Source organism: Phaenicophaeus curvirostris, chromosome 2 (genome assembly GCF_032191515.1).
Source record: "Phaenicophaeus curvirostris isolate KB17595 chromosome 2, BPBGC_Pcur_1.0, whole genome shotgun sequence".
Lineage (NCBI taxonomy): Eukaryota > Metazoa > Chordata > Aves > Cuculiformes > Cuculidae > Phaenicophaeus > Phaenicophaeus curvirostris.
The window spans coordinates 83,446,812-83,517,980 of record NC_091393.1 but is presented as its reverse complement, the minus strand read 5'-3'; the positions used below and the strand labels follow the sequence as shown (position 1 = coordinate 83,517,980).

At 45.0% G+C, this 71,169-nt stretch overlaps 1 protein-coding gene across 1 annotated transcript; it reads left to right on the top strand.

Annotated features, from left to right (window-relative positions):
• The first annotated feature begins 28,752 nt into the window (after positions 1 to 28,752).
• Positions 28,753 to 54,910, top strand: DUSP10 (dual specificity phosphatase 10). The gene is made up of 4 exons (XM_069852671.1): positions 28,753 to 28,821; positions 30,186 to 31,031; positions 49,394 to 49,771; positions 52,628 to 54,910. Exons 2-4 carry the CDS (start codon positions 30,230 to 30,232, stop codon positions 52,891 to 52,893), a joined length of 1,446 nt encoding a protein of 481 aa, XP_069708772.1. The 5' UTR covers positions 28,753 to 28,821; positions 30,186 to 30,229; the 3' UTR covers positions 52,894 to 54,910.
• Positions 54,911 to 71,169: the final 16,259 nt, after the last annotated feature.

Sequence of the window (71,169 nt, the reverse complement as noted above, 5' to 3'; positions counted from 1 at the left end):
GGTGTTTATGTTGCTGCTCTGCCATGAGCTACTGTCTTTCTAATGACACAGACAGGCACACAGGGAAGAATGAATTACCACAACTTGTTACTAAAAACATTTATAGCACTTGGGATTGTTTCAAACATGTTTTGTTCAGATGGATTTTTTGACTAAGGAAAGTGTTTCTTCCTTACCCCAAAACCTTTTAAAGTAAAAGAAAGGACTGTGTAGCTACTCTTTGGCTTTTAGCAGTTCCCAAATATGGAAGGAAATTATATTCAGGCAGACCTTTTAAATCGATTGGGAAATCTGATCTGGACTTGTCTTGCGTGAGAACCCTCTGCTTCACTAGTCCTCCGTGGTGTGCAAGCTGACTGTTCCCTTCAGCAAGATGAGTAATAATCTCAAACATAGATTAAACTGACAATCAGCTTCTTATAAAAAGTCCCTTTTTAATGGCTGTATGAGAACAAATGTTTCTAGGAAGACCACAGAAAGTTACAGGAAAATTGGATCTGAAACTAGCTCCTGCTGATTAACTTTCATGCAGCAGTCCATCATGATGCCATGCAGATTCTTCCTGTTAAAAAGGCTTATTTAAGGGGAAGAATAATGATAGTCTTGCAAAATGCCTGCTTTTGCAAGATTGTCAGTATAATTTTGATGATTCAAAATGATCAGATGTGATTCTTCTGAATTAAACATGGTCAGTTACTGCTGTCATATCTCTGTAGAGTGCTAAAAATTTTAAGCATTTTCATGGTATTATTTTTGTTAGGAAATGGGATGTAAGGCTTTGCAGGCTGTCCCTTTATGCAGAAGTTTGGTGCAGGTTTTGGTTTCCTTTTTTTTCTGGTGTTAATTTCTACAAAACAAAATGCTACTTAAACAAATGTTTTAGTTCATTTAACATTAAAAAAGGCTTCCCTTTGGAAAGAGTAATTTCTCCTAGATTGTGCTGTGTCTAATCAACTCAAAGAACTGATTTTGTTCAGGAGTCAGGTTCTTTGGGACTAATTTTCATGAGATGGAGAAACTGGGCACTGAGCTGTTATTCTTGGTGCAGCCCAGCTCCCTGAGCCCCAGGGAAACAAAAAAAATCAGTCTTTCACTTTTTTCATTCACTTTTGTGTACAGCTTTTTGACTTCTGTCTGCTAGCACTTTTCCAAGCAAGGTCTTAGGACTTGCCACTACCTTGATTTGGGTGTAGGTCTTTTGCCTCTTTCTTTTTTTTTTTTCCTTTTTTTTTTTTTCCTGATGTGAAGAGTTTGGAGGACATCTCTGGGACAGTGGGGAATGAGATACGATTTTCCCCAGATCACTTTCCTTTCCTGTTACTATTGAGCCTTAATTAGCTCTGAAGGATCAAAGAGATGGTGGTTTGTGTCTCCCAGTCAGGCAGGATGCAGCCTGTAAGGGGAGGAAGGTGGCTGCTCGTGTAAACGATAATTCTCATGTAGACAAGGGAGACAAGATGGAAATGACTTTGAGCTGAAAATGGATGTATGAGATGTTAGAAAGTTTGAGGAAAATAATTCAGGCCCTTCGCCCACTGTGAGATGTTTTAGATATAAACAAGCCCATCAGCCACAAGACACCACAGCTCCTGACCCTGGAGGCAGAGAATAGGGGTGCCTCTGCTGGTGCCTGGTGTCTGGTGGGATGCCCTGGAACATCCTCCCTGACGCTGCTACGAGGTAGGCACAACTGAAGCGGGACCTCAGCTCTGTGCTGGACCTTGCCCCATGGATACTGCAGATTGTGTACATTTTCTGCCTGTAGTATTTAAGGGGAAGTGTGGCATGGAATGGGAACTGCCTGAATAGGAGGTAGCTAAATCTGCTTGGACCTGCAGTATATTTAAACTCTGACCTCTGATAGCTCTTGCTGTTGCTATCTCATGTCTTCCTTTATCAGAGACTTGCGGTCTCATATCAATTTTAAGACGTGGGCTGTGAGCCTCGAGCAAATATTCACTGCAGATTAGGAGGAGATGTTAATGAATGCAGTGCAGCAGAAGCATTCACACAACAGTGGCTTTTGAAAAACCCTTCCCAAGGCAGTTGCAGCAAATCTGTTGCATGCCATGATTTTGTTCACTTGAGATGCCAGCTACAAGGCATATTGTTCCACGTGGATTTTCTTTGGCATTTCACCTGCACAAAATGTCCACTCTGTGGCTGCTGGGGGCTTGAAATGAATTTGGGAACGCATCCAAAAATGCTAGGTGGGTGTGTTTTGTCGGTGAAGGGTAGTGGATAAAAGTCCCTGTCAAATGAAGGGATAGGGAGAACAGACAATTCCAGTGCATGTGCCAGCCAGAGCCAAAGCAGAAAGAGGATTCATTTCCATAGGATGCGTCAAAACGCTGACCCGGATTTGTGATGTCCTGGTGGTGGGTTTTATGCAGTGCTAATTGCACATGCAGGAAGCAGCTTGTACAGCAGTAACATTACATCACCTCTCTTCCAGGGCAGGGAACAGACTACCTGGAAATCCCTGCAGCTTGATGGATGGATTAGGAACTGCCCTCCCCACCCCCCAGCCCCCCTTTCCCTCTATAATTATTAAAACTCTGTAGAAAGGCTGAATTTTAGGATCTGGCTTCAAGTTCGGGTGCACCTTTGAGGTAAGCCCTGCTGTGAGAGGGTGGTTGCACCCAGTAACCCCCAGAGATCCCACCTGACTCACCAAAATCAGTGGGATTGTAGCAGTGTGACAGTGGTATCAGGGTTGGGCCCCCAGGGATGTACATGCTATTGCAGAACTGGCTGCAGGAGTGTCTAAGTGGCTGTGAACTGCTTAGTTCAGAGTTTATCCCTTTTACCTGAATCTTAATTAGTTGCTAAAAGGCTAATAAGTGATTGCTGCTTAATCTTAGTGTTTCCCCACCATGTAAAACTGTCTGTATTATTTCATGCTTTTAACAGTTCTGATGAAAGAAATGGTGCTGTTCAAGGACCCATATCATGTGGAATTTGGTTTGCCCTAGAGCTTATTTAATAAAAGCTTTGTCTGTTCAGTGTTAGCTTCCTCTTTCTGCTTGAGTTACAGGACCATAACCTCCTTCTATTTTTGCTTACCTTCAGAGATCCAGGATCAGACTTGTAGGAAGCACCAAAGCAAAGAGGAAGGCTGGACTTGCTGCTAAGGCAAGTCTAAAATCTAACTTAGGCCTGCTGAGACCCATTCCCACTGTCATGGGCTTAGCCTTCCCATTTCTGTCCCCTTTTCTTCCTCTAGTATGTGAGAATGATTGTACTACCCTATCTTATCAAACTACTAAATAGCTCAAACAGGCTTAGGAAGAGCTTGGAGAGTGGCAGCATCCTGTAGTCCTTGATGAGACTGCATTCATTCCATCACACAGCAAAGCCACCAGAAAAGTCCTTGCAATTTGGGTTCTCGCTCAGACCCTCCTCCTCAGGATTTGGAGGGAGTCTCTTAGTCTGACCCTAGCAGTTTGAGATCCTTTGGGTCTGTGGATGTGACTGCAAGTGGCTGTGAGGCAGCAATTATTGGGATATTTCAGGTTTTTTCAGTTTCCATTTCTGATGAGGTAGCAAGAGAAAAGCCAGTGGTGTGGCTTCCTGTGGTGGACCACAGAATTGTCATTGCTTCTCCAGTTTTGGCAAACAAGTCATGACCAATGTTGTCCTAAGCGAAAATTTCTTCTCTTTATGTCCCATTAGGAGCTGTGATGGAAAGCTTCCCATGGATGCGCTTCTGTAGCTTCTAGAATTTGGTACCTCGCATGGGACAACTTCAGGCTGGCAGCAGGGACCTGGTTTTTGGCACCATGCTGGGCCTTCCCTTCGTGCATGTGATCACATCAACAATTTATGAGGGGAGGAGACAGCTCTCCTCACTGCTGAAGGCCAATATATTAGTGCTGTGTGGTGCCAGCCACATGTCTGCCCTCAAACATGCTAGTTGTGGCTGTCAGCATTGATTTTGTCAAAGGGAAGCCCTCAGTTTATCAGGCCAAGTTCTTGTTTGTGCCAAGATCTGCTTGGCACAGAGGAGAGGGGCATTTGTCAGGGGCTGAAGCTATCCCTGAAGTTTGCTGGTTGTGTTTAAAGCTACCACGGTCTGTGAATGGCATTCACTTTGTGGCCACACCTATCAGCTCACCCAGGGTGGACTTTGGTCACCAGAGGCCTTGGAGGGCTGCTGGTCTGCTCCTTCCAGCCAGCCCAGTGGGATAAGGAATAATTTAGCCAGCACTGTGCTGGTCAAGGCCACTTCTCCATAGCAGAACACATAGTGTAGTTCCCCATGGTCAGGATATATCCCCTTAGCCTGACTTGGGCTGCAGAAGGGCTGTGGGCATGGGGAAGAGCTGGATCTGATACATGTGATTCTCTGCCCCACTGCCTTTTCAATCTGATCTTTCCCCTGTCCCCTGGTAGGACAATAAATGCCAACTGAAGCATGCCTAATTCCTCCTTATCTTCCTCAGCCTGTACGTCTTTCCTTATCTGAGTGGCCTAAAATAACCTCTACTTCCTCTCCTTTCCAAATGTTACTCATGCAAGATTGGCCTTACAGTACCCTGCATAGGACTGTAAAGCACACAGCTTGGGTTTTGTCCATGGACGAAAGGGATTGAACTGCAACAAGTAGGGGATTTCCAGAGGTGGGGTTCATGTCCATCTCCTGGGGATTTTCCAAGAAGGATGATCCAAAGTGGAAGCCTTGTGTAGACCTCAAGGCATCTATTTGGTTAGGTTGCATTGCATGACCTGTGTATCACAAGACATTGCAGGAAAATGTGAGGATTTTGGATTCAGAGGTGCATTGGCTACATAAAAACACAACTAAGGTATGTGGGAAATGTTTTTTCTTTTTCTCTATTGCTATAGATTTCTTCCTTTATTGCCCTCTAATTTGGGTGTTCTTGCTCATGGTTCTGGAAGCTGGCATGAATTAAGTGACTGAAGCGTTGGTGTAGAAATGCCTTGTGTGAAAAGAAATCTTGATATGGACAAATAGGAAGGGGTGAAATCCTCACTAAAAGATAAAAGGGTACAGATCTTCTGCCTACAAATGTAGCCATCCCTGTTTATGCTGCTGTGAGAAAGTCAGCTGAACTAGGAAGCTAATACACCTGCTAGAAAAGGTAGAGATGTGTCTACATGTCCCTGCTGCCCCCACCTTACTTTCTTTACTAACAGGACTCCTTCTCTGGGATGGGGTATGAGTGATGGACTGGGAGGCTGTTCCCCTGCAAAGAGGGGAACCGAAGTGACAATTCAGACCAGGGTGACTCAGGCACGTGGCATCCCGTGACCATGAGTTCATAGGGCAGATATTGCAGGAGTGGCAGGGGTTTTATCCCTGGTGGAGATCTGAATAGAACATGGATGATGGGGCAAGAGCCTGTGTGATGCAAGTGCTGCACATCTCTTGCACATCTGATGCATGAGGTATTAGGAAGCATGTTGAAAATTCTTGAGCTTTGTAGACAGCTTTATTAATATCTCCCATATAGGGGTGTATTGTGGCAGTGGTTGCAGATAAAGTACTCTCCTCTGGGTGACTGGGTGCCCTTGTCACACTTCCTGATTCATGTTAACTGTAGTGGGAAGCTTAGATGGGACAGTGTGCTGAGCCTCTGCGCAGCAGGGAGCTCTGTGAGTCTGAAAAGTCCACATTGGCCAGCTGTACATGGAAGGTGGAGGGAGAGTTGGATGAATATGTGAAATGAGTATTTGTCCATATTGAGCTTTAAGCACTCCAGGAAATTTTGCAATTGAAAAAAAAGAACAAAAAACTCAGCCTGCCGCACTGTTAGTTTCTGTGCATCCATGCAAGTGTATCTATATATAGTTATTTTAGAAGGTTTTTCAGTCGTCTCCCATCCTCTATCTCTCATTCATTCAGTAGTGCACTGCTTCTCCTGGCTTTCCAGTAAGCGGGAGAATAGTAATGCAAGCCACACCTTAGGGCTAACAAAACTGTCACTTGAAAGTCAACATTGTAGTCAGGCTTTTGATATAGCCATTTCCCAGCATGACGCTAAGCAAAACTTTTTTTTTTCCCCTTCTTCTGCATGATGTTCAGTTCTTTCATTCAGCTGGAGACTGGTGGTAAATCCGTGGTATCTTCATGTTTATTTCACTGCCAGATCTCGAATACAGATTCTTGAATACTGTACACCACTAATGCACCATTGAATAATTCTTGTAATTATTTCCCAGACCTTTTCTTCTCAGGATACACATACACTGAGCGTGTATTAATGACACATGTAAGCTGGAGGCAATGGCTCTGTTGTTAGCTTCAGCAGGCAAGCCTGGATCAGCAGCTGGATAGACCTGCGCTGTTGCGCCTATGGCTGCTGACTGCAGATCTGGCCCATCCATGGCAGTGGACATAGCTGGTGAGGGGGAAAATCTTTGCTGGGGTCAGGGTCACCCAGCAAGTATCAGTGCCCTCAGAGTGATAGGCGATCTGAGTGATGTCAGAAATGGTCACTTGCTTCTCTAAGGCAACAAAATGTTAAATGTTTGGTCCATCAGAAATGCTCAAGGCTGTCCTTATGTGGAGTGAAGCCTTCAATCAGTAGGTTGTTACTAATGGGTCTGGAGTAATGGCAGAATATCTGCCCATCTTTGGGATTAGTAAAGGGATTTCCTGATAGCTTCCACAATCGTGTTGTAATTAAGGGCATGAGCCTCAAGTTGCATGAAAGGCAAAACTCCCTTAGTGTCATTAGAGCTATTTTGATGAGTGACACAAGGGATGTTTGCCTCATTTTTACTGCTGGCCTTGGTTACTCATTTTTTCATGTTTCCACTCAGAATTACTCATACCAGTTTTTCAAATGGGATATGTGTGGTGACTAAGCTGGGTTGGATGAGTTGAACATAGTTCATTATATCTTATGCTAGCATGAGTTGTTATTTTTAATATACTGATTTATGAAAAGTATATATATTGTGGGAGGATGGGTATTTTACTATATATGGAGTTCTCTCATAATATCACACCAGCTTTCAGGGAGCCAATGATGCTTACTATTTTGCATGCAGCTATATAGAATTAAATTTAATGCTCTATGGGGCTATGTGAAATGATGTGCCAAGGGAACTGGGAAGCAAAAGGTTTTTAAATGTGCTGTAATATTTAGCTCTTGATATCTGTGCGGAAAGGAGCAGTCTGAGACATTTGGCAGCACTTGCCCACAGCTGTCCCAGGAAATACTGTCCCTGGTCTTCCTGCTGTACAGTGGGTGTGCAGTGCTGTGTTACTGATGGGTTATCGTGCTCTGCAGGACTCTGCAGGACCTGGAATAACAGTGCCTGGCTTTAAACCCTCAGTGGTAACAGCTCTTTGATATCTGTTTGGTGCTGAGATTCTGCAAGACTAGAAACAAGTCCATTGGCATAGAAAAAAAAAGCATGAACTCTTTGTATTTCTGCCAGCAAATAGGTATCTTTAGAGAGGAACAAAAATAAACCAGCTGAATTGATCAAGCAGATCTGAGCTGAAAAGTTGAGAGACGCGTATTCTGCCTGTGAATTTATATTTACGTGTATTCAGTCAGTGGGCTCAAGGGGTTAGGGAGCTGTGGCACTGCACCATCAAGAAGGTGTTTTGCAGCCTGAGGAGTCTTGTTCTTGAAATCTCTGGAGTCCCCAGGAGGACTGCATCATCCGTAGGGTATAGACATGTTTTATAGCATGTTCACCTGACGGTGTAACACGTTTCAGCAAAACTTTCCCTCCCCTGTCCCGCAAGGGCTACATATAATTCTCTTGGAAAAGAAAATCCTTTCTCTGTGACCTGGCAGGGCATGAGCTGCATGCATGTTAGAGGATAGTCACTGGAAGTATTCACTACTTTTTTTATATCCAACACCACTTTTCCAGTGTAATTGCCACCTCTGTGTCAGTTTTGATTTATAAATGGTTAAAGTTCATGAATCACCTTTTGTTTCCCTTTTCTATAGCTTGATAATGAATGTTTTTCCCTTAAAGTGTTTCCTGTATTTCAAAGTCTGACTGATTGAGTCCAATCATCACCATAGTGAATGACTCAAGAGTTGTGCAATGTTGTCCCTTGATGAAGATGAGTGAGCTCATGGTTCTGACCCAAAGGTGACTCTTCTCCCAGGCATTTTTTTCACTATCAGGGAAATAAAGTCACAGAGGGAAGGGGAAAGATCAAACCAAAAGATTACAGAATGGCTCACTGAAACCACCTGAGATTATCACAGTTATTTTCACTCAGCTCACTAGCACGTGAATTGGGGAAGTTAGGTCACCAAATTTTTACAGCACTTCTCACAGTTTCGGAGCATCCCAGAAAAAGGAGGAGGCAGCAAATGTGTGAGGAGTAATAACAATCTGTTTTACACAAGGCAAAATTAATATGTGGAAATTTCTTTCAGAGAGAATCTCAGAATCAAAAGGAAAGCAGGATTAAGAGATTGAATGAAACAGGGCTAAAGAGACTGCTCCTAACAACCCTGTTAGCAGGAATCAAGATTCTTGCCTTTGGGTGCATTTGCCAAGGCTTGGAAATTGTGGCTGATCCTTCGTTGTCCACTGAGATGTTCGTTCAGTTTTTAGCTCTTTGCTCTCAGGGGCTCATTGTCAGAGTAGGTGGGTCTCTGGGATTGCCCAGAATGCCAATTTGTTTGTATAGCATGGAGGGAATTGCCAAAAGTATTTTGTGTGTGTGTTTTTGTGTGTGTGTGTAAATATATCTATGCACACTATGTAAACTGAAATTGTTTTCTATATATAGCTGTTCAGAGCTCACTAAGTTTGTGGCTGAAAAGTCTGAAAGCATGACATTGTCAAGGATAACAGTTGTGTTTATCACCTTCTTGCTTGCAGATTCCATTTTATATACTGACCTCAGCAAATGTCATAATGAGGACAGCAATATCAAGGAAAAAGATCAAAACAAAGCCTCACAGCTGCTTCTCTATGCATGTTCCCAAAGCCTACACTGCAAAACCTTTTTGCAAAACCTTTTCTTATAACAGGCTGAACAAGCAAGTAGGTTAAACCAACCTCCTTTTCCCTTCGTCTCCCTGCTCTCTCCCTAAAACTACACTCTGCAAGGTCCTTAAACTGAAGATTGCAGTTTGAACTAAAATTTCTGAACTCTTCATAATCATAGAATCATAGAATCACCAGGTTGGAAGAGACCCACCGGATCATCGAGTCCAACCATTCCTATCAAACACTAAACCATGACCCTCAGCACCTCATCCACCCGTGCCTTAAACACCTCCAGGGAAGGTGACTCAACCACCTCCCTGGGCAGCCTGTTCCAGTGCCCAATGACCCTTTCTGTGAAGAATTTTTTCCTAATGTCCAGCCTAAATCTCCCCTGGCAGAGCTTGAGGCCATTCCCTTTTGTCCTGTCCCCTGTCACTTGGGAGAAGAGGCCATCACCCTCCTTTCTACAACCTCCTTTCAGGTAGTTATAGAGAGCAATGAGCTCTCCCCTCAGCCTCCTCTTCTCCAGGCCAAACAAGCCCAGCTCTCTCAGCCATTCCTTATAAGGCCTGTTCTCCAGCCCCTTCACCAGTTTTGTTGCTCTTCTCTGGACACACTCCAGAGCCTCAACACCCTTCTTGTGGTGAGGGACCCAGAAATGAACACAGTATTTGAGAAGCGGTCTCACCAGTGCCGAGTACAGACGGAGAATAACCTCCCTGGACCTGCTGGTCACGCCGTTTCTGATACAAGCCAAGATGCCATTGGCCTTCTTGGCCACCCGGGCACACTGCTGGCTCATGTTCAGTTGGCTGTCAACCAACACCCCCGGGTCCCTCTCCTCCAGGAAGCTTTCTAGACAGACTTCTCCTAGTCTGTAGCACTGCATAGGGTTGTTGTGCCCCAAGTGCAGGACCCGGCATTTGGCCTTCTTAAACCTCATGCCATTGGACTCTGCCCAGTGGTCCAACCTGTTCAGATCCCTTTGCAGAGCCTCCCTAACCTCCAGCAGATCCACACTTCCACCCAGCTTAGTGTCATCTGCAAACTTGCTAAGGGTGCACTCAATGCCTTCATCCAGGTCATTGATAAAGACATTGAACAGGGCTGGAGCCAGCACTGAGCCCTGGGGAACCCCACTTGTCACTGGCCTCCAGCTGGATTTCACACCATTTACCACCAATTTCTGGGCCTGGCCATCCAACCAGTTTTCCACCCAGGAGAGTGTGCGCCTGTCCAGGCCAGAGGCTGACAATTTCCAAAGCAGAATGCTGTGAGAAACTGTGTCAAAGGCTTTACTGAAGTCCAGGAAGGCCACATCCACAGCCTTTCCCTCATCCATCAGCCGAGTCACTTTGTCATAGAAGGCGATCAGGTTAGTTCTTGCTTTTCATCCCCCTTGAGTGATGTCCTCTTGCCCACATATTGTAGTGGACTGGAGAAACTGTGATTTTTCAGTTTATGCTCTGGCACAGCTAATTAGAGAGTCTGTGGCTAAACTGTAGGGCAGAAAGTAATCCAGCTGTGGCATACTGGACCTTCCGGCCTACTCACATGAGCTTTTTTCATATGCAAACCAGGCTGTTGAGAGAAGGAAGGAGAGAAAATCCTACATACCTGGACCCCTTCTAGCATGGAGATGGGTCATACATGGTCCTGCAAGTTCCAAGATCCCACAGTTTAGACGAAGCCATAGGGCGGCTAATATTTAAGTCATTCATTTAGTTTTATTTTCCTACTGAAAACCTATTAGATCTGATTTTAATTGCAGTAAGGCTTCAATGCAATAATCTGAAGGTGTAAAGGTTTAAATTAGTTTCAATTTCAAAGCACTGCTTTAATTCATTCTTCAATGTGGAAGAATAAAGAATAATTGCATTCTTATTTTTACTGCCTGATAGCATCTACGTATGCACATCTATTTGTGTACTGGCCTGTCTTGGCAATGGCAGGAAAGCATTGGTGCACGTGGCAGAGCTATGGAACTGATGTGAGATTTCCAGTGGGTACCAGAATTAGCGTTTTGTCCATGAACTTTAACGAAGTTTTCTCTTAATCAATGTTCTGGAGAACAGGCCTTATGAGGAACGACTGAGGGAGCTGGGGTTGTTTAGCCTTGAGAAGAGGAGGCTGAGGGGAGACCTCATTTCTCTCTACAACTACCTGAAAGGAGGTTGTAGAGAGGAGGGTGATGGCCTCTTCTTCCAAGTGACAGGGGACAGGACAAGAGGAAATGGCCTCAAGCTCCGCCAGGGGAGATTTAGGCTGGACATTAGGAAAAAATTCTTCACAGAAAGGGTCATTGGGCACTGGAACAGGCTGCCCAGGGAGGTGGTTGAGTCACCTTCCCTGGAGGTGTTTAAGGCACGGGTGGACGAGGTGCTGAGGGTCATGGTTTAGTGTTTGATAGGAATGGTTGGACTCGATGATCCGGTGGGTCTCTTCCAACCTGGTTATTCTGTGATTCTATGAGTCTATGAAAGATGCAAATAGAACCTTTCTGAAAGCAAAAATCCCCACGGTTTCTCAGGATGCCTGGACAGTTTCTTGCTTTTACACCAGCCTGCTGAAACAAAATATTTTAAGAGCTCTCTCCCAGTTTCCCTTGACTACACCAGCTCTCACAGGGGTCTGGTAATATTTGGTATTTTGAAGTCCTTTAAGATCCCTGGTGAAAACTGCATATAAGTGCACCTTTTTTGCACAGATAGAATACAGTCTACTAGGATTCTGTGTGTAGATATATACAGAGACTTATCTTATTCCCATTCCCTGGCTGCCCATCTAGGATGTAACAAGTAATTATTTTCCCTCTGTGCCACCGAGCGGGGCTGTGAGAGCAGGTAGAGTCATACTGCCACAGCTGCTGATATGAAGCAATGAAATCTTTAAAAAGAGCACTTTTCCAGGGTTGTGTGCGTATAGGTAACTTCCCATGCTAGAGCAAAGTGGCAATGAAGGACTGCTGGTGGCTGTATTGCAGCAGCCTGGTACCCAATTTGTTCCCTTTACAATGTGTTGCTTTCTTCTTCATCTTTGTCTCAATGCCGGGGTGACTCCCCCACCTCCTTATGTGGGCTTGTCTCTGTGTATCGCTAGCTGGTGGTGCCATATAATCAACAGGTTCTTCCAGCTTTATGAAAAAATCAGGTTAGTTAGGCGATCAGGTTAGTTTGGCAAGGCCTGCCTTTTGTGAACCCATGTTGACTGGGCCTGATCACCCGGTTCTCTTGCATGTGCTTCATGATAGCACTCAAGATCACCTGCTCCATGACTTTCCCTGGCACTGAGGTCAGACTGACAGGCCTGTAGTTCCCTGGATCCTCCCTGCGACCCTTGTAGATGGGCACAACATCCGCCAGCCTCCAGTCCAGTGGGACTTCCCCAGTCTTCCGGGACTGTTGGAAGATGATGGAAAGGGGTTTGGCCAGCACATCTGCCAGCTCCTTCAAAACCCTTGGATGAATCCCATCCGGCCCCATGGACTTGTGGGTGTCTAGTTGGGCTAGCAAGGCTCTGACCACCTCCTCTTGGATCATGGGAGCCTCATTCTGCTCCTCTAGCTCCTGGGTTTGTACACAGAGGGAACAACTTTCTTTACAATTAAAGACTGAGGCAAAGAAGGCATTAAGTACCTCAGCCTTTTCCTCATCCCCTGTCACTGTTGTTCCTTCTGCATCCAATAGGGACTGTATGGTCTCCCTCGTCCTCCTTTTATTATTTATATATTTATAGAAGAATTTTTTGTTATCTTTCACAGACTTTGCCAATCTGATTTCTAGTAGAGCCTTAGCTCTTCTGATTTTTTCTCTACACAATCTCACTTCCCTCCTGTAGTCCACCCAAGAGGCCTGTCCCCTCTTCCAGAGCCCATAAACGTTTCTCTTCTTCTTGATATCAGTCAAGATCTCTCTGTTCAACCAAGCTGTTTTTTTTCCCCTGCCGGCTTTTTTTCTGGAACATGGGGATGGCTTTCACCTGAGCTGCTAGGATTTCCTTTTTGAAGAGCTCCCAGCCCTCATGGGCTCCCTTGCCCTTGAGTACAAAGTCTCCCATGAGACTTTGCCAACCAGGCTTCTGAAGAGTTCAAAGTTTGCCCTCTGGAAATTTAATGCTACTGTCCTGCTAACCACCCTCTTCACTTCACCTAGAACAGAAAACCCTATCATCTCATGATGACTTTGTCCTAGGCGTCCACCTACTGCCACATCCCCCACAAGGCCTTCTCTGTTCACAAACAGCAGGTCCAGGAGGGCACCCTCCCTTGTTGGTTCATTCACCAGCTGTGCAAGGAAGTTGTCTTCCACGCACTCCAGGAACCTCCTAGACTGCTTCCTTTCTGCTCTATTGTACTTCCAGCAGATGTCAGGAAGATTGAAGTCTCCCACAAGAATGAGAGGCATTGATCTAGAGATTAACCCCAGCTGTTTATAGAAGAGCTCATCAGCTGCTTCTCCTTGGCTGAGTGGTCTGTAACAGACTCCCATCACAAAATCTACCTTCTGGTGGGCTCCTCTGATTTTAACCCACAGGCACTCAATCTCCTCATCGCCACAATCCATCTCAACGGTGTCCAAGTCCTCCCTTACAAAGAGGGCTACCCCGCCTCCTTTCCTACCCTTCCTATCCCTCCTGAAGAGTTTGTACCCCACCACAGCTGTACTCCAGTTATATGAGTCATCCCACCATGTTTCCCTGATGGCAACGACATCATAGGCTCCTTGCCCTATGACAGCTTCCAGCTCTTCCTTCTTATTCCCCATGCTGCGTGCATTGGTGTAAATGCACTTCAGCTGAGCTGCCGAGCCTTCAGCCCTCTTAGAGGGAACAGAGTTCGTTCCCAGTTGCCTGGTAACTGGAGTTGCTAGCTCCAGAGTGCCCGTATCTCCCTTAGGTCCCCCAGGTGTGTTCTCCCCCACTTAATGTCTGTATTGGGAATACCTTAGTGGAATGTGCATGTCCCAGTCATCTGAGTGGCGGCCTGAGGTCCCTGCTGTTTGCTGGCAGGCCAGGCTGCAGGATGTCTATCCAGCTGGGATGACAGAATGCTTGGAAGCCCCCACCACTCTCCTGAGCCCAGGCTGAAGGTTTATTTATGCAAAGCTTGCCAGAAAAATGTTAGTCATGATTGAAATATCCATAAGATCACATAACTGTCCTTCTAAGCTTTTATATCATCTATTTTGAAAAGATGTACAATGTTATAATACAATGCAGTCTTTTAAGAAATGCTGTGGATGAGGGATGAATTATACTTGCAGTGACAAACAAAACAGCTGAAGAGACCTGTTGTTTATTGTCCATCATAGTAGTTTCATACATCCTTTGCCTGATGAAGCAATTCCTTATTTGTGTATTGAGCACTGTTTATGTTTTCTCTGTATTTAACACAGAGGACATTGCTCACTGCCATGGCATTTACAATTAGTGCTAATCACAGGCAGCATAGCCAGATGTAGGTGGTATCCAAATCAAAAGTCAAAGGGATGCTGTTTTTGTTAAACCTGTAGGTGGGAACATCACTATTTACTTTACCAGGAGCACAGTTTATCCCTGCCACAGGTGTGATCCAACAGTCAGGAGGGGGCCTGTCAGTGGACAGGACAGAAAATGGGATGCCTAAGAAATGCAGGACCCCTCATCTCTTGTAGTCTTGATGCTCTGACAGGAGAACAGCAGGAGGACAAGGGCAGAGGAGAAGCAGTGCTCAGGCTGTGCTTGGGATTAAAGATGTGTTCTCCAGCAGGGAAAGCTTTGGTGATTCATTATCGGAGCCTCCATGGGTCTGAAACAATTTTGCTGCACATCTGTCAGTCCCTGCTCTGCTCATCGTGTGGATAACTAGGCAACAGGCAAAGACTCTTAAGAGAAAAAAAAATGTTAGAAGTGAGAAACAGCATCAGCTAAAACCTGACATTGAGTTGCCCATCTCTAACACTGAACATGTACAAGGTATGGTTTCTGTAGTGTAGGTTCCTCACTTTTGGCAAAATTCATCGTAAATACATTTGCCCTCATCTGTTCCCTGCAGGCACAGACATAGGTGTGCAGTTTGCAGGTGTGGGTCACAGAGCTAGAAGAGAAAATTATCTGGATGTGGACCCAGAGCTTGTTCACTGGCCTCAAAAAGGGCAGGCTACTGCATGGCTGGGTGGTATAGCACACCCCAGAGTTTCTACATGTATGCCAGTGAGAACAGTACGCAAGCACACCGGTGTACTCAGCTGTGCCTATTGGTGCTTCTGGACACATGGCTAGGCTACTCAGTGACATTTGCTGGACACTGCTTGGCCATGATGCTAGAAAGATTTTAATTTTTTTTTAAAGATGATGGAAACCATAAACTTCAACCCTTTTTGGGTTTGGAACCTCTTCAGCTGACAATCTTGAACAGCACTTAAAAGGGTAATGAAACTCCAGTTGCCATCCAACAGCCCCTGACCAGTGCTGCTGAATTGCTGAATTATGATGTGAGGCTGCCCATGTTGGCAGGGAAGTACAACGTCAGTGGTATAATGGGAAAAATCCCTGAAGAGATCATTCTTGACTGTAGGAAGTAAAGAAATGGAGAAGATAAATCTTCCTGAAAACATGTTGCACCTATACAGATATGTGGGGCTCTGGCAGCGACTGTTGTCAATGTGTATGTCTACTGCAATGCCTCTGGAAACACCTCTTGGTAAGAACTGTGATTTTCTGTGGTGTTTCTGAAACATCACATGCACCTGACCACTGCTTCTTGTGTGGATTTGCCCTGGCCAACCAATGAAGCAGAATGGAGTTGGGATGTGGAGGGGAACAAGGACATCTTGCACAAGATAAAGGGTGTAATCCCCAATTTGGGAAAGAGAAGAGCCAAAAGGGATCTGGAAGATGGTGAGAGAGAGTTTTCTCTCGCAGAATGAGTGCAGGGATAGTAACTGCCTTTTGCTGCACGTTAATTCCATAATGGCCATAGGCCCCATGTGAAGACCATAATCTACTCGCAGCTCTCACAGGAGCTGTGTGACTGTGACTTAATTAACACTCATCAAGAAAGAATCTTTCATTTCATTATATCACCACATTTTATTTTTATACTCCTTCGATTAAAACTGTGAGTAATTACTCGCACTTTTGACTTTGGCATCTTCTCATAGATGTCCTGCGATAAGCAGTGAACAGGGGAGTGACTCAGAGCACTGGAGTGATCCAAGGGTGGTGTTTAATTTAGGCAGCGACTGTTGAGTGCCTCAATTGCGTGGTTTGGGTGCCTCATCTGAATGGCAGAGTTGCCTAGAAAGGAAGAGGACTAAATCCTGAATGAAAGTCTCTTGATGGGACTCAGAGCAGACACCCATGATACCTGGAGTGAGAACCCTTGCCATCATGCTGCTACATGTGATGGGGAAATATAAAGCTGTTATTTACTTTCTTGCTAGCCAGACAGGATTAGTCATATTTGAAAACTACTTTAAACAGACTAATAGGAAATGCACTCTGTCAGCTAGGAAAAAATTCTTTTCATTTTTGAGGAAATCTGTTTGATTTGCCTGAAGCAGCACAAATGATTGGCCCAGTTCAGACATATTTGCACAATGCTCTGTCCTGGTGCACAAGTGTTTGTTTTACTTGACTTTGCTATTGAAACCTTTCTCTTCTGCCAGTTTACAGCCACTGACACTGGCTTCCACAGCATTTTAAGGTTGAGTCAGCACCTTATAAATGACATAAAAAGTCCTGTGAGTTTACTGTATATTTAATATTAGATCACTGTAATTAATGGCTTTATTTTGGAAAAGGAGGGGAAGCAGCATTCTTCGAGCGTATTTATTAAAGCAAAATTGTACAGGGCTTTAGGAAAATGAGCAGAATTTGGAAACAACAGTAAAAAACACCCAGGCATTTTTTATGGCATCAGTCCATCTCACTGTGTTGTTGCTGATGCAGGATTCACATAGAACTCAAATTCTGATGGGTGTCCTGGCACAGTCTTATTGGTTTGATCTTAGGGCTGAGAGACATGTGCCCTGGATTCTTCCTTCCGTGTCTTCTCCTCACACTTTTATGTCCTAAAATGTCTGGTTTTAAGTCATCTGTGGCAGCTAAGCTGTCATGCTTATCACTCGGATAGTCACCTTGGAGTTCACAGGGCCACTTCTGGGTATGGTACCATCTGACTGGCTAACAGAGGGCCAGGTCCTATTTTCCTTCTCTCATGCAGGTGACATGGAGGACTGGCCAACGTACTGGTAATGCTCTGAGGATGCACAAGTTCCATTTCTATGACCTCACTCTAAACTGTTCTTCAGTGTTGAGGAAGGAGGCCAAGCAGGGGGTTGGTGCAGTTGTTGCCATGTGAGTGATGTGGGCAACACTGATTTAGCTGTAGTGGACTGGCACTACCACTGTTTTCATCTGTAGTGGCTCTTTCCAGACAGAGCTCAAAGGATGGTCCATGAGCTACAGAGACCACCTGCAAAAGACTACCATGACGGAGTAACAACAATGATTCTTATAGTAGTGACAGCCAATGCCATGTCTCCCTGAATACCATCATGCTTACCAGTTCAGGTGTGGTGCTTCTTTGAGAAAGCAAAGGGGCAATGATCAGACCTTACCCATCCAGTTCTTAATATCTGCAGTTTGCTGCTTAACAGAGAAACAAGGGTTTAGCTGGCCAAAACCACCAGCAGACACTGAAGCCACAGTTGTGCTCCTTGAGAGACTACCATGGCAGAGCAAAACTATGTAACTCAAACCTGTAACATTACTACCTTACTACGAGAGGTCTTTCCAATACATTGTACCTGCTGCAGGGCAATGTGCTTCGAGGATCTGGAGCCAAGGCAGATGCTTGCTGGTAGGAATTTTATAGCCAGCTCAGGAGTAGCCATGTGGCTGCCTAGCGAGAACAATGTGCTCATAGAGACTGAAGGAGCACATTAGAAGTCATGAGAACTATGGGAATTGGACTGGAGTAAGAAAAGGGACTGGTCTGCTGCTGGCTCCTTGCCTAACTGCTTTCAGCAGGTAGCATGGGGAAAAATGATTATTGGTCCAACCAACAAATTAATCTCTCAAGGAGGTATCTAAGTAGATAGTAGGTGTGGTGATAATCCTCAGTGGGCTGGGGAAGCAAGCCTGTAGCGTGTAATCTCCACTGCTGGCATCTGTTGTGAGTCCCTACACTGTGATTTCACAATCCATCAGCTGTAGGATGATCAGTGTGGGAAAACAGAAGTTGTAAGAAATGCTAGGGCATTAATGTTAACTCTAAATAAACTTAGTTATACTTTTTGTGCCTTACTATGTAAGAGAAGAGCACTGTGATTTCCTATTAGGAGCCACCAGCCTAGCTCGAGCATAGGTAATCTACCTTCTGAGCAAGAATAAGGATTTTACACAAGATCTATGCTTAAGGCCAAATACTGATTGCTATGGGCCTGAGGGAGCCAGCTTCCTCTTCTCCCTTGATTACGTCATGTTGTTTTACTTCCACCAGGAGTGGTAGAAGTCCCTTAGGAAGTCCCTCAATCCCACAAATCAACTAAGCAGGATTTGCCTTAATTTTTTTATCAATTGCAAGCATTGATCATACTGATCAGCTGGTTATGCTGTCCTGCTGCTTTGTTACCTGAATTACCTGCTCTGATTTATGCGACAAGAGTGTAGTCCACCTGCTTAAAGTTTGGTCGCAAGCCTGAACTACAAAGACAGGCTCACCTGGTAAAAGACCAATTGATACGTAGTTTTCTCCTACCATCTTTAAGCCTTAACATCTTTAAGCCTTAACATCTTTAAGTGTTCTTCCCTCATCTCCCACTGGCTTTCACTTCACAAAGGAAGAGGGGACACCTCAACCACGGCAAGACAATGTGCTGTTACCCTTGGAGCAATGTACTTTTCAGAGGCTCAGCAAGGCCAGCACATTGTACTAAGCCAAAAGCAGCAATGACTTCCCAAGGAAAGAACTTGGCAACAGCGACTTGCACCCTGGTGTCCCCTCCCATCTCACCTTACCTGAAGGGGTTAGCTTGGGTTGGCCCCCTGTGCCCCATCCAAGAAGTCCCAGTGCCCTTGGCATCACAGTTGGTGGGCTGAAATTAAGTGGGGGGTGGATCAAAAGCGTGTTGTGGGACACAGCTGGCAGCTGTGAGAGCAGGAGGAAGCAAGGAGTAGTCTTCTAGTGAAAAAGTGGCGTGGTGGAGGCAGGACATGCTTTTGATTAACTGTCATCCCTTTCAAAAGAAAAATCTCTTCAATGGAAGCTGCGTAAGCCCTCATGAGGCAAACTGGCCTTTGGTACAATAGACAGGAAAGGGAAGCATCCTCTGTAGTTGAACTGGTTTGTTGTATCAGTGTAAGGAAAATAGCACTATTATTGCTCACTGCCTCAGGAAAGTGGAGGAGAAGCTTGTCCTGTGACCCAGGTTATTGGCTAATGAAATGAAAATTTGGAGCTCACTAATACAAATTCCACTTTCCCTGTTGCCTGACTTTGGCTGCAAGGGAATGACTGCTCATCACTCAACCACAGTGGGAGGCATGGGATCTGTGAAGAAGGTGGAGGTGTTGAGCAGCCTCTGCTGTACTTGCTTGCCCCATGCTGGTGATAAAGCAAGCTATGGCTTGTGCTGTGGTCATCATAGTAGAACAGGGTCAACTGCTTATTTCAGTTGATATGACAGAAAAATGGTTGATCTCATTAAGATGCCAGCTCTTTCTTCCTGTTAACTTCTCAGTTCCGATTTTAGAATTGCTGTAATCAAAGGAATGAAGAGGCTTTTTATCCTATGATGCAAAAGTTCCTTTAAGCCCAGGCAGGGGGAGAGGAGCTGCTTGAAAATGTACCTTAAACAGTAAGTCTCTGGTCCAGAGAAAGGGTCTATGCAGTTTAGGTGTTGTTCCCATCCAGTCATTGGTGTGGCCATAAAGAATATGGGTCAGAAAAGGACCCGTTCTTCGCTCTGGTGGTGGCCACACTGAAGGAGGGAGGTGCCTGGGCTGAACCATCTAGTCTAGCTGAGCAAAAGTTTCAAGGTTTGCAAGTCTGCACACCCATTAAACTATTAAAACTCTGGCTTTGCCCAGAGCCTCCTTTGCCTGCTGCCAAGGAATATTGATACTCTTTTAATTGGAAGCGAGATGCTGCCAGCTCTGTCTAATACAGACAGAAATGGGGTGGGGTTGAAACCGGCACTGATGTTAAGCTAAATGCACAGCAACTTACAATACAAAGCCTTCACCATAAACAAATCAGTTGGAATATTCTCTTAGGATAACCATTTGGAATGGTTTTATGATAGTTCGATTGGTTTCCTCTGAAACACTTGTAAATGCTAGAGCATAGGACTGCTGACAGCCAACTGATGTGTTTTACCTTGCAGCCTGCCAGGAAGCCTGCCTGCTTGTGTCTTCCATCCCCTTATCTCCCCTGGGCTGGAGGGAGGGCTAGGAGCCTGTGGTCCTTCTCCCTGGTTAAGTGGGTGAGTGAGCTGCATCATTCACCCCACCTTGAGAAAGGCTGGTACAGGCTCAGGTGGCCTTCAAGCAAAGGACAAGAGACCATGGTTTCTCCTCATAGGTGGTGCTTTGCCAGTGAAGTTCTTCTGCTCTGTCCTCCAGGCAGAGACAGAGCTTGCCCACCTCAGTGGTTACTCACTGTTGCCCCTCTGCTGTTTTGGCGCAAATTCAAGAACAGATCTCGTGCAAGGAGAGATAGAGAAAGGGGGATCCATGCCTCTTCTGCTGGTTTCTGTCTCAATAGGATGACTTCTCCTTGCCACATGCCTATCCATGTGCATAGACGAGCACAGAGCAGGCAGGAAGGGAGGCGCAGCAACTGGAGGTGACGTGGGCACAAAATGCTGGCTTCAAAAGTTGCTTGTGAACCGGAACTGCTAGCACTGCTTCTCTGGGCTGGAATTTGCCCCCTGCATAGGCAGGTTGCTCATGACAGTGAGTAGGACTGGTGGGATCTCAGCTCTGCTACAGACACAAATCTACTGTCTAGCACGGCTTCATCTAGCCATGCAGCATTGCGCTTTTTCATATTCCTGACCTTCAGATCCTGGCTGGTGTTTGCAGACAAGCATGACCAAAACTGTGGTCCAGGTGGAAGGTCTGTTGTGGAAGCAGCAGTTGAAACAAGAGTCTCTGGGAATCTGTTCTGGTATGCTTCCAAGTGCAGATAAACCGTAAAGGTCATATTTCTGTCCTGTTTCCCCTTTTGTTTATGGAGTGGAGGGAGAAGTACTCAAGGCAGAGTATTCTCACTCTTGTGGCTCAGGAGGGAGGGGCTGCGTAAACCTATGACAGAAAATCCAGGAGAGAGAGCACACAAAGATCAAGAGCTGCACTTGTGGCAAGCAGGCAGCCATCCTCCCCAGCACAAGAAGAAAAGGCTTGGCCTTACCTGGCTTTGCAGAAGGGCTCATTTTTGCTGGAGAGCACACCTACAGCATCTCTCGGTGGTCTGGAAGGACACACAAAAGCTGCCCCCATTCCACAGTGTCCACTACAGCTTGCCCATGTGGGGTAACATGTCTGTCTGCAGTTCCCAGGCTGATGGGACAGGACAATCAGATATTTGCCTCTGGGAAGGAGACCTTGTGCCAGCGCACTGAAAGGCAGAGTTTGCTTTCACCAAGTCAATAGGGTGGTTTGGGTGCGATGGAGAGTGGGATTTGGCCCAGCTGGCTGTCAATAGCACTGCAGCTTTCTCAGCTCACAGTTATTGTCAGGGCTGCAACTATTCACGCACTTATTTTCCAATAGAGCTGATTTGAATAATTCACCTTCCCTGATCTCTTTTTGAAGCCAGGAGAGGCTAGACTGTATGACCCCAAACTGCTGAACAGAGCTGTAGGAGTGACTCCAGCTGGACTTCCTCCAGTCCTCCTGTTCCTAGCTTCGCTCCCCATCACTGATGTCTTCCCCTCTGACTCTGTTAAGGAGAGACAGGACAAGAGATCTCACCCAGTCTCTAAGAAAAGGAAGTAAGACTCTGTCTACCCTGAATGCAATTTATAAATAAAGACAAAGCAGAAAAAGCAGTTCCCTTTTTCTTTTCACACTCAATTACTTCTTCCTCTCTAGGCTCTCATGTCCTCTCCTCTGCAGCACAGATGTGCTGCCTGTCCCTTCCTGTTGACATGCACCTGGCATTGCTTCATGCTGGTGGTGTGGGGGCTCCAGGAGCACACCTGAAGGCTTCATGGTACTGGGGTCTGTTCTGCCCCCTATGATGCATGCAATCTGTGGAGGTCAGTCACTGTGTGTTCACCCAAACTACCACTGCTTGAACAGGGAAATCATAATGATAAAAGGACTGTGGAAAAAAATACCATCTGGGCATCCTGCTGAAGTTCCTGGTTGCCTGATGGTTCCTGCAGCCAGAGATGGTTGGAGAAGCTTAAATACAAATAAGCAAGTTAGACCCAGGCAGTTTTGAAAAACTAGCTGACCTTGCTGAAGCAAACTCCTATTTAATCATTCCTCTGTTGTTTTAAAGGTGGCATATACTGCCAGGTAAGGGGAAACAAGTTTGTTTTGAAGCTCTGGGTACATGTCCAGTAAGGGAATTAAAATGTCAGCCTGTACCTGCATTTGTTTAATGAAATTGTATAAACAAGGCTGTGAGCACAGATCATCTTCTCACTCAAGCATTGTTTTTTCCCCACTTCCCGCACCTCCCAGTGCTCAGTCGTTCACATGTTCTGCAGGCAAAAGTGTTGCAGGGGTGCTCACGAGACTACTGAAGGGAAATTCCCCCAGGTTAGCTTGTTCCCTACTTCAGCTGCTGTTCGACCTAATTTGTCGCGCCAGCAGCAGCTCAGAGTGCTTGCAGTGTGGTCTAAAGCCAAGATCTGCTGCCAAGCACCATGAGGACAAGGATGTCTGCAAGGGTTGCAGGGAGAGTGTATGACTCAGTGCTGGGTCCAGCCCTGTTCAATGTCTTTATCAATAACCTGGATGAAGGCATTGAGTGCACCCTTAGCAAGTTTGCGGGTGACACTAAGCTCAGTGGAAGTGTCAATCTGCTGGAGGGTCGAGAGGCTCTGCAAAGGGATCTGAACAGGCTGGACTGCTGGGCTGAGACCAATGGCATGAGGTTTAAGAAGGCCAAATGCTGGGTCCTGCACTTGGGGCACAACAACCCTATGCAGAGCTGGAAAGCTGGCTGGAGGAGAAGGGCCTGGGGGTGTTGGTTGACAGCCGACTGAACATGAGCCAGCAGTGTGCCCAGGTGGCCAAGAAGGCCAATGGCACCTTGGCTTGTATCAGAAACGGCATGACCAGCAGGTCCAGGGAGGTTATTCTCCCTCTATACTCGGCACTGGTGAGACTGCTCCTTGAATACTGTGTTCATTTCTGGGCCCCTCACCACAAGAAGGGTGTTGAGGCTCTGGAGCGAGTCCAGAGAAGAGCAACGAAGCTGGTGAAGGGGCTGGAGAACAGACCTTATGAGGAATGGCTGAGTGAGCTGGGGTTGTTTAGCCTGGAGAAGAGGAGGCTGAGGGAAGACCTCATTGCTCTCTACAACTACCTGAAAGGAGGTTGTGGAGAGGAGGGTGATGGCCTCTTCTCCCAAGTGACAGGGGACAGGACAAGAGGGAATGGCCTCAAGCTCTGCCGGGGGAGGTTTAGGCTGAATATTAGGAAAAAAAATTTCACAGAAAGGGTCATTGGGCACTAGAGGTGGTTGAGTCTCCTTCCCTGGAGGTGTTTAAGGCACGGGTGGACGAGGCGCTGAGGGTCATGGCTTAGTGTTTGATAGGAATGGTTGGACTCGATGATCTGGTGGGTCTCTTCCAACCTGGTGATTCTATGATTCTATGATATAATTCTATGACCACAACCCCACAGCAGTGGTGGAGAGCTAAGCTGGAGCAGGTGTGGAGGTCAGCAGATATGGGTTGACTTCATTTGTCTGATTGCCTGCATTGTTGCTTTGTTTAAGTTGTGCTGCTCACTGCCACGATCTCCCCACCCAAATGGTCCCATTGCGTTCCCCAGGGAAGGGATGCTTGGTGTGACAGGGCAGGCTGGGACTGGAGTAACCTCTCTTGAGCTGGAGAGCTTCTGCACCAGGCAGGAGCCAATGCCCTTCATCCCTGACTCCTGGTGGGCCTTGCAGGTGCAGCAAAAGCATTCACATGGAGTTATAGTGCCATAGGTATTCCATTTTAATTTCTCACCTTGGTCATTTTATAGCAGCTATTGGATATAAGCCACAAAAAGCAATCAGGAGTATGAGGATACCTCGTTATGTTTATGACTAGATCTCATTTTCCTTATAAACTCATTTTATGCACAGTTTTAAAACCAATCCCTTCCTTAGAAGATTGTTTGTCTAAAAGGGGTTATGTACTAGAGGATCAGTTAAGAGTGAGGTTCGTATTTTATAGAGGAAGGTGCCTTAATTAACTTGAAAACAGGCAAAAAAAGGAAAAGGGGGCATTCTCTTCTTGCAAATGGATTACTGACTAAATCAAGTGGTTTTTCAGCTTTGCCTGTGTAGTCGAACTGCCATTCCTAATGAGGACAAATGGGGTTGTGATGAAGTGCATTAAAACCTGTCAAGAATCAAAGACAGCTTGGAAAAAACAAATGGGCAAACTTTAATGAACAGATAGAAGTTCAGTCTGGCCCCAGGGAGATCTGATTTTATCCAATCCATGTAACACCTGCTGTAGTGCAATATATTGTGTTTGCAGTTTAAACACAGTGCTGGTTAGCACCTTAGCTTTCCCTAGGTTTCCCTCTTTTCTGCTCCACATTATAAACTTTTGTGTAACTTTGGGAAAAATCATTCAACATCCTCCTTCCCATTTCCACCAGTAAAACTGGGAACTTTCTTTGCTCAGATTAAATCCCAGTCTCAGGAGGGATGGGTAACTGTCCTTTATTGTCTTTACACAGCCTGTTAATGATGAATACCTAACTTCAGTTGTTATTCTTCCTCTAAAATCAAAACAACACTATGACTGAGAGGATGGCAGTGATGGCAGTGAACACAGGAAGGACATACTGTCCTGTACATCAGGTCAGAACCTTTCTTCACACATCATTTTGGAGGAGATCTGAATGTTAAGGGGGGACAGGACAGCAGATCTTCCTCTCTGCTTAGATGCAGGGTGAGTGCTTTATGTGACTGTGTTGACAAAGTTAATTTTTTTTTAATCATGAACAAGAGAAAAAGTCCCCGATTATAAAGTGGAAAATACAAATGGTTGGCCTGGGAGAAATCTTTCAAAAACAAGGGACTCTCTAGTCTGAGAGCCCTTAAAAGATGTCTATATTATTGGCGAAGATTGTGATGGCTTCTTTTTCACATTTGTTCAATATTCACTGTGTGTTTTTAGCAATCTTTACCCTTTTTGTGAGGTTGAACGGGTCTGATGGGATTTTATGCAATTAGTATACTGTGAGAGTTCATGAGGATTCTGAGAGGATTTCTCTTTGCTTGTGCTTTTCTGCAAATGTGGGAGAAACTGCACCATGATGGCAAAAGAATTTGAGGAAAATGAATGTCAGAATCCTGTGTGCTGATACTTCTAGAAGTGGAAGCGTAACTATGATTTGCCAACTTTCATATTAAGAATTATTGTATGCGTCTCAGAAAACAAGTTTAGTTGTTAGGGTATAGACAAGTCATGCCTCTTATGGCCGTTGAATTACAGAAAGCAAAAGCATTTAGAAAGCTGTTCATTGAATACAGTCAGAAAAAAAAAATCACAGCAGGTTTTGGTTTCTAAGAGCAGGAAAAGGGCCAATCTTATGTCATAGGCTAATAAAATATAACATCAAGGATGAAGTCAATAAAAGTTTTATAGGAAATTATCTGAAACCAGGGAGAAATAGCAACTTACAGGCAACATTCTTAGAAAAATATAACGTTAAGTCAAATCTGAGTCAAAACTACATTTGGCCTCTCTTTGTATTGTATGAAAATTTGGCAATGAGCATGCTTCAGAAGGGAGCAGTGCTTGCCACGAGTAAGCTCTGCACAGCTCTTCTCCAAGGTGAGCTCCTCCATAAACAAGTCATGAAACATTTCCTCGGTTCATATTGTTAGTACTGAGAAATTTGGTCAGAAAGTAAAAGATAGTTAAATCAATGATTCTAAGTGTTTTCTAGCAAGCGTTTGCTTTAGGATACATCTAGCTTTGGGAAAATGCCCAAATACAGAAACGTGTTTTCCAGCTCCCCTGTTTGGAAGGACCATTTCAGGTGGTGAATAGAGTACAAGCCCATGGTGATCTCCTTCCCCAAGTCCAAGTATGGGTTGAAAGCACAGTTTTGAGGATAACATGAGCCTAAACCTCCTTTCTGAGGTGAGCCTGGTGTCAACCACAGCAAGCCACGTGAGGAATAGAAGAGCATGAAAAAGCTACAGTGGGGTCTCATGCTGGCACCTCCAGGGAACTGAACCATGTTTGTGGAGAGAGCCTGAGACCAGTGCATTTCTCCATTGATCTGAATGCTGTCTTGTGGGGGAGGACAACTATTAATGCAGCAATTGCACCCCAATATTAGAAGCCCGACTTGCCTTTACACTGAGTACTACAGTGATTACCTTCAGAAGGTAATAACTCTGAACTATGGTCTTTCCTAGTGTGTGGATGATGTCACTCCATGCCTTACTTGCTGAAAGTCTTTGCCCACATGTTTGCTCTTAGTGGGTGTAGAAATTGCTGGAGGTGCAGGTGTTGCACACAAGAGCCTTCCCCCAGTTCACCTTTCCAGCATGCAGAATTAGTGCCCTACTGTGGCATTGCAAGACTGGAAACCAAAAGTCTGAATTTGTGCTGGATGAGTCACTGTCCTGAGAGGATCATTTAAGGGATAGCTGTGAGGAGAACGACTTGCTCTTTAAGCTAGAAGCATTCATCAAAAAACCCCAAGTATTCAGTCCTTCTGCAAGCTTGCTACATCTTCTCATGATTTTTTTCAACTCTAAGTCACTGAATGCTGATATTACTGCATTTGACACTATTTTTGGTAATTTTCCCCAGCTGGATTGGTAGTCACAGCTTGAAAATCCCAGTTGAAAAACAAATTCTCCGTGTTCACCCCAGAACCAAAATATTTGGGGCTAATTTAGGTTCAATGTTATCATATTGACAACATCTTGTCTTATCGGCTTTTAACTGATCTTTCCTCCTCTAGCTCTCAAAGGGCTTGAATTCCCAGTTATTGGTGAAACTTTGCGGCACGCCCTCTGTCAGGAAAGACCTGGTACCATGCATCATTCTGACAATGCCACTTCCCCTGTCTCTGATGTGATGGATTGATATGTGACAGACTGATCAGTGATGAGATGTGGTTGCTGAACCAGGAAACGTTGAAATGCAGTTTGCACAGTGAGGAAGGAAGGGGTGCAAAAAAATCTCATGCTGCTAGGTACTTTCCTAGGGTTTGATGAGTAGATCCATAAGGCTCAAAAATTAGTTTCCACCTTTTGACTTGTAATGCACCTGTAGGAAGGGTGAGAGCTCGTTATTTCACCTATGTCAAGTTCTGATGGAAAGGGTGAGAGGGATTTGCAGTTGTATGCATACCCGGTTCCTAAAATCTTGCATGCCAGACTGTTTTGCTTCCCTTTTAACAGTAGGGGAGTCCAGTCTAATCCAAAAGCTTATGGTCTTTGTTGACAAGAATGGCCCTGCAGTATGGTAACAGCTGTATTGGTCTGAATTTGCATGCTCAGAGCAACGGGATCTATCTTCAACACAGAGGTCAGGCAGGCAGATACCTACAGCCCTAGCCGGCTCCAAGCTGTGTGGGGGGACTTCTGCCCTCCCGGTGATTTATCATTGCCATGCAGCAAAGTTATAGTTTTTCTACTCAAAGTAACTTGTGGGGGCTTATTGTTGTTTGAGGAGGAAGCTTGGAAGAGCACCTAAAAATCAGCCTCTTGACGCCAGTTGTACATAGAATCACACACTGGTTTGAGTTGGAAGGGACCTTAAAAATCATCTAATTGCAACCCCCCTGCCATGGACAGGGACATCCGTCTGGACTAGGCTGCCCAAGGCCCCATTCAACCTGGCCTTGAACACCTCCAGGGATGGGGCAGCCACAGCTTCCCTGGGCAACCTGTGCCAGTGCCTCACCACTCTCATGGTGAAGAAATTCCTCTTTATGTCTAGTCTAAATCTGCCCCTCTCCAGTTTATACCCATTTCCTGCAGTCCTGTCACCACAAGCCTTTATGAACAGCCCCTCCCTCGCTTTCCTGTAGCCCTTTCAGGTACTGGAAGGTCGCTATGAGGTCTTCTCGAAGCCTTCTCTTCTCCAGGCTGAACAACCCCAACTCTCTCCGCCTGTCCTGGTACGGGCGGTGCTCCAGCCCTCTGATCATCCAATGTAGCCTTCCTCTGGACCCTTTCCCACAGGAGGTGTCACATGCCCCCGGGGCGCGGCAGCCCAGTGGTTAGTTAACCGGGACGTTTGTAGCTTCTCCTGACGAAAGGGCTCCTCGGAGACGTTTAATTGTTGCTGTCGGCGAGGGCGGTTCCTCAGCCGGGGCGTCCTGCAGGGGGCGCTGCCGCCGGCCCCTCCGTCCGTCACCGCGGAGCAGCCGCTGCCCCGCGGCGCGGGGTTGGCACCCGATTGGCTGCCGATGACATCACCGCCCCGGCGCCCCGTGGGCCGGCCCCGCCTCCAGCCCCGCCCCGGCGCCCGCCCGCCGCGCCCCCATTGGCCGCCGCCGCCACCGGCCGCCGCCGCGCCCCGCCCCCCCCTCCGCCCGCGCCGGGCCGTACATTTACGCGGTAGCTAAAAAAGAAAGTAACGAGGATGGTGCGGGCGGCGCTCGGGGCGTGGGGCAGCGGGCGGCGCGCAGGGCAGCGGGCGCGTGACGCGGCGGCGGCGACGCGGGGGCGCGACGGTGAGTGCGGGGCGCGACGTGGCGGGGGGCACCGACCCGGCCCCGCCGTGCGGCTCCGGGCGCTCCGGCTTCGGTTTTCCACTTCTCTTCTGCTTTTTCTTTCTTTCTTTCCCCCACTCCCTAACTAGACGGGTTGGGTTGTCTCCCTAATTTGCTTAACGTTTTTATTTAATTGCATCGGGCGAAGGCGCGCGGGGCATGTTGATTCTTTTTTTTCTTAGCGAGGGGAAAAGCACGAGTAGGCTGGGCAAGCTCCCCCCCGGGGCGGCGCCGGGACCCCCCGCCTTCCCTGGCTCCGGGGGCTGTTGCGGGGCTGCCCGGGAGCCGGGCTGGGACGTCTCCGTGCCGCTTATCGGCGATTCCCGGCCAGAGCGGGACGAGGAGGCGAACGGACGCTCCGAGCGCTGGCTGGGGTTCGAGGATTCGGTGGAGTTGGTGAAGTTGCTGTTGGGATGTGTTTTGCTGCGGGAGGCGAAGCTGCTCCCGAAGTGGCTGGGGAGGGGGAGGCACTGCCTGGGCTCTCTCAGGCTGCTTCGCTGCCGGTGTTTTCCTTCGTCCAGAGTGGGAAGGGGGTTTCTAATCCTGTGTGCTGTCTCGTAGCAAATGGCAAACCGAAGGCTGGGCGGGCTGGGACCCTAGCTACGGCAAACGGGGACCCCTCTTTCTAGAAGGTGTGGAAAGTCTTGGGGGGAAGGGGGCTGCTTCTCCAGGACTGCTGGGGAACAGCAGCCTTCATGGGCCTGGATCGAATGGGGAGATGGATTGCAAGGCATGTGCTTACGTTTTGTGAAGAACTCCAGAACCTACTCTTGCTGTTTTCTGTTTAGTTTTATGTGTTTAAATTTGTAACGATCTAGGAGAACTTATTCACCAGCTAATTTTATTCTAGCTTGCTGGAAAAGTTGCATATCGCCACTGACACACTCGGCTTCTGTGTGTTCTTCTCAGTAGGAGAGTCAGCCCGGTAGCTGCTTTCCTTGCAGGAAGACACAGGAGCAAGAGAATGTGCCTCTGTCTTTATCAGTTGCATGTCTTCCAGCCTGGGGTTTCAGAATAGCTCAGCACCATCTGCGTGTAGATGGATGCCTCCTCCGGGGTGTAGCTACACAGTCCAGGCTAGTTGTGTGTATTCCGCGTGCCATGTGCACGTGTGCAGGTAGCTGAAGTACTTGCTGCAGTAGTGGAAAAAGCTTTTTAGCAACTGCTGTGAGTATGTAACTGTCAAAAGGGGTTGTTTGGTTTTTACCTGTGGGTAATGGGTGTTGGCAACGTAAGTTGCTGTATCTGTAGAATCATGTGATTTCATTACTTGTTTTCACGATCTCTTTCTTCTTCCCATTCCCCCTCCCTTTTTTCTTTTGCAGGATGATCTTGAGTTCTTCTTAATTTGCTAGTGCTCAGCCTCCTCATGCCTCCATCTCCTTTAGACGACAGGGTAGTAGTGGCACTTTCGAGGCCAGTGAGACCTCAGGATCTCAACCTTTGTTTAGACTCTAGCTATCTTGAATCTGCCTCTTCTGCCAGTGAGAGCCACTCCAGTCTGCTCGGCGCAGCTGTTGTGTCCCTGAAGACTGCTAATCTCACGTATATGCCCTCATCTAACAGCTCTGCACGCTCCCTGAGTTGTGGATGCAGCAGCGCCAGTTGTTGCACTGTGGCAACACACGACAAGGACAGTCAGGCCCAAACTCAAGCAAGCACCAGCAGCGCCCACGCCAGAGCCTCCACTGCCTGCCCTGCCAACCAGATGGTCAACAGCAATGAGAATGCCGGCAGCTTGAGCCCACTGGGCGGCGTGGGGAGCCCGGTCTCGGGCACCACCAAGCAACTCGCTAGCATCAAAATAATTTACCCCAATGATCTAGCAAAGAAGATGACCAAGTGCAGCAAGAGCCACCAACAGAACCAAGGGCCTGTCATCATTGACTGCAGGCCATTCATGGAGTATAATAAGAGCCACATTCAAGGGGCTGTCCACATTAACTGTTCTGACAAGATCAGCCGGAGAAGGCTTCAGCAGGGCAAGATCACTGTCTTGGACTTGATCTCCTGCCGGGAAGGCAAGGACTCCTTCAAGAGGATCTTTTCCAAAGAAATCATAGTTTATGATGAGAATACCAATGAGCCAAGCAGAGTAATGCCTTCCCAGCCACTCCACATAGTTCTGGAGTCACTCAAGCGAGAAGGCAAGGAACCCCTAGTCCTCAAAGGTAGGTAATTCCCCTGTTTGCCCATGCATAGCCTCATGTTTTGCTTGGCAGTGTGTGTGTTCTGCCATCAACCTTGCTAATGGTTGAACTTTCAAAATGTTTGCTTTTTTCTAGAAAGGCCTGTGTGTCTTGAGCCACTAATGACGAAGCAAATGCCTTCCATGGACACAGCAGGGAGATGCTTGCCTTTCTCTGACTGTTGTCCTTGAGTAGTAGAGAGAGTGGGAACTGGAAGGAGGAGGAAACATGCTTCCCGGTGTCTGTCTGGGCAGACAAAGAATTTCCTTAGTGCTTGCTCCAAGTATTTATAGCCCAAGGGACAGAGGTCCAGGAGGGTATAGTCTTTTAGCTGGTCGGACTGACCTTTACTTACCAGTTTTATTTTAGTCTGTATAAAACTGAATTTATAGGTACTGGAGAAGAGTGGTGGGAGAGTACATGGGAGGAGGAAAGATGACAGAGTCTGCTTGATGTCTCAGGCATTGCATCATGGACCAGTCAGCAAAACCTGAGGAGCAGTCAAACCTTGCTTTGGTGATGTGGAGTCAGAATAAATAATGGACAGAGGGAGATGCTTCTGAAGTGATCTGAAAGTATTGTGTTTACATGTATAGATGTTTATATATGCATATGGTTTACGGTAAAGGCTCCTGTTCTAATGTCTATCCCTTAATGCTCTGGGAGAAATAAACCCCACCAATTAAGGCAGCATTCAAGGACACTTTCCTTTCTTCACTTGATTCTGTAGCTACTATTTATAATGATGCCGCCCTCTAGATTGAATCTCCTTTTGCCTTGTTGTTTGTGCTGTTTAGAAGCATGGTTGGCAGACACTAGCTGTGGCACTGAGAAGCCATGGAAGGATTTCTTGCTTAGCTCAGACTGTATGTATTTAATTCACTTGATTTCTCTGTACCGCTTGCTACTACTAAGCTGCACAACATGACAGGAGAATGGATTGGGCTATTAGTTTATCCCCTTTCCTCTATTTAGTGTCACAGCTTTGTAGGAGTGAAGCGTCCTGCAAAATACTCCACTGGGGATGTATCTTGTGGAAGTTTAAAATTGTGCTGAACGTTCTTCTTGCTCCCATCAAATCTACGGCAGTGCTGGGTTTACTTTGATGCTTACTGCAGGTTCCCGGTATGCTTTTACTGAATCTCTCGGGTTGTGATGATGCAGTTCCTCTGTAAGAACAGGAGAGGAGGTACTTTGAAGGGTGAGGTTACCACTGAAGTCCTGTGTTTCTAGCAGTAGTCATTCTGTTGTACAGCATTTACAAGATAGCTGTAGCCTGCAAGCCTTCCTAAACTTAGAGAAGTCAGATGCTGAAGGCATTTTTTCTCAGTGTTTCTCTGAAAACACTGAAGCTCCTATGGGCCTCAGATTAGCTTTTTTTTCAGTACCTGAAGTAAGAGGCCCTGGCTGAGATGGAGCCACAGATCTACAATTGGGCAGCACTGAGCTGTTGGGTCCTGTGGGCAGGCTCTTCTCCCAATGCTGGTGGCTGCCCCTGGGTGCTGTGCTGCCTTTAACTGAGTGCCTGTGGGATTTCTTGGGCCATTTTTGGTTTTTGGCCCCTGAGAAATGTTAGCATCTGACTCAAAGACCTGGTTAGCACAAATCCCTTCCCCATACTGTTCTGCCAACAGATCTGGAAGAATACTATAAGATGGTGAAAGCTCAAATCCTTTGCTTTTTTCAGATGTAGTGATCAGCCGGGCCAGAGCAGACCTTGCCTGCGGTATTGTGTAGTGAGGAGCTCCCCCCCATCACCCTAACTCCCCTTTCCCCCTTTGGAGTGGGGCTCAAACTGGGATTGAATGGCATAGAGCACACCATAAAGCAGCATTTAGGAAGGCTGTGGTTAAGTTTTGGATCTGGAAGAGCAGTGCTGGAAGTGCTTATTATTTAGTTTTGCTTGTCAGATAGTGTTTTTTCCATTATGCTCCACCAGCCTAGGAGCTGGTGTGCACGTGCCACTGGGTTCAGGCACAGAAATGAAACCAGTGGTAGCTCTCTTTGCCTCTGTTTGTTATTTTGAGCAATTTCTCTTGCTCGCTGCAATCTGGTCCTAATTTATTGCCAGCCCATCTGATCCCCTGTGTTGTGTTTGCAAACACTCGTTGCTAGCCTGGCTGTCCAAGTTTATGTCCCCCTGATCTGGTGCCCCCTTCTCCATGTTTGGTGCTGCCTGTCAGCCCATGGCCCTGTTGCTGTTTTTGTGGTGTGGTGTCGTGTTGTGGGGTGAACCTGATCAGCAAAGCTGAGGGTTGAGTTACAGCTTTGGCTTACAGTGCACTGGGATAGCAATGTGGCCCTGTGTGCATTTAGATTTTAGGTGCCCAAGTCTTTTTAAGCAGCAGAGAAATTCTGTGCTCTTTCCAGAGGCCAGACTGTTATCTACAGACAGATGTATGTATGGAGCCCCTTATTAGGCTCAAGTTAAAAAGAGGTTGCCCGATGTATTTTTAATGTAGCAGACCAATATATAAACTAGTGCTGTGACAAGGAAGCATTGGGTATGCTTTGGTAGGGGGGGATTTTAAGTCCTCTGCTCCTCCCTTCCTATCCATAATTCTTTGCTGCTTCCTTTATCATGGAGTGTTTATATTTGTCATAAACGTAACATCTGCATAATTTTAAGGTCTTTGGAAGCAAATATTTACTTATTTCTTTGTTCGCAAGGCACAACAGCACTTGAGATGGGTATAAACCTCTTTTTCTTTTTTCATAAAAACAAAAAAAAATCATGTACTTCACAGTGCTGCTATGCAGGCCCTAGCAGCCTAAACTGTCAGGGCTGAAGCTGCTACTTAGCCTGTTTGTATAAAAAATAGGAAGAAGTCTTCTTTCCCCACATCTGCACTCACACACCTTCTCACTAGACAACGGTATTGCATGGCTATGGAAACCTAAAGGCTTCCTTTTTGTGGATGTGCTGGATTGTTTGGTTTTTTTGCTCAATATTGGGAAGAGGAGGAGAAAAAAAAACAGTTATGTGCGCCTAGCATCCCTTTTCCTTAAGGCCAGTGGTAAAGCCATTGCTGAATTTGGGGAAGGAGAGTATAGAAGTCTGTTGGAGTTGTGCCCCTTTCTCTACTGCAAACCTAATAGCAAGGCATCTCTACCATCCCTGAGTGCCTTGGCTCATAGAGAAAGGGGCCTGGAGCCTTGTTTGGTTTGTGTGCTTTAATTTGCTACTGGGACCTAAAACCATGAAGTGGGAAATTAATTTGCATTCAGATGAAAAGCATTATTTTACCCAGAATGAAATATTTAGATTTGGAGTTGAGCGTCTCTTTTCCAAGTTAAATTAAAGCTACAAATAAGATAAAAAAGAAAAATAAAAGCATCTATGCCAACGCATTTCAACAGCTTATAAAGTAAGAAGAGTTGCCTTTGTCTCCTTGGCCAATGTCCAGATGTATAGTCTTCATCCTGCCCTTCCTCCTCAAACTTCAAGCCCCAGCAGCGGGAGCCATGTGAGTCTGTTGAAGTCTTGTGTTTAGTTTTTAAAGGCTTCTTTGTTTGACTGTGAGGAATACCCAGATTCAAAAGAGGAGGTGCAAAATGTAATTTGGCGAATAATCCATTGTTTTTCACTCTGCATGCTGTAGACTGATGGCTATACTGCTGAAAGGGGTATGAGGAAGAACTGGCTGGTGGTCATAACTGGTTGCTTCTTTGTTCTTGTTCCTAGTCTGAGGATCTTATTTATGCTCTGGCTTTCTGTCTTCTCATTGCTCATCTAACAGGGAAATAAATGATGTGCCTTGCTCTTGTTATAGCAAGGAGCGTAAGACCTGCCAGCAAACCACTTCATGCTTTCTGCCACTGTCTAACAATAGCTTCAGAGCTCTTACTGCACTGAAGTCAGATATCAGGGCAGTTGAAACAACTGAAGAGAGACTAAGACACCTATAAAAGGAACAAGTCCCTGTTTTATGTTGTCCCATGTTTGTGTAAAGTACTGTGATCAACTGCCTCTGGAATACCTGACTTGGTCATAATCTATTATTAGTAGTTGTATTTGCAACAATTAATGTATAACTTAATGTTGCCAATGTTGCTTTAAACCCTAGTTGGATTACAGTCTGCAAGCGCATTTGAGAGTAAAACTTGACACAGTGGTCAACAAATCTAGCTGACCAACAAAACATCTGCCTGGCACTTATTTTCTCCAGAGATCTCCACTGAGTAATTGTTAGGTCACGGTTGTAAAAGAGAAATGTGTAATTTTAAGTGTTTAGTAATATGTGTGAAGCATCCAGTGAGTTTAAATTGTGTTCCCTCTGCGCTGCAGAGGAAATCTGGCCCCATCGGTCACTGGGGAAGAACTTCTGGCTGTGTTAGGGCTGAGTTTTCACCTGCGGTTTTCAGACCAATTGCCGGAGCTTAAATAAAGTATTTTCTCCACAGTAATATATAATCTTATTGACCAGAACACTTGGAAAATTTGTTGTATGTGTCTATACCTTCTGCATATGGATAAGCTGGAACAGTGTTGTTGGAGACCACAATCTTTTCTGTACTTTGAGGGGATGCTTCTGCAGAGGAATGTACCTCTAAACTTTGCCTACTTGACAGTTATGGAAAGTGTACCATTTCCCCCCTGATAATGGCATCTGAGAGTTTGGAGTGCTGGCTCGCCCCGTGCCTGTCACATTTAAAATGTCCTTGCTGGGGAAGAGTGCAATGACACTGCCCTGGAAAGAGGAACAGGAAGGAGATTGGCGGGTATTTTGGTTTAGGTCTCCAGCTTCTCATACCCTTGGAAATCAAACTAAGATGCAAGAAACAAACAATTACATAAGGCAAATATCTGTGATGCTTGTAGAGAAAAAAAAATCTGGCTCCAGCTCTATTTAAACTGGGGAGACATCCCCTGCAATGTTCCTTGTAGGCAGAAGGTGGGTTATAATTAGCTGAATGCCTCACATGTGTTGCCTTTACCCTGCTGGAGGTGAGACACTACTGGTAAAATCTGTATAGTGTTTCTTTGTGGTGTGTCTTCCGGCTTTTTGTTCTGAAGGTGAGCACAGCCTTTTTTGAAAGGCTCAGGGTGGAAAAGCAGCTGTATTTGAGTCTGAATGGTGTCTGGATTTTAACTTGTACAGATGGGCTTCTTTTTTGTTTTGTTTTGTTTTTAATGTGCATGGGTGGTTTTCCTTCCAAAGCAGCAGCCAATGTTTTTACTACCCCTAGAAGCACGAAAGTTTTTAGTGAGGTTACCTTGGCTTTACCACATATTTGAAGTGAGGGAGCAGCCACTTGTCTTTAGGCTATGACCTTATTTCCTCTGTGAAAAGGCACATTATCATTAGGATTTTTTTATGTATGCAAGAAGCTCTAAAGTGAAAAAAGCCATAAATAGGAGCAGCATATACACAGTCCTAACATTTGTCTGTTTTGCATGCTTTCCAGCCAACAAGGAAATATTTCTCAAATATTCTGCTTGAGCTTGCAGGGCTGTAGGAGTCACGCTGTTTAAAGAAACAGCCAATCATAATCTATGAAGATGACCTAATGCATTGTTCCTTTGTGCATAAGATTATGCACAGTGCCTTGGCCTTGTTGGGAAGTCATTGGTGGGCCTGGGAGAGCACTAGCTATAGAAATCACCAGGCTGGCTTGAATTATTGCAGGCAGTTGTATGTCTAGAGCTTTGTTTCTAGGTACACACCTGAATGTGTCTTCAGTGTTTTTTAAGCACCTCTGAACTGTAGAAGTCAAACTTTGAGGTTCTTGTTATCTCAAAGGTGTCTGGTAGCTGGAACTCCGTGGGTATCATGAATGTCACTTTTCCCCTCCTCTCCTAAAAGTCTGAGGTGACATGTTGAGAGGAAACCAGATAAAGGTGCTGTCTTGAGCACTGCACTTGTTTCTGCTTTGGCTGCCAAGTCGTTCAGGTAGCTGCATTTCACCTGGTAGTGATCCACTGAATGCCAATGGTTATGGTGGTAAAGCTTGCAGGTGCCCCAGTGGCTTTGGGGTTGGCCATCAGTTTTGACTATGCCTCTCAGTGTACCCTGTTGGGAGGCAGAACAGGAGGCTGCTGTGAACAGGAGACATGGAGGTGTTCAATGGGGTTACTTCTGCAGCTTGAAAGTCCTGGAGTGCTCATGGTTTCTGTATGGGGTTGTCAGTTGATGCTCTGCCCTCCAGTAGCTTCAGTAGTGAAGCTCTGGGGGTTTATAATGCCATGAGACTTCTTAGTACAGGAAACTCTTTGCTTCAATTAGTGTCTATGATTAAGGCAACCTTTATGTCTAGAAGCATCTCAGCCCACTGGAGGTGAGTTTTGGAGTGTCCTCTCCTGCTCTGAAGGATGTTGGTTCCCTAGGAGCATGTGTTCCTTCAGAAGGTGATCTGTGACTTGATTCTGGAGCTTTATAGGGTGTAAAGGAGAGGAGGGAGCAGATAGGAGAAATGGGTATCTCTTCTGTGTGGTGCAGAAATAATCTGGCTAGAGGGATAACACTGTGCCTCAATATTAGGGCAGTCTCAGAGCTGGGGGACTTCCACCAAGACTGTGCAATAGTCATTCGCCTGCTTTGTGACTTAAGCACACACAATAGACTTGCTGTGAGGTCTTGGACAAGTCATTCTGATCTGTCTGGCCCTTGTTTTTTGTTTTCTGTACCGTTTATAAGACTGAGCTCATTTGTCTTGTTGCTGTTGGTGTTAAGTATGGCTTACTCAGGTTCATCCACCATCAAAGCCCTGCCCTGGAACAATACAGCTGCCTGTTGCAGAACGTTGGAGTGAGAGATTTGCAAGCACCCCCCCTCCCCTCCTCCCTTAATGGTGTGCCTTTGCTAAAGGGATAAACTGTAGGCTCTGATTTGCCTCTTGGGATTTTTAGTTATTTTAAAAATTTGAAGTTCTTTTTTCATGTCTTTCTCTGCTTGGGTAAGCAGGTTACTCCTTTCTAAAGGAAAACTCTACTTGTGAACAGACCAAGATCTAGAAGGGGCACAGGCTTCTGATCTGGCACTTGTTTTAGTGGTGCCTCTAAAAGCATGTCCCAGGGGGAGTGCATACAGACACTGGAGCCAACAAGCCTGTGGGGGGCAAATAGGACCTTGTAGGTCTGGTTGCCAACTTGTCCCTCTTGTTCTGAAGGAGTGAGCCTCCAATTGCTGCTGCCTGGGGCAACAGTAGCCTTGTCTACCTCAATTGTACCCACAGCTCCCTTGGCTGGGGTCCAGCCAGCTTATGTGTCCCTGCATTAGGGTGTCCCTATCAGAAGGGTCTGAGGTTAGTGCAGTTAGGATGACTATAAATCTATCATCACCTTCTGCTCGGGGAGGACATGAATGTGCTCAGTTGATGGGAGGGTTTGGAAGCCACTGCGCCCACTAGGGTTAGATGCTGCTTTGCGTGTATGCATCACTCTCTTTCCAAGAGAATGGCTTTGAAGGAGGAAATTGGAAAAAAAATATTTTTTTAAAAAACAAAGTTCAGTGATATAAACAGCTCTTTTACTATGCTCTAGCTTTAGCAAGCCTATAGTGTGCCTGGGTTAATTCCCATTTGATTTGCTACAATGGAGAAGAACTGGTTCTAATTAAAGGTAATAAAAAGAACAACCAAAGTTACTCTTTGTCTACTTGTGAATTACCATATATATGTGTATTTCTTTTTTACAGTGGCTTAGAGAGTTGGAAAAAAAGATTACTTGCAAGCTTTTGACATATCGGGCAAATCAATTGTCTCCAGTTTGTAATGCCAAAGTATGGTGTTAAGCTGTAAGCAAGAAGTTGACCAATGTTTTAAAGTGAAAGCTGTTGGAGCAGTTGCCCTGAACTCTGTTGGTGATTGGCTCTTAATTCTTGGCCTCTGCTAAGATGATGGAGTCTGTCTTTTCAGCTGATAGAAACTAAGTATAAGTCTTGCCGCTGCTTAGAATTTGCAGGCATATTTTAAGTACAAAACCACTTAATGTGATTGTTTAATGTGAGGTTAGTCTTAGGTTCTTAGGTGCTTGTGTTAGCCCTGTAAGGCAGCAAGGCATTTCTGTTGAGGGGTAACACAGTACTTGTGCTTCCTGGGAAACACAGTACTTGTGCTTCCTGGGAAATGTGAATGCTAACTTGCCTGGGCAGACTAAGAGACCAGGATTGGTTTTGATCTGGCTGAAGAGGTTTTCTTGTTATTTAACTCCAGATTCTATAGCTGTTTGGATCTTTTTCTTTCTTTCCTTGGTTCTGGCATATATGGATGCAAACTGAGCTAATTTTCTCTTATACTTTGAGGTTTTTGGTGTCTAGCCTTGCGTCCTTAGCTAGTAGGACTGGAGTTTATAGGTGCTGGAGGGGCTAGCCCTGAGGTTTGTATCATTGTAGGGGCTGACTTGCACCATGCGAGTTTCTGTTTTATTTTTGGACAGCGTGGCACTGGGATAAATCAAGACAGCACTCTGTTTTCTCTAGTTTTCTTAATGTGTTTTGAAATACCTTACAGGAAAGTGTCAAAGCAGGGCCACATATTATTATTATTATTACTACTATTATTTCTAGCCAAAAGGATAGAGACTCTTCCAAAAAAAGTTTAGATCCAGCACGAATGAATGGCATTCCCAAATGCTGGTATGTTTCTGGTATTTCTGATGTGCAGCAGCAGTGGTTTGAACTGGAAAAAAAGCCTGTGTTCATCCTAGGAAGACATGAAGTAGCCTGCTCTATTGTTAGAAAGAAGCTGTCCTGAAAAGGTTACCCTTAAAAGGATAAAATAAGTGGATGGCTGAACCATGAAAATGTCTGTTCTCAAAAACGTGCAAATTAAACAGAAATGTCCACTCCTACGCATCCAGGATTATGCATCTGACACAGGGCAGGGACCCTTCTGTCTTTTCAGACGTGCTGAGCCAAATGCTTTGCTCTCATGTATGATCATACTGGCTGTCTCCAGGCCAAGTGGGCCACCTGCTTGAGGGATGCACATCGTGATGGGCAGGGAGAGGGCTGGTAACAGAGTAAAAAACCAAAACAAACCTGATGTTTTTGGAAAATGTGGTCTGTTCTCCCTCTGTAAAAACAAACTTGTTGCTCTTTGTCAGTATAAAACCATTTGTGGTCTGTTTATTGCATTAAAATAGTTCTGTTCCCTGCCCCCTCGCTTCCTCTGCGTCCTTTGTATGTTGTTTTAGCATTTCTTGATGACCTTTTTGTTAATATGACTTCCAGTGGGAGTATTTCACAGTAGAGCTATGTATTCCTTCAGAGTTTATGCTGACATTTCCAGTGGTTATTTAATTGGACTTCATGTTAGCATACATCCCCATGGGAATGCATACTTTTGCTATGAGAAGTTGAAATGTGTGTAATTTTGAGTTTCTGCTATAAATGCTTGCCCTCCAGGGAGCTAAGTCCAATCCTTGTATGTGGCTACACAATTGTCACCATAGCATATTGGGATATGAAGTTGCTTGTCTTGTTCCTAATTATGTTACTGTATAGCTTAAACCTTGTACTAAAATTGAGAGCAGTCCTTCCCTTCTTTAACCTTTCTGACCACTCCTCATGAATAACTCAGATTGTTTATTTTCCTGTGAATACTTTTTTTCTTTCTTTTTTTTAAATGGGTAGTCTCTGCACTCACTCAGCATAGAGGGATTTCTGGTTACGAGCTGGAGCCACTGTCTTGAATTCAGAGATGTGGTCCAGAGGTGTTCACAGTGGCTTCTTGGCCAGGCTGGTGAGTAGATCAGAAGTCAGTGACATCTCTAGGAAAAGCTGGCAAGTAAGGTAGGGAAGGGATGTGTGGGATTTGCGTGGGTGGCCTGGGCTGAAACTTAGATCCTAAGGAAAAACTAAGTTTAAGACCAAAAAAAAAAAAAAATTGAAAACCCTTATATTAGCAGGTTAAAGATACATTTATATCTACTGTTTGTTTCTAATTGGAAACAATTTGGATGACCTAGTGGTCCTCAGAAGAAGCAGTGAGACCTGATGGTGGACAGGTGCAACTTGTGTTGAGGTGTGGTAGGTGTAGGGGGTGATAATGGCATTGGAGAGGCAGGAAGAGCTGGAAGTAGAGCTGGGCAGAGCCAGAATCTCTGGCACATCTCAGCAGGGGAAGAGGCTTTTGGTGACCTCTCTTCCTTGGGCAGCCAACTGTGCTCTGCCTGCTGTCAAAGCATGAAATAAAAGTAGATGAGATCTGGGGGTGCAAAGGCCAGTGGGAGTGGATGTGCTCTGGCAAGGGATGTGAGTGAGCTGTAGCAAGATTAAATTGGAAATGACATGCAAACACATGCACACATGCATCAATACAGAGGGAAGCCTTTCCTCTTTATCTGGTGTCACACTCTTGACTTCTAAAGGGACCTCTGAATGGTTGTGTCAAGGATGTGCTTGTAACTCCTCTAGGCCATAGTTTGTATACAAACTGACCTCTTGGGATGTTTTCCATGTGGAAAAAAACTGACCTTGCAAGTTCTCTGGAATGAAGGGTTTTGCCTTTTTGTGAGGTGCTTTTGGTTAGAGAGAGAGACTTGATTAGATTGAGTGTATCAAGGTGGAAGCTGTTCTTTGTGAACTGTGTTTACTTTTACTTTTTAATGTTTGTTTAAAGCTTAATCTTTTGCGTCAAGGCAGGTGCTGAATGTGATGTAGGTGACAGGGAAAGAAACCCTGCAGTGGGTATTTGGAACCTTCTGCGGACAGGTGAGAAATATGCTTGCAGGACCAGAAAGTCAGACCTATTCTACTTGCTAGCAGAAACAGGAGTAGGAAAACCTTCAGTTCTCTGATTTTGGAAAATGGGAGATCAATATGAGTAGTTGGGATAAATGTGGATATTTACGTTGTAAAAGGATGGATTTTTTTCTTTAACAGCGGGAGTGGTAATGTGTGAAACAGTCCTGGTGTTGGTGTGGACTCCTTGTACTGCAGAAGGATGGCTCCCCTCTGTGCATCCAGCATCTTAAAACAAACAAAATAACCCCTCACTATTTCCTTGAAATCAAAGGAGGAATTCCAAATGTCACCTGCGTGAGTGTGGTCTGATAGGTCCCCACCGCTTTTGACAGCAGGGAGTTGCCTTTCTCATCTCAGCTTCCCACTGTGTGGGCCAGATAATTTTCAGTCATGTTCAGCTTTCCACAGCAGTAAGGGCAAGCCCCGAGTGCTGCTAAGCAGCAGTTGTGGCGAGGAGACCTTGCAGAGTAGAAACATTCCTATGATGTTCTCCTTGGATTAGCCCTGTTGCTCTAGAAGAGGTGTGGAAAGCACAGCGAAGCCTTGCGTGGACAAGGAAAATGGCTGTCTTGTGTTGTTTAGGAAATTTGGGCATCCCTTCTTTCATTACCTCAGGATGAACAGAGGTTGATCCCTAATGTCCACTGTGAACCATATTTGTTATGGCTGAAATGGTCCCTGCAACAGCTGTGGGAAAGTGTGAAGGCTAGATCTTCCAACTGCAAGATGTTTTTAGCTCTTCTGCTCATGGGTGCACCCCGGGTGCCTTTGTACCCTTCCTGCTTCTGCCTTTGTTACACAGTAGACCTACCCCTGCTTGAGATTTAAAGAGTACTACAGAAGAAATATGTAGTTATGTGCTTTCCTCCCAGTTTTACTCTGTCATCTAGCAGTGTTGGAGATAGTGTAGTGGGCCTTCAATTTGGTTATGGCCCTGATACAAGACCCTTTGTGCACAGCCATAAACTTATGCAGATATGACTGTATTGGTTGGTGGTATGAAGAGATGGCCTGCGTGGTCGTCCACATCCTTGGAATGGATTTAATCTGTACTGGGTGAATTCTGCTTCAACCTGTACAGCTCCTTTTTATCTTGGTGGAAGCAAGCAAGTTGTGATGGATTTCCTGCTAGAAGCAAACCTATGTTGGACAGGGAGTGGTGTCCTTTAGAGTTCACTGGTTCCCTTTGCATGGGAAGGCACTTCTACTTGTAGACCTGTGATGTGGGGACAAAGCCACTGCCTCCAGATAAGCTTAGCCAGCTTCTGCCTTCCATAAACCTGTAAGGTGAAGGTCAGTGCAAGGAAAGTGATGCTGCCTACCTGCTGAAGTCAATTGGGACTGTAGCCTGAGCTGAAGGGGAGGAATATGTAATAATAAGGAAAAACAACAAACAAGCACGATGCTCAAAGGTCAGTGCATCTAACTCAACCATGGCGCTACAGCATACCCTGCTGTGGTACAGGAGCATCCTGAATGCCAGCAGTAAAGTTGCTGTGGCCCAGCACCAGCATGCCACCCTGCAGCAGGACCTTTGGGCACAGCTGGCAACATGGCATGGAGTGGTCCCAGGGCCCCAGCTGTCCTGCCTTAGTGGGGAAGGTGTGCAGCACCAGGTGGCTGAAGCAACTGGCAGTACCTGGCCTCTATCTTTGTGCCAGAGTCACGTTTGCTTAACCTTGAGGCATCCTGCACTTTGAATCAACTTGACACAAAGTCATCTGTTTATTAATAACACAGGAGCAGTTTAATTGTTGTCTTAGTGGAAAAATACATGAGACCGTCATCAGCTGTTGCTTCTGGCAGTGCTTTTCTACAGTAATGTAAATAAATGAGGTCACGGGTTTAAAGGAACAGGCTGTACTTGCACAAATTCAAAGTGTCATCTTAAACAGGTATGCACTGAATATCTCCATTCTGCACCCCAAATGAGAGCTGTAACATTTTGACCTTAAACACACTCAAATGCAGCTGCAGGAGCTCAGTTTGCTGTGTCAGTACTGACGGGGCACATGCTGAGTGGGTGTTTTAAAACTTGGCTTTGTTCCTGAGTGAGTGAAACTCTTGGTAACTAGAACCCCAGTATCACTGATTTTTTTCCTCTGCTTTCCCTATGAAAACCCAGCAACTCAGGAGTAGGGGAAGTTACAGACCAAACATCTCTTCTGCTGATACTTCACAGCGTCTTGGGATTTCTGCTGTTGTGTGTGTGTGCACGCGCGCATGTTAGTTGGTTTTAGTTTTTGAGATGGCCTTGTGGTATTGTAATCGAGGATGAGTGGATCCAGAAATCTGCCTGGACAGCTTTGGAAGCTGTATAAAAGGTCTGTTTGTCTCCCAGGACCATGTGTTCTGTCTAAATGTGGATCCTGCATCTGCAGTCTCTCATGTGTAAAAATTATGTTCCTGTTTGTAGTCATAGTGGGAACACCCAGTACCTGCCATGCTAAGAACAAAGCATAGCCGTGCTGATGTGGTAATGCAAAGGTATTGCTTTCTCACTCTTGGAGGAGCAAGGTCACTTAGTCTCTTTATTGTGGGGTAGGAGCCTGTTTCCAGGTAGGAAACATATTGCAAATCTATCAAAACATATTGTAAACCCACATCCTAGTTTGTATGTAGTCATACTGCCATAGAACAGCAGTGGTATTGAAAGAGGTACCAAAGAAGACATAGAAGGAGGGCAGGTGTTACTGTACAACTTGTACTTTAAATCTCAATCTTTTCCTTAACAAAAACCAAACAAAAAGCAATCACCTGTATACAATGTGTACAGGTAAGGTTTGTCTTTCTTGCTTGCTTTGAAGCTGGTTGTTTCTGTTGTAAGGTTATGGTTCCTTGGAAAAGCTGATTGCCTAGTTTCTGCCATACTTTTTGTGCCTGTTTTGCACTGTATTTGCCCTCGTCTGATAAGAAATGAGAGACGCCATGTTTGGCGTGGTTTTTCTGCAAGCACCATGCTACTTGTCTTTTTTAATTTGTTCAGAGCTGCTCTGGCTGCTGTCCAGCTGCTCACCTGGCTTTGTAGCGCTGGTGCAAGCCCCAGGCTCCTGGGTGGCTTTGGAGCCGGGAAATCTGTGGGCCTGGGTGCTGCTTAGTTGAGGATTTTGAGGAGCGTTAAGTGAGATGTTTGTGGGCAGATGGCAGCAAAGAACTTGAACAAATAAGTATGAATAGCTGGAGTGTGTACATGCTGACTTGAGACTTCCTGAAGATTTTGAGGTCTTGGACAATCCGAAGTCTGTCGTTGCGCACTTAGTGTTCTGGCAAGGGCAGGATGCTGGAAGATGTCATGCAATGGTAACTGCAAAAATATCTGGCCCTCGTGAGGAAAAGCCCTTGGTCTTCTGTTGTGTTCCACTAGATAGCAGGCAAGGGCATCTGCCGTGAAGGGTCCTGCTTCTCTGATTCATTTCTTTATGGAAGAAATACCTTGGGTTCCCCAGTGTGTTGGGCTTGCTTGCCTGCCCATCTTCATTTGGATTTGGGTAGGTTCAGTCCTCCCTGAAAACGTGCCTGGCAGCTGTTTTGAAGCAGATTGTGCTCAAGAGCAGTTGATGTGTTCTCCGCATCCATGCGTGGGCTGTGTCAGACTGGTGGGGCGGTTCAGGCTTTTTACCATGCTTTGGTTGTTAAATCTGTTTGCTATGTTTAAAGTTAAGAGACGGGTTACAAGCATGACATTCTGCAGAAGTGAACATTAGTGGCTTATCTAGCTGCTGGCATTTTGGTTTGTCACTGAGGTGGATATACAGCTGCGTCTAGACTTCATGGCTGTCATTCAAACTGCACTGCTGTGCATGCTAATGGTCTTTCCTGGTGGGTATATTATATTGCCTTTTTGCTTAGGTTGTCTGTATATGATGAAGGCTTTTTGCATATTGCAAATAGCAGCTCAAAAGCTGCTTTAAAAATGCAGATTGCTTTTGTGCTAGTGAGAGGCTTCTGCTGGGTGATACTTCTCCTCCACACTCCCTGTTGCTGCCCTCTGTAACACTTCATCACGCCCCAGGTTTAGGAAGGTTTGAACAGGCTTCCAGCCACAGAACACCTTCTGTTACAACCAGGAGTGAAATTTCTGTGTCTGTGCCTTGAGCTTCCTTGTGATCTGAAGTTGCTGTCAATAGCAGCGATGTGTCTTGGTTCTTGCTGAGTTCAATGAATTAATTAACTCTTAGACTGTGCTTGCAGAAGCTATGTGTTGGCCTCCTGTCAGGGTACATCCTCTTCTCTCCCACCTCCTCTCCCCTACTTCACGAGGACTTTAAATGCTGAAATAGCAGATGCTTTATGAAGGATTACAGATGTACTTCAGTACCCGATACATTGAATTTCCCTTCATGTGGGAAGTCCATCCCTGTTCGAGTCTTTCTGACTTGTCATAATGAACTTTGCTTGGATATTTTTTGGGAAGTAGTCTCAAACTTTAGAAAAACCTGAGCATTATGCATAAGCTCCACTTAGATGGATTTATGAGGCACTAGGGTAATTTAAGATTTGTAATCATAGTGGGAACACCCAGTACCTGCCATGTTCAGAACAAAGTGTAGCCATGCTGATGAGGTAATGCAATGGTATTGTGCTCTCACTCTCAGGGGAACAAGGACACTTAGTCTATTTATTGTGGGGTAAGAGCCTGTTTCCACGTAGGAAACAGTGCAAATCTATCAAAATATACCACATGTGTGGTGAGAGTGGATGAAAGGAACAGTGCTCATAAGGTGTCTGGATCCCATTTTGGGATGACTTGTATGGCAGTACTGATCCAAGCTAAGCTCCTACTGTTAGCTGTAGAGTTCAGCTTCTCTCCCTGACTGCATCTTGCTGCATCCTTTCTGGGTACAAGTGTTTTTGTCCAGTCTTCCCTTGCTCATGTGCCTGAGCTAGTTCAGGTTAGTAATGCTTTCCCTGGTAACATGTTGTTTCAGGGACGTTTGCTATGGGAGTTGCTTGGGCATGGTACTTCAAATACTGTTTGAATTGACTTTAACACCCTACTTACATGAGGGAGGAGAGCAAGGAGAAAGGGCAGTGTGGGCTGGCATTTGGAAAAGTGACTTTTCCACTAGTTAATGTCAGGAAAGAAATTGAGGGTGAAACTATTGCAAGTTTGGCTATTCCACTTGTTTGAGCATTTTCCACATGGCATGTCTGGTGTTGCCTTCTCATCCTTTGTCCTGATGCACCTGCTGGAGTGATGAGGATGGCCCTGCACCTCTTGATCTCTTTTGGGTACAGCGATAACAGAGGAGCTCTGCACGATGTAATGGTCTCTTGTCTTCTCTTCCCTGTTCTCTGCTGGACCAGAGGTTGCACTGAGGAAGAGTTGGTAACAGGTGTAATAATGTCTTCTGGCCAACAGGGCAGGCAGAGGCCTTAGAAGGGCATACATGGTGAGGAAAGAGCTTGTTCTAGGCTCTCCAGCTCTACTGTGTCTTAGAAGGTGGCTGGTGAAACAGTATGGTGTCTGCCACACCATCAGTGTGTCCATACCTGAGTGATGAAGCAATGGGATCCTACCTCCACCTATGGCTGCTTACTCCCATCAGGCTGCAGGAGAGGTGGAAAATGGCTCTGGAGTCACTAAAGTAACTTATTTTTCAGGGGTTTTCTTAGGAGTCCCGGCATGCTCTGGTTATTGTTTAAACAGCAATGTTTAAGCTGAACTGAATGTTTGCCAATGGATGTGAATGTGGATAAGGGCTTAGCCTTTAGCCCAGACTCTAGGCTGGGGCTGTCCGTTTGGATGAAACTTCAGATATCTTCAGTCTTGTTTGGTGTTGGTTTTTGGATGGACCAAGAAGGCTTTTCATACCCTGTCAAGAGCAGGTGGTCCAGTTGGCAGTTGAGCTCAGGTTTTTGTCTTTGTACTTCCTTCCGTCCTTCTCCCCTGTTGCAAGAACTTTACAAGTGGAGATTTTTAAGCAAACCTGTTTGCTTTGTGTCCTCTAAACAGCAGAAACTGCTGAAGACAAGCATGCTTTTGGGGCAGGGGAAATACTGTGTTTTGTGGGCAGTTCAGGGATTCCTGGGAAAGTGAGTTACTAGCAGTGTGTGAAGGACAGAAGTCTTGATGTTAAATAGGGTACTTGTATTAGATGGGCTCAGATAGCTGTAACGTAGTCTCGATGCCTCATGCCCATCAAGTACAGTGTAGGGCACCAAGGTGGTCCCTGGATGGGTTCCCCCTGTGGCCAGGTGTGTGGACACTTGGAGTTGCAGCACTCAAGAGGTAGGTATCAGAGCCCTTTGTGTGATTTATAGCCTGTGTGACAACATGTTTTGCTCAGCTTTGAAATTTTCGTTCACTAGAGCACCATGAAAGAGCATGGAAAAAAACAAATAATCCCTTTTTTAAAATAAAAATAACATTATTGGGATGGTAACATTCAGCACTTATTTTGGCTAGCGTAGCTCTTTCTATTAACTTCAGCATAGCGCTCTCTTTCCTGGGTGTGTTTTTTGGCTTCCATTTAACAAAGTGCAATTGAATCTGAACACTTGGCCTGTCTCAATGTGGTGCATGAATCCCAAGTATCCTGGTACAACATAAGCATGCACTTTTGCAGGCAAGGTGGGGTGAATATATTGTTGCATTCCTCCTCTTTCTGCCTTTTTCTTGTGGAGGTGCCACCTGTTAGCATTACATCAGCGGCTCCCAGGAACGCAGACTTCTACCAAAGCCCTCACACAAAGTAGTTCTTCTTGCATTGTTTGTGCTCAAAGAGCTGATGTCATTGTGTGCTTTGTGTAATTACTATGGAAACTGGGCAGGTGGGGAGCCTGGGGCTGATGTAATTGCCGAATGAGGTGTAGAAAGGTCTGCTTTTCTCACACCAGTTCTGTGGAGCTCTCCTCCTGAAAAAAAAAGGGGGGAAAAATGCTGCTTGAAAAAGCCAGCAAGACATGCAATAGAGTCAGGGGAGGCACAAGCCAAAGAAGTGACTTTTCTCTCCCTCCTCAAATCCATTTCCCAATTTATATTCATGTCCTAAAAATAACTCTTGCTAGATATTTTCAGGCAACCAGGGCAGACAAAGGAGAGCTGTTTGCCACATGCTAAGTGAGCACCTCAGTTGCTGTTAGGTTATGAGGAACAGTTTTCCTTTATGCAGCTGCACAAATGCATATGTACCATTCTCCTGAGCAATGCTGATGTAAACTGCACCTGCCCCTCCTTGAGGGTGTTGGATGGGGTATGCTCTGGAGGGCTGCTCCCAGCAAGTAGATAGATCTGCTGTGGGCAGGTAGAGATAAGACTGTCCCAGCTGGGTTGCTGCTCTGCTTTGGAGTGTTGCTAGCCCACTGCTCATAGTTTTGTTAATGTTTTCGTTCTTGGAAAAATGCCTTTTGTCTCCCCTTCCTCCCCGGGCTCATAGGTGAGGCAGCACCAGCACACTGGTGCTGCATAGAGGTGTGTTTGTCTATGAGCCTGTTCCTTGATACAGTCAGCCTTGTGCAGGGGAGAGCAAAGTGTGCCACTGATTCTTGCCACCCTTGCCGCTGGCAGCTGTGCCAGCATCAGTTACTGTGACAGAGTTGATGGGGCTAATGAAGCCAGCCCTGGTGGCCCCAGTATGTACTCTGAAGAAACGTGGTTAAAACATCTCTGAGCTTGGGGTGTCTAACCAAAATATCTGCTTGGTCTCTTCCCAGGAGGACTCAGCGGTTTCAAGCAGAACCATGAAAATCTCTGTGATAACTCCCTCCAGCTGCAAGAGTGCCCAGATGGGGGAGGAGGGAGTGGTGTGTCTGCCATGCCCCCCACGCTACCTCAGTCCATCCCCACTACACCGGACATTGAGAATGCTGAGCTCACTCCCATCCTGCCCTTCCTCTTCCTTGGAAATGAGCATGATGCTCAGGACTTGGAGAAAATGCAGAGGATGAACATAGGCTATATAATCAATGTGACCACCCACCTGCCCCTGTACCATTATGATAAAGGCATGTTCAACTACAAGCGTCTCCCAGCCACTGACAGCAACAAGCAAAATCTCAGGCAGTACTTTGAAGAGGCTTTTGAGTTCATTGGTAATTACCCTTGACTGGAAATACTCCTGTTTGTTTTTTTTTTACCTGTTGTAAGAATCTGGAGTGAATTTTATGCTTCGCTAACTCCCCTGAAGGCCACGTAAGACCATATTTATATTTGTTTAGGTTGTCAGAAATGCTGAGCACCTCATGTTTCTACTCATTCTCATCTCTGGCATATCCAGTTAAGTAGCCCAGGGGTACAATTTTTATCCATTTATAGTGTTGCCTACTTCCAGGCTTCCAAATTCAGCAGACCCCAGAAAACTGAGACTTTTGTCATCCCATGTTCTTGATTCCTTTGTGTTTCTAATTTCCACAGTGGCTTCCAGCCAGTTTTTCATAGTAACTATTCTTAATGAAGACTGAGTCTTTACTAACTTCATTTTATGGGAAAGCTGACAAACTTTCACACTTCAGTTGTTCTACCACTGGATTTAAAACTTTAGATTGTATGTGTGGATGAGTGGATTGTGATGAAAACTTGCATTAATAAGCCTCTAAAACCCTGTAGATTGTGTGAGTGAGTTCACTGCAGACATGCAGCTCGTTGGGGAGGTTGCTGAAGAAAGGACCCAGCGACATTACCCATGCTACTCTGAACCTTGCTACGATCCACACTGCACAAACTCAGCCAAATTTATGGGTGTGTTCAGCCTCTGGTCATCTTGGCTAAAGCCTGATGGCCTTTGTAAGTGAGACTGATTAGTGAGGACATCAGCACATGATACTGAAAGCTTTTGAGGACCTTCCCTTGCATCTCTATATGTCTTTGTGCGTACTGCTTTTGCAGCACAGTGAACGTCCATTTGTGCAACCCTAGCACATGTATGTGCCTGAGAGGTTATCCAAAATATGCTGGAGGGACTACTGTCATAATTTTATTATCTTGTGCTGAGGCTAACCTCTCTACCAATAATACTTAAGGCTTGATAGTGGATGATGAGACAAAGGAAGTGTGCTTCTGTGCTGTGTCATAGCTTAGGTCCTTAGCTGGTCCCATGCTGAAGTGGGTTCAAAGCCATCTTCCTTCCTGTCCTCAGACCATCAGTATTCATGGCCTTTGAGTCAAAATGTGGCTACATGGCTCCTGAAACTCAAGCTTACTTGTGTTGGCTCTGTGGAATTGCTAGGGTCTGGCAAGGATTGGGACTGGATCCTAGGCAGGAGGGCTAAGCTCAGTGTATTCTTCTGAGTCCATCTGCCCCTGCTGTATGGCAGGGTAGGGGCATGCTGCTCTGAGGCAGGCAGCTTGTCAACCTAGTCCAGCTGTGTTTCATTTGGCAGGGGGTCATTGTGTTGCTGATGTATGCAGGCTGTAGCTGTACTTCTTTAGCAAAGGTGAATAGTTAAATCACTGCTTACACTGCAGTTCAAGTGGAATGCAGCTTTAAGGCTTGAGGCTTACCAGTGAGAGCTTCTACCAGGGGCCCTTGGGCTTGTCCTCTACAGTGTAGAGGACCAATGGATCTCTACTTAGATGCAAATTTTCTCTAATGCTCCTAACTCAACCCTGGTTCTACCAAAAGTACTGTTAGTAATCAGCAGTTTGGGGCACCATGTGCAAGGAAAGGTGAATATCTCATTTTGGGTAAAGGGAAGTCCTCTGTGAGGACAGGGGTGAGGGAGCCTTGAATTGATCCTTTGAGAAGAAAAGCTGGGTCAAGAAATACAGTAAAACCTTGAACTTTGAATTCAACAAGATTGGGAGATGCAATAGCCTAAGCTTACATAATGAGATTGCAGAGCTCTATTGAGGTCCTTTTGGAGGTGGGAGGAAGATTTCCGCACCCAGCATTCCTATGAACTGCAGGATTAGAGCTCCAAACCACTAAAAGATAATGTTTGGCTAATGACCTTGCAAAGGTGCTTTGAAAAAGTTTAGAAAGTGTTTCAAAAGCCTTTTTGGTAATTTTCTTTCCTTTTTAATAATTACAGATTCAGGGTCAGTTTTTGTTTTTAATAAACAAACATCTCCATTAAGAATCTTTTTCCGTAGCAAATGTAGACAGCTGGGGAAGTAACTAGTCAAAGACTTCCCTTCCTCAAGGTAACCTTTAAAATGCATTTGAGAAGATTTGGGAATGTTTAAGCAGCAGATCATTCGTCTATGTTTCTTCAAGTAAGTTTTGAAGAAAAAAAAAACAACAACCAAACCTTGGTTTAGCTAAGACTAAAGCTATAGGAAATGAAATCATCAAAAACTCTGTGAAAATGCATCAAAACACATTAGACAGTTTCAGCTTTCTGAAACACTTAACTGGCAAAAATGTCTAGAAGGAAGTTAGCTTCATTTATGCTTTCACGATACAGATTTAACGTGTGGGGTAGGATGAACCGTATTCTTGGTGAGGTATAATTCATGCCAAAATTTGCAAAGATGGCTTCAAAACAGATGTATTGGTGTTAATTGAATCTGAAAATACATGGGAGATTTTTTTAAAAGGTGGTGTCTTGCACTGATAGAGAGGGAGGTTGAGATACTGATGTAATGCAGCAGTGTTGTGACAGAGGTAGAGATGGATCCTGAGCTGCCTCGTTGTATAGGCCTTGACCTCCTAAAAAATGTTCCCTGGTAGCATGTCTGAGCAGCACAGCAGTGTCCTTCAGTGTTCAGTTTGTCTAATAATGAGATAAAAGTGAATGTAAGGATTTTCAGTGCTAGACTGGCCTGTGTGTTTCATACTCGGTAACTGAAATCCTGAAGGAAGATGGACTGGAGGGAAAGGGGGAGACGTGCTGCTGTGCTTGTAATCAAATAAAGGGACTTTTCGTATTTACTCCTAATTGCACTAAGCTTTTTCTATTTTACAAACTAGCAAAAATTTTACTTGCCTTTGTCTTTTTCATTTCCAGAGGAAGCTCATCAGTGTGGAAAAGGTCTCCTCATCCACTGCCAGGCTGGTGTCTCCCGATCTGCTACCATAGTTATTGCGTATTTAATGAAACACACGCGTATGACCATGACGGATGCCTATAAATTTGTAAAAGGCAAACGACCAATAATTTCTCCTAATCTTAACTTTATGGGGCAGTTACTGGAGTTTGAAGAAGATCTAAACAATGGTGTTACACCACGAATCCTCACACCAAAGTTGATCGGCGTAGAGACTATTGTGTGACAGCAAAGCTGTGAGGAGGTGGTCAATGAAGGGGTTAACCTACTCTTCACCTAAGCTGGGGCTGTGATGGGTGGGTTGTGGGTTTTTCTTTTTAGCTTTCAGTGGGGGTTCTGGTAACTTTTTGTGAATAAAAACCTTTTTTTTTTAAGGAAAGGTTTTTAAAAGAGATCCAAGAACTTCACTGAGTTTGGGATGCTGTTGTGACTTCCTTCCCAGATGCTAGCAGAGCAAGGCAACTTCAGAGCAAAAGAAGTACTTTTTAAAATCAAAACAAGGAGAAACAACATTAGGCTTTTTTTTTCTTTTAATTTTCCCCTCCTCTCCAGCTACTTGTAGAGTTTATGGCTAAGTAGTCTGTGCAGGTTCATAGACTGAAGAAACCTAATTTGAAGATGAAACACAAAGACCCAAAACAAAACAGGAAAAACTCCTTCCTGAAACAGAAGGGACTTTGTTCTGCAAAGGCTTTGCTAAAGGTAACCTAGCTGAATGCTCACCAGTGCAAAGGAAATTGGAGCAGCTTAAAAATGCTGCAAGGCACTTTTCACACTCCTGACTCAAACTAAAGAAGAGGGAAAAAGAAAAAAGTTTATTTGGTGTGTTTCATGTTCCAGTTCTATTTTTCTATTTTGGAGTGTAAGGTTTTAACAGTAAGGGACTTTGATCATTCTATGCCATATGCCTTCACTGGCTTTTTGTGCAATAATAATTTGGGATTTGTTTTGAGTGTTCAAACCAATTAGAATTGGCTGCCCACTAATAATAAAATAATAATTTTTAAAATCTAGTAGTGCAATGGCAGCCAACTTGGTTCAGAAAGGATAAATGAGAGCAATTATTTTGTTCCACTGTATGATTTTGATCCTGGTTACAGTGCTGTAAGCCCTGTTACATGTGTATATCAGAATGTACAAAAATTGAGAATGAGCAAAGTTTATTTAAAAATATTTTTCGCACAAAATATTAGTGTGTTTCAGTTGCCTATGTAAAAAAATTTGATTATAAAGCAAATCTTTTGGAAAATACGTGTCCTTTTTATTTCTTTAGCAATTTTCCATTTTCTTTCTATGGGATGGGTTTTTGTTCTGTTCTTTTTTTGCATTTTTGTTGCGGTGTACATCTCCCTTTAACAAAACTTGATATCTGGTTTGGCATTTCCTCTTCAGTGTTTTTTTCCTGTCCTCTGCTGGTGGAACACCTTTTCTTTATTTTTTACTGTACTCTTGCATGTTTCTGTAGCAGTATTTTCAGTCTCCTGGAAGTACATTGGTTTTGGAGCTGTTAGTTGAATTAGCACTATTAGTGAGGGCTCTTTGGGACAGACCTGTTGTTTCTACAGCTCAGTAGCAATTTGGAAAAATAAGAAATAAACATTCTCCACTAATTCCTTTCCATCTTCCTGCAATTATCTTATTTTCTATGTTATGAAATTTGTCCAGTTCCTAGAAATATGTTGGTCTCTTCTGTGCTTTTCCCTGGCCTCTCTATAGCTCTCTCCTTTAGCGGTTCTACAATTCCTGGGATCCTCCTCCTGGGACTTCCTCCTCTCTCTTGCTCATCTTTTCTTCATTTGCCTCCTTTTCCAGCTGTGTCAGTGTTAAATGTGGTGTGTATTGTAGGGCTGATGTTTCTGCCTGACAAGTATCCCTTAGGTGGCTGACTTGTGCTTTCTTTCTTTGTATATACTTTTTTCATAATGTGATACAACCTGATCTCTTCTGGACTGTTACCAACTTTAAAGTTTATTTGTATGAGCCTAAAATGAGGTAGAAAACATTTCTCCTATTATTCTGTTGTGCAAACTGATACATCCCAGGAAATCTGGTAGCAGTGAAGGTTGTTTCCTAGATGAAAATGTAGATGAACTGCACCAAGTTTAAAACAGGACTTGTTGGAAAACTTATGTATAATCGTATTAGACATGTATATTTTTGTGGACATTTTACTTAAAATGTTGTTACTATACAGATATTTTTCTTGAAACTTATCCCTTTATTAAATTATTTTTCTACTGGAACTGATTTTTTTAATTTTTCTTTTCTGTGATCAGTATTGGTCCTTTTGCTTACACACCCTTGGCAATGAGCATTGCCTGGGTGGCAAAACCTCTTGGACTGTGACCATTCCTGGGGCTAAGGAGAGGTGGTTGGAGTCATCATTTGCTGGTTGGGAACCTTCAGGCTCCAGAAAGAGGGAGATCCCTTAGAAAATATTGCCTCCCTTCTTCCTTCCCTTCCCCTTTTCCTTGCATTTGGGCTCAATCTCTTCCAGCTGTTCTCCATGAGCTGCAGGTGCAGGTTGTTTGTTAGCAGGGAGGAGGTTAGAAAACCTTTGTTTCTTGCTAGAGAAGCAAAAGCAGCAGCAGTAGCAGCAGTGGGGCTGAAGGCTGGCCGACAAGTTGGTTCTTGCATCCCGTGTTTGTAGTTATAAGTGCTGTGTAACAGTGCTGATGCTCTGCCAGGAAAACAGGCTAATTAGCAAGGGGAGTGTGTACGGCTGCCTGCCTGGGACACTGCTCTCCTAAGTGTGAGAGGAAGGAGGATTGATTAAAAATTGGTCTTCCCTGTTGCTACTGTTTTCTTGTTTCTTGCTAAATGGTGTGAATGCCTCCAGCAGGAGGAAAGGCTTGCCACGCTGATAGAGCTCACAACATCCTCATTGGCTCAGCATCAGCCACCACACGCTGCTTTGGATCAGGATCAAGTTTGCAGCCATGTAAGTTCTTGCATTAGGTTCTTATTTAAGCCAAAGAGTAGCTCTGGCTGCCCTGAGTAAGTTACATACAGCAGAGGATCTGATGCATTTACCCTGGTAAGGCTGACAAGCACTGTAGCTGCATGCATGAATGTAGAGTTTGGAGGGCTTGCTCCCTGCTGGAGAAACCCCATCAGCCTTTGTGCTTGCTGTGGTTAGAAACAGCGAGTACAGAGATTTGGCAGTCAGGGACTTGCCTGACTTTGCTCTCTAGCATGATGAACTTGGAAATGATAGGGCAGGGCAATGTGAAGTTGTGAGTGAGTGGAGTTTGCTTTGCTGTGGGTCTGTTGGTAGTGGGGACAGGCTGGATCATACTCTCCGTTGTGTGGAACTATGCCCTTGGTGAGGACTGGAGCTCAGCTGGAGGAGAGGAACTTAGGACTGAGTTATGGCCCCCTGAAGGCAATGCTAGAAAATGGCAACCTGGGAACCACTTAAGATGGGAACCAGCTATAGAGAAATACTGATTTTCAGGCAGAGTTTATTGAAGCCAGTGAATGATCACTTGATACCTGAGGGCAGGAGAAATTCTGGTAGGGATTGAGTCTTAATGGCATCTGGGAGACCTGCCTGCAGCCGTGTGTTGGGGATGCCTTCTTTTTCTGGTACCTGGTATGATACACTGTGAATATGTACCTCTGTATCAGCAGAAAGCCCCTTTCTGAACACCATGCACTCCTAGCCAGAAAAAAAAGTAGAGATATGTCCTCATTTCTAAGAGGAAGCAAGGCTTAAGAAGTAGGTAGCCATATTGCCACTGGCTGCAACACACTCCCAGCCTCTCCATGACAGGGCATGGTTAAAACAAAACACAAATTGGGATGATCGTTCAGCAGCCTTTGATTCGTGTGGTGTCAGCAAGGACAGGACCTACTTTTCCCCACTCGGCATCAGCATTGCCTGTTTGTGCATAAGGTATAAAATAGGTATGTCCTGGAAAACTTGATTTTTTTCGTAACTTATTTTCTATTTCTCCTCCTAGAGAGCTCGAGGTAGACCCCTGAGTGTGTTTGAGGGCATTGCCTTCAAGACCTAAGTCTCAGAAGTGGGTCCCTGAGGTCCAACTTGCAAAGCCAGGCAGGGTGTTCAGTTACTAAATAAATGGTGGACTGTCAGTGTGCAAGTCTTAAGAGCTGCTGTAAGTCTCTGTAAGGCTAAAGCTGTTCAATTTGTTGATCTTGCAAGCTATCCCAATTTTAAGGTTGAACTTTCCATGCTAAGTATCTCACATACTTTATTCTTCTGAGTCATACTGGAGACCGAACCAAATCCCCCAGTCTTGGCAGTTGATTTTCTGAGGTTTCATATGACTTTACTTTTCACAAATATTGTGCCTAATATAATGAGGAAAGAGGAATCAAAGATCCCTCTCCTACTGGCTTAACAGATGTAGGTTTAGGAGTGTTTAAAGGTGAAGCAGTTGTAGAGGAAGTGTAACATTTACCTTACCATCAAAAGATCTGCTAAGGTCTTGTTGGAGGTAGGAATGTTCAAAAGCATATACAGGAGCTGACAGGCTGAGATAGGAGATACAAGGTGTGTCTGAGCAGATTGGGAGCTGACTTCTAAAGTGCACTACCAGCAGCAGCCTCCCAGGAACTGAAGATGCCAACTCAGTAGAGATGACAAAAATAAAGCACACTACCTATTTACTGACTTAAGGAGGTAATCAAAGACAGGTAACAAGTGGTTGATGGCAATCTCATTAGCAGGTATTTTCTTTTCTGTGGCATGTTTGCCTGCTGCCCCTGTAGGTACCACAGAGGAGGTTACTGATGAGCAGGTTTCAAATAGTTTGATCACAGCCTGGCAGCAGTGGCCAATAATTACAGCCCTCTGTTTTCCCCTTGAGCATACTGCTGCTGGCAGCAAAGGGAGGACATTGAAGCCCTGCTGCATTCCTAGCAGCGGTCCTGGGTGCTGCCAGCACCAAGCATCCTCCCAGTGTTGAGTGCGATCTTAATCTCTCTGCTAATTCAGGTGCTCTTTTTGCTGAAGGGTTGCTTTCTTCTGGAATTTCTTCTCCCTCTAATGGCCTCTTGTCCCTGTGGAGCATGAGACAAGAGCAGTCTCTTTTCTTGCCATGATTTGGCTGTCTTCTGCATCTTTCTCAACTGTGTCATTCCTCAGATTAGAGGAAAGCAATTTAAAGCCAGTCATTTTCAAGGTGTATTACTGTAGAATGAATGTTTTCAGCCACTCTGATGGGTTCCTGGTTTGATTTGGACGTTATCCAGGCAGCATCTCTCTCAGGGAGGTCTGAGCCCAAGACCACCTCCTTCAATTCCTGTTTGCAGCTTCCTCCTCACTAAAGAAAAGGGACACTGTTGGGATGACAAATTGCATATTGCAGTCACCTGCTGAGCAGTGCACTGGACTCAAATTGGTGCTGCCCAGGGTAGGGAGGTTTGTCAGGTGTGCAATGAGCTGTAGCTGTACTTGCCCATTGTGCAGCCAGAAATCTTGCTGGCAACTCAGTGGCTTATCTCTTCTTTTCATCCTTATGGAGTCAGTATCCTGGGCTATGTAGAGATATGGTCCCTTGCCTCAGAAGCTGTTCAAGATTCTGTCGAATTTGGCTGGATCTGGTCTGGCTTAAACCTTTCATCATGGATGCCCATCTGCTCAGTGCGTTTTTGGGCTGTGATGTGAGTTCATCACAGTAGGAACAGAGCCCATGAGTGCCTGCCTCAGGGCTGGGTCCATTGCAGTGACGAGGAGGAAGCCTGAGGTTTTATTCCTGAGAATAAGAATCGCTGTATGGGGGCAGCTGAATGCAGCACAGAAACACTTAAGGAACACTAATGTGAATTGGGGAGTAAAGACAAAACACATAATGAACTATTTCTGAGACGTAAAAGCACTAAACCAGAGGTTAAATGTAATTTGACTCATACACCTTGTCTTCACACTTCTACTTGCTGTACCTTCGTTTCTTTGATTGTCTATATATAAGATGTGACATTTGAGAGCATGGATTTATCATGAAGATTTATTTGTCATGGAGAGATGAAGGAGCTATCTGGCACTTGGGGGTTTCATATCGAGTTTCGCTTCTGGCAGACACCAGTGGAGTGTTTAAAGAAGATCACATTGTAGAGCAGAGTAGTAAGTTGCTATAAGGGTGGACAGAGGTTTGCCTGTGATGTAGGGACTCTGAACAGAGAGCCACTGGATTTGTGAGATCTCTCTCTGGGCCAGGACATGTGCAGATACAAAATGTCTAGCCAGAGGCATAGACAGTGGATTCTCTAAGGACATGGTCTGCTGTTGTTAAAATCTGTTGGGGTGATGGAAGAGGATGCTGACCTGAAAAACCATGAGCTATCAGCAACTGGGCTGAGGAGCTTGCCTGGAGCTGTTCACATTTTCAGAGGCCTGAACAAGTTCTGACAGGTCTGAAAAAAGCTTTGCCCTGCTAGCAGCTATTTGAAGGCTCTTTTCAAGGCATCCAGTTCTGATGCAGTGCTGCACATCTGTCTCATGTTGGTTTGCTCTGCCTCCTAATACTCCAACACCTGAGATGAAGCTGTTGCAATTACTGACAGTAGCTGGTAGGGTTTTGTTTCCAGCAGGAAGCAATTGTTTGTGGAAGAACATGTTGACAGTTCATGCTCCTGCTCCAAACCCTCCTCCGTTTTCTGTTGTGCTCCTTGAGCGGCAAGGACTGCAGTGTCAAGTCACCGCGTGGAGTCCAGCTGCACTTCAGATATTGATTCCATTGGAGCGTGACCTGTGGAGAAACACCCCTTGGCTGGGGTCTGTAACAGTGTCTGAAAGGGAAACTCAGTGCACTGGGTGGGCTGTTGCTGCTAGCTGATTTCGGTGAACTCCTGTCCAGGTAGCATCAGTAAAAACCTCAAAAAACTTGAAATGAGAGCCCCATTGCTACTATGGTGGTTTGCGGGGGGGTGTCGGGTTTTGGGGTTTTTTTTACATATATTAAAGTTCTGGTGTGCAGTCATGAATTTTGTCAGAGAATCTAGGCAGATCTTGTTCATGGCTCTATAGGACCTGCATGAAACATAGTATGCTTACTATAAGAAAGGATTTGGATTTTTCTGGAAGTCTCTCTCTGTCCCTCAGTATCACCTATGCTTGTAAATAACCCTGTGGAAGCAGGAGGCAAGACCTCATCTTTTAGACAGGTGTTATCCATCCCATTTTGCAACTGGTGCAGATGAGAGGTGTGTCCATGTTCATAGAGTGGAGTGAGAAACAGAGGTCAGGCATAGAACTCCTCTTGCTTTACTAATGTCACAAACTCATTTCTTAAAGCTTCAACTGTTTGCTGGTAAATGTGACTAGCTACAGCTTCAGATGCTGAGGCCCTTCTTGAAGTGGGAGAAAATTAGGTTCTCATTGTGTCCAGCACTGAAAATGCCAAAGCAATTTTGGCTTCAGTGAAGTGACACTGAGGTCTTATTTAGTGCCATTTGCTAAACCCCTTTCTACTGCTGTATGAACATTAGGAAATGGTTCTCTGTACCTTAGCTCTAACTGAAGAGCAATGTATAACTATTTACCAACCTATATTTAACGAAGCCATGATAACATGGAGATATTGAAGGGGCGGGTACTTTGCAGAGAAATGGCACCAAAATACTTGTAGTGTTGTTTCTAATTGCAACAGATGAGCAGCCTGGCTCATTAATCCACCCTATCAGCAGCACATAGCCTGTCTGCACCAGAATAGCCCTGATCTCAGCAAACCTGCATCCAGCCTGGCCTTCTCTTTTTGACGTATTTGGAGAAGATGAGTTTCCAGCACAGCCTCTGGGGAATGACCGGGCTGCCTTTCCACAGTGGAGGTGGCCCAGGGCATGAGAGACTTCGCAAAGTTTCAGGGGACTAGCGGGGTGCACACGTGTGCTTGCACAACCCCAACTTTAATGCTGAGAGCAGTGATTTGGCAGGTCCTGCAGCATAGGTGGTCATGCCAGTGAGTGAACTGTTGCACCAACGTCTGTCATAGCTCAGGGGTTGCTGGGTCTGCTGCCTATGCTGGTGACCATCAGCTGTGCAGCACAAGCATTTATCTAGTGGAAACTGTGCTCCTTGGCCCCACCGGCCCCAGATACGGTTGGCATGGCTTTACACGGCTGCAGCCTCAGCTTTAAAGCCAGAGGACATAATTCAGAGGGCTGTTGAGCAAAGAGTCTGTGCTATCATGGTTCTCCCCTCTCTTTTTCTACCCTTTTCTTGGACACCTGCACAAAACTTTTCCAGGGGCTATTATGAGTGCTGTTAACAAGCCAAGTCTGTATTTTCTTGCTGTCCTCAGTGACTTCAGTCTAAGCTGTGTTCGCAGAAATTTTCTCTCAAGAGACTGTGCAAGCTGATCTTGAAACTGAACCTGAATAGCAATCAGTACTGTGGCAATTATCCTGAAGTCCTTTCAGTAGGAGCCTGGAGTTACGGATTACATGGATGAGAAAGCTGAGGCTGGGGTTTGACAGTCACTGAGGAAATGTTCCTGCTTGGGGCAGAGGTTGTGGAGTGCATCATGAGATGCAGAGTGCTGCCTACCTTGTGTTACAGGATGGAGGAAAGCTGTGCAAGGACAGGGACTGTAGTGACAGGGCAAGAAGGGGTGCTATGCTACCACTGTTTTGGCTGCTACATGGAGATTTAGTCTTCAGCATCAACATGATGTGAAGGTCACTGAGCATTGTGCAAGCAGGAGGTTTGGGGTTGGGAGCAGGTAATGCCTGTTGAAGGCCAGGAGTGTTTTCCTCCTCTATTTTCTTCATTTTAGTTGCACACATCCCGTTGGCTTTGAATGCTCAATGGCTAGACAGCAGCATCTTACAGCGCATCCCAATGTGGCAAGAATGTTAGCTGAATGCTGCAGCCACTTGATTGGTACCAGCCTGGCTCAAGACAGGCTTCTGCACAGCTTGGCCCTTTCCCACACGCCACCTTACAATGAGCTGCTTCTTATGAAAGCATGGCTTATCTTGTCTTATAAGAAGCCATCTGATCCAGCGTATGTCGGACCTTATGTTCCTCCCAGCTGAATTCCTGGGATGACTGGGCTGGATATGGCTAGATAAACCACTGGGGAATTAAGTAAATAAACTCCTGCTGCCTTTGCCTTGCTTTCGCTGGGATGACCGCATATTGTACGTGAGGAAGCAAAGGAGCTACAACTTACTGAAATCTGTCAGAGTAAGGGTCATGTATGGAGAAACTGGGCAAAAGGATTTCTGGGCCACTGTACAACCCCAAGGAAATATGCTATAGTATCTTTTCTTCTTTAATTTCTTCTGTTCTGTTTCTGGCTGCCAGATACCTTCAGTACCACTCCAGGCACATGGTCTACATCCATATGCATGATGTCTTGCCTCTTAAAAATCTCCTTTTTGTTTCTGCTGGAGATGGTATTTCTCTTTGCTTCCTTTTCCACCTTTAAGATGAGAAAAATAAAGCTTTTAGTGATCAGAGGGTGGAAAAGGCATAACCACCTCACTGAAAAGTAACATGCATGGAAGATGTTAAGAAGCAGAGGGTGGCACATGAAGAAAACTGGGTGCAAAAGTGAGAGCCTCTCCTCAGCTGGCTTTGAGAGATGATGTGTGATCTCTGCTGAGTGGTGGGGAATTGGGAACACCATCTATAGCACTTGGTAGCTGGACCTTTTGAGATGAGCTGCTGAACAGGGAAAGAAATGGGTCATGGGAGGTGGGCTGGAGCAAAACAATAATTTTGTTTCACGCATTTCTTTCTATCATTGGCATGTTTCAGAGAGACAGAAATGGTGACCTAGTTAGGCATGTAGAAAATCCCTTTCTAAAAGTCTACCTTAGCAGAGAGAGATGGGTTGAGGTAGAATACTTGCAGAAGGCAGTGGAGGCATTGTGTGCCCATGCAAGGGTCTAAGATGCTCCTGGAGTCTTCAGCCTCCTAGGGAGGGCCTGGGGCTAGCTGCATCCTGGTAACTGAAAGCTGTTTGGGTCCAATTAGCATCCTAATGCTGAAAGATGATGCTGGACATCCAGCCCATTGGAAGTTTTGCCCACTGAAAACCATCTTGCTTTCCTTGTCACCCTTTCTCTGCGAAGGTTAAATTCTGTTGCCTCGTGGAGGAGACTTGGCCACTTGGTCATTGCCCTGCTGATTCTGTTGGTCTCACCATAGTTTTTTCGCACTTATGAGGAGGCTCAGGTTTCAGTTCCTTATAACTTTGCTGAACTAGAGGCATTTGGGGCTGAAATTTTGCGTGCTGGGTGGGTGTTGAGCCTATGCACCCCTTTGTTCTCATTTGAAGCCGATTTACTCCATTCCCATTGTGTTCTTAGGTAATTCTCTTTTACCTGGAACTGACAAGAAACTTTTGATTAAGAAATTTTGATTTTATTCATTAGGAAAATGATCCATTTCGCTAACAGCAAGGCATTGCATGGAATGCATAATTCTAATAATTTTTTTTTTTTTAGAAAATAATTGGAAAGAAACCCTTTTGATAAGGTCAGAGTGTGTTGCTTTGACCTTTTTAGCAGTGAAAACCTTCAATTTCTCATCCCAAAAAAGGACCTAATCTTCTGAACGCATATCTAAACCAAAGTAAAACTGCTGTTGGAAAGAAATGCTTTGACTTTTGTCAAAACTTTTCAGTCATCTGTAAATGAACTATTTTTTAAATGGGTCAGTGCAGGCAGTTTTTGAAATTATGGTGTTTCTTCCAATAAGGAATGTCAACATTTCCCAGTGGATAATAATCCCAAATAGCAAATGTGAGCTGAGAGAGGAGCTTTGCCTGATTGCCTCATTTGTTTTACAGACTCCCAAGCACACTGAGGCTGTGGAGGTGTCTCCCTGGGGGGCTGGTGCAGAGCCAAATAGACATGTCTCCCTGAATTGGGTCTTAATGTGAAGGTGAAATTCTCTTTATAGAGAATAACCTCATATTCTTACATTCATCTTAAAAAATATTGACTTACAGAGGCTCCCAAGAGTTTCCAGCTTGCCCAAACTACAATGTTAGTCTTTTTACCCTGCCAGACTCAGGGAAGTGAAAGCTTTTCTTCTAGGTGCCAGTTTCTAACAGCGTATTCCTAACACAGTATTTTCTTTCTTCTCGATGTTTGTTTTCCTCATCCTCTTCGGAGCACTCAGTCTAGAAGTGCTCAGCTATGCTTACTGGGAAAAACTCTCATTTGATATCCTGAAAGTAGTAAAAGAATGACTTACAGGAGTTTTAAATTTGTAGTCTCATGAAGTGCGACTCCTCCTTTGCTGTTTACTCTAGGCCTGTGTTTTGGTTGGGCATTCAGGGTTGGATCTCTGTGTAAAGGTCTAGCCCAGGTAGGATCCCTGAAAACTGTTGACTTCAAGCCAACATAAAGAAGAAACCATGATGTTGAGAGTGATGCTATGGCTGTAGCAATGCCGTGTTCCTACTGTGAGGGATATGAGCTTCTTCAGCCGTTTCCTGGAGCACATCCCAGTCCAAGGCTGGCCACAAGCCAATGCAGAGGTTACAGCAGTGGCTGCTCCCCCTGATCTGTGATCTCACTTCATGGCTCTGTCAGGGGAAGTTTCCTTGCTTCTGGCCCTGGTTTTCAGCAGGCAGACATTTGTGTGCTGGACTATGTTCTTCATTCTCATCCTCAGTATCCTTGGTGATGAGGGCAGGGAATTGACTACATCTTGGGGCTCAGTGGTCCACATAGAGAGTGTGGAGGGAAGAAGTTAGGCTGTGATTACTCTAAGAGGAGTTGTGATCTAAGGAGTAAAGGCTGGTGCACTTCTCTGGATTCATCCTGAAATCACTTGATGCTTCATGTGATAATGGGATAGGAATGTTTATTAACAAGAGGAGGAACATTAATATGTTTGTGAAACAATATTATGCAACTGAAGTCAATATAGTGCTTTGAATTGCCAAAGAGCAATTGAAGTGGGAGTATCAAAGTTCGTATGCTTGAAATCAAGGGCCTTGTGTTGCCTGAAATTGTCTTGTTTAGCTCCACCTTCCTAGTGCTCAGCCATGCTGACTGCTTTGTTCTTGAAGTGCTGTGCTAGTTCTGACTTTCAGTGAAAGCATGTTTTTCCCATTGCAAGATGCTAGTATGAAATCAAGGTATGCTTGGACAACAGCCTAGAGATAAAGGCAACACATGGATTTTATAATTCAGAGCATTTAATTAATCTTGGGGAAAAATATTCCCATTGTCTTTTCAGCTATATGACCCCCATGACTTTGTGCATAATTATCCTGGGTCTTTCAGAGATGCAGCAAAAGGGTTTAGGTATTCGCTAGGGATGATTAGTGCTAAATTAAAGAAGTCTTGACATTTAGCAGTCAAGAAAATTGTGAAAGAAAGAGAGCAACTTGTTGAAATAGGCTTCCCTGTGATAAAAGAGAACAAGCAGTAAAAGCTGGTATAAAGACCTGCAAAACAATATAAGAAAATCAGCTTAACGTGTGCTGAGAAGAACAAAATGGTTCATAATTATGGTGAAACCAGTTCTGTAGAGAAGCTGCCATCTAAGGTTAAGTTAAAGCAAGCCAAGTATGCCAGAAAGGGATTTTAATATCTTTATAATTCAGATGTATATTCTTTTGTTGGCAATTTACCTCTTATTTCTTCAAAAAGCATCTGCATGTCATTTGCAGGGGAGCAACCAGGGCATTTGTTTCATTTCATACCGATAATTCCACTAATGAGGTAAAAGGTATAATTTAAAACAATTTTTTAAAGTTAGAGAGTGAGAGAGAGACCATCTTCGCGTCACGGTGTTTTCTGTGTGTTTTTGAACAGTGACTTCTGGAAAGATGTTTGTGATTTCTTGGAAGACCCCAGTTAGATCTTGTCCAAATATTTAGCTGAGTGAACACAAGTTCAGAAACGTGAAAAATGGAGAATAAGGCTGAAGTGTTCTCTCTGTCAGGCTGTGGTAGCCCAGCAAAGGGAGCACGGGCACTCTCATCTCTCTGAGAGATTTCTCACCCCAGTAAGACTCAGTGGTGGTAAGCAATGTTGCTAGAGAGATAGTCTGCTGCTTTTGCATTTACAGCTCCATGTCCTCTACCTAAGTCCAGTTGACTGAGTTTGCAAATGCCCTTTTAAATGTCTGATTTTCCTTTTTATTGCCTTGGGGATGAAGTCCCCTAATTTTCTAAGCTCCTGCAAAGTGAAACCCTCTCAATTTGCTGGTCTTGAAAGCCCTTCAAATGCTCCTGAAGCTGAAAGTCTTGGGGAGCTGGAGGCTTTGATGCTCCTTCCACACATCTTTTTCCTGTTGCTCCTCTTCTCAGGTTCTGGTTGTGTTCTATAAATGGAGACTTACAGGTAACTTGTAAAGAATAATATCTTTTTCTTTTACATTATTTTTTTCCCCCCTAGACCTCCCCCTTAAATATGTTTTGAACACTCAGTTACCCTGTTCCAGACAGTGCAATATTTCTCAGAAAAAATGGGGTTTTTTTTCCTTATCAGCCCCACTCTAACTCAGAAAATAAATCAGTAAAAGTTCAAATTCCAGTCCAGTTATCAAAACCACAATATTGGAGTGATTATGAAATAAGTATGCTTCTCTGTACCCATGACCAATAAAAATTGGCAGTTCAAGCCAAAACCTGTATACCTATTTGAAAGTGGCTACTTATATGTCCAGATTTTCAAGCTTTGTCATGGTTAGTACCAGCTTTTTATCACTTGCCTGCATAGTCCTTGACTCTGTGGATGCTAGTGGTCTTGCTCGCAATTTGACCTACCTCAGTCACCAGCAGTACATTTTTCCAACTACTGGTGGCTCATACTATTTATTTTGCTCTTGCTCAGCTTTGCTCTTTCATCATCTTCCCTTAACTGACCCCGAGGCTGGGTGCCACAGCAATTACCTTCCACAAACAATTAGATAAACTGCTTTCTGTTACCCTAATCCCATAATAGTACGTTGATTTACTTACTTTATTTCAAGATTATTCAGTAATCCTTTAAAGAATTTCTTTTTGAATGCAAATAAATAAGATAATTAATGTAATTATTTTATTAATGTATTTTACATCTTTTTTACCTTATTTGCTTTGAGGTCTTTATATCCTTACTGCATTACAATCCTGATGGCAACACTGGGTTTTGAAATTGAAGTGATAAGCTTCAATAAGCTTCTAAGTCAGAAAGAAGTAAACCTCATTCTTTGCTTCTAAGTTACTCTGACCTGACATTGAATTTCTGCAGCACTGTGATCTTCCCTTCCTAGTGTACATCATGCTCTTTAAGTTTCTACTTGAGAAACTAATTTGACTTTGAGTGTTAACTCTGTATCTTCTGGTGATCAGAAGTCTCAGCAGAAGGGTGATGGGGCAAGTGCATCTGTGTTGTCAGGTCGCATGTCGAATCCAGTCAAGCCAGGTAGTTCCAAAAGCTGAGAGATACCTGTGGCATATGTGAAATGTATAAGCTGTGGGTGGATTTCAGTGTCAGTAAAATTCAATTGTAGGTTGGAACGTGCAGTCCTCTGTTAAACCCTGCTCTTTTTACTGTATAAGCGATACAATGAGTGGCAGATTGGTCTGCATAGTTTTCATTCAAAGACGTTGTTCTTGGGCTGTGTGCATGAGCAGGGAAACTGAGTTACCTTTCCTTTTATTTGCTCTAAAGTAACATAGTACTACAGGCCAACCTGGAGGAAGATCTTTAGTAATAATGCTCTTGCCCTCTGTGATTGTGCACTAGATAAATGTTACATAAAACCAACAAAATCTGCTGTCAGAATTCATAGAAGCCTTTTCATGAATCCTGAAACATTCTCAAGCCATAGTAATTGCCACCAGGTGGGGCTGAATAGTGTTTCAGAGTGGTGTAAAATTTGGTATGAGAACAGTCAAATTGGACATCTTGAATGAAGCAAATTTAAGACACCTAAAAAAGAAGTAGGTTTCTGGAGAGTAAGCAGAACCATGGTCCTCTCTCCACACCTATCCCTGGTTGATCATGAAGGAGGGACTTGGTTAAGAGGACAGAAGTTAAGACTGGGCTTGCGCAAGAAAAGCAGCGTACTTTAATTGATTGGAAAGGGTGGAAATAGGCAGTTGGGAATGAGAATTTTCATCAGAGGAAGTGATGTGCGGATGCAATTGTTATGTAGTGCTTAAAAAGGGACTTAGAAATAATTTTGAGCCTGGGACATCTGCACCTTGGCCAAAAATGTCTGTAGTAAGTACTATGACAGTTGCTCTAGTTCATCCTAGCGTAATGATGAGCTTTCCTAAGAGGTCCTTATGTTCCCAAGGCATTTCCTTGGAAAGGGAACTGATCAGGGAAGGTGAGATACCATTCCATGCAAGTATGAAGTTACAAAGGTCTGTGTTGCCTTGTGCTTTGTCTTCTGTCCCTGTGGCAAGTTTACAGGTGCTCCTGATTGTGAGATGCAGTTCTCATGCTTCCTTTGCTCCCAGAGGCTGCGTTTCTCAAGGAAGCGTCAAGGGAATGCAAAAATCCAACCTTTCATTATAAATGTGGCATGAAATTGGAGTAAAGCTGAAATTAAAAGGGAATTAAAATTCCCAAAATGCTGGATGTCACATAAAACTAAATAGCCAGTGACTGGTGCTAAGTACAGTCTCATAAAATGTCTTATCTAATTAGATATAATTAGATATAATAGGATCAAAATATCACAATTAAAAATCATTAAATGGCAGTAATTGCAGGAGAGTGTAAATTAGAGCATGGCCAAAACTTATGAAACTTGGTGTTACTTTTCACACTAGAAGTGGCTAAAGCTGCAGTTGTGGTGAAACATAGCTCTCAGAGCTACTTGACAGAAAGTCAAGAGTGTCTGGATTTGAGGTTTGATTATTCTCCAGCATCCTGTTTTCAGAAAATAGTGAACTGGCTTCTTCAGAAGGGTCTCCAAAATGCCTCATTTTCTTCCAAAACAACTCGTTCTTATCCAAAATATGAGGTTTTGGCTGTGGGTAGGTAAAGTTATGAGCATTTGTCATGCTTCCACAAGCTCTCATGATCACAGATCCACATTTTCCACAGCTTCGTGGAAACCAAATGGGTAAATGTGCAGGCTGAATCTCCTGTAACCCTATACCGTGTTTTCATGGAGGATTACAACAGAGTATGACCACAGAGTGAGTGCTGCTTTTCTTCCACTTTCCTTGGAGAGAGGAGATTTTGCTGTTTGTGGCAGCAAAGTGGGGCTATTGCCAACTGAAAAGCCATGGTCACCTTTGGCTTGGTGGTGTGGTATGCTGGTGTGTATCAAGTAAAAGCATACTTCTGAGCAGGACCTGTCAGGATGGGCGATATGGGCCGTTTCTCATTTCTGGGTAGGATGAGATAGATGCTGGAGGCAGGGAGCACCATATGTGGTGATTGCTGCAGCAGAGTTTGGCTGGCTGACTGCTCTTTGCTGCAGAGGTGTGGAGAATTTCCTACAACAAAGCAATGGGGCGGTAAGGTCAGAATATTATCTTTTTCTTTCGGCAGGGTGCTTTATAGCAGAATTTCCAAAGGCAAGAACATTCAGAAACTTGTTGGTCCATATTTCTGGTTTTGGCTTGTTTAATGGATATGTTCAATTCTTTCTTGCTATTTGTAGTCCTAACATCTTATAGGGCCCAAGTAAGGAGGAACAAGACAGATATGTGAGTGCTGGGACTTTATCATAACGTGATGGTGTACTTGTGGAGCAATAACTTTGAACACAGTGGATGCTACCATTTGGCCTTGACAATTTTGTGCCTGTGTATGAAAAAAAGCAGCTTTCCCAGGGAAAAAGGACCACGAGGACCGGAGTTTTTAAGAACACCAAATCCAGTAACCACTAGATGAGATCATTATGTCTGAGGGTAATGTGGTTCTTGGGATAGGTTTAGCAACTAATTAATAATAAAAAATCTTTCTATAAATATATTAACAATAAAAGAAGGACTAGGGGGAATATACAGTCCCTTTTGGATGCAGAAGGAAGAACAGTGACAAGGGATGAGGAAAAGGCTGAGGTACTTAATGCTTTCTTTGCCTCAGTCTTTAATTGTAAAGAAAGTTGTTCCCTCTGTGTACAAACCCAGGAGCTAGAGGAGCAGAATGAGGCTCCCATGATCCAAGAGGAGGCGGTTGGAGACTTACTTGCCCAGCTAGACACCCACAAGTCTATGGGGCCAGATGGGATCCACCCAAGAGTATTAAAGAAGCTAGCGGATGTGCTGGCCAAGCCCTTTTCCATCATCTTCCAACAGTCCTGGAAGACTGGGGAAGTCCCACTGGACTGGAGGCTGGCTGATGTTGTGCCCATCTACAAGAAGGGTCTCAGGGAGGACCCAGGGAACTACAGGCCTGTCAGTCTGACCTCAGTGCCAGGGAAAGTCATGGAGCAGGTGATCTTGAGTGCTATCATGAAGCACATGCAAGAGAACCGGATGATCAGGCCCAGTCAACATGGGTTCACAAAAGGCAGGTCTTGCCAAACAAACCTGATCGCCTTCTATGACAAAGTGATTCGGCTGCTGGATGAGGGAAAGGCTGTGGATGTGGTCATCCTGGACTTCAACAAAGCCTTTGTCACAGTTTCTCACAGCATTCTGCTTGAGAAACTGTCAGTCTCTGGCCTGGACAGGTGCACACTCTCCTGGGTGGAAAACTGGTTGGATGGCTGGGCCCAGAGAGTGGTGGGAAATGGTGTGAAATCCAGCTGGAGGCCAGTGACAAGTGGGGCTCCCCAGGGCTCAATGCTGGGTCCAGCCATTTATCAATGACCTGGATGCAGGCATCGATTGCACCCTTAGCAAGTTTGCAGATGACACTAAGCTGGGTGGAAGTGTGGATCTGCTGGAGGGTCGGGAGGCTCTGCAAAGGGATCTGAACAGGTTGGACCACTGGGCAGAGACCAATGGGATGAGGTTTAAGAAGGCCAAGTGCCGGGTCCTGCACTTGGGGCACAACAACCCTATGCAGTGCTACAGACCAGGAGAAGTCTGTCTAGAAAGCTGCCTGGAGGAGAAAGACCTGGTGGTGTTGGTTGACAACCGACTGAATATGAGCCAGCAGTGTGCCCAGGTGGCCAAGAAGGCCAATGGCATCTTGGCTTGTATCAGAAACTGCGTGACCAGCAGGTCCAGGGAGGTTCTTCTCCCTCTGTACTCGGCACTGGTGAGACTGCTCCTCGAATACTGTGTTCATTTCTGGGCCCCTCACCACAAGAAGCATGTTGAGGCTCTGGAGTGAGTCCAGAGAAGAGCAATGAAGCTGGTGAAGGGGCTGGAGAACAGGCCTTATGAGGAACGGCTGAGAGAGCTGGGGTTGTTTGGCCTGGAGAAGAGGAGGCTGAGGGGAGACCTCATTGCTCTCTACAACTACCTGAAAGGAGGTTGCGAAGAGGAGGGTGCTGGCCTCTTTTCCCAAGTGACAGTGGACAGGACAAGAGGGAATGGCCTCAAGCTCCACCAGGGGAGGTTTAGGCTGAATATTAGGAAAAAATTTTTCACAGAAAGGGTCATTGGGCACTGGCAGAGGCTGCCCAGGGAGGTGGTTGATTCACCTTCCCTGGAGGTGT

Bases quoted from the DNA above. Each gene is read 5' to 3' on its own strand.
- DUSP10 (XM_069852671.1), top strand. From the start codon at position 30,230: ATGCCTCCATCTCCTTTAGACGACAGGGTAGTAGTGGCACTTTCGAGG. The intron at 31,032-49,393 runs GTAGGTAATTCC...GTCTCTTCCCAG, and splicing joins GGAACCCCTAGTCCTCAAAG to GAGGACTCAGCGGTTTCAAG. The intron at 49,772-52,627 runs GTAATTACCCTT...TTTCATTTCCAG, and splicing joins AGAGGCTTTTGAGTTCATTG to AGGAAGCTCATCAGTGTGGA.